Source organism: Oncorhynchus masou, unplaced genomic scaffold (genome assembly GCF_036934945.1).
Source record: "Oncorhynchus masou masou isolate Uvic2021 unplaced genomic scaffold, UVic_Omas_1.1 unplaced_scaffold_1103, whole genome shotgun sequence".
Lineage (NCBI taxonomy): Eukaryota > Metazoa > Chordata > Actinopteri > Salmoniformes > Salmonidae > Oncorhynchus > Oncorhynchus masou.
In genome coordinates this window covers 137,994-200,476 of record NW_027000752.1, presented here as the reverse complement: position 1 = coordinate 200,476, position 62,483 = coordinate 137,994, and the positions used below count along the sequence as shown (strand labels likewise).

Genomic DNA, 62,483 nt, shown 5'->3' with positions numbered 1-62,483 from the left:
TCACAAGGTTCCCACAATAAGTTGTGTGAATTTTGTTCCATTCCTTCTGAAAGAGCTGGTGTAACTGAGTCAGGTTTGTAGGCCTCCTTGCTCGCACACACTTGTTCAGTTCTGCACCCACATATTTTCTATTGGATTGAGGTCAGGGCTTTGTGATGGTCATTGTCGTACTTTTTGCAACAACTTTGGAAGTATGCTTGGGGTCATTGTCCATTTGGAAGACCCATTTGCGACCAAGCTTTAACTTCCTGACTGATGTCTTGAAATGTTACTTCAATATATCCACATTATATTCCATCCTTATGATGACATCTATTTTGTGAAGTGCACCAGTTCCTTCTGCAGCAAAGCACCCTCACAACATGATGCTGCCACCCCCGTACTTCATGGTTGGGATGGTGTTCTTCGGCTTGCAAGCCTCCCCCTTTTTCCTCCAAACATAATGATGGTCATTATGGCAAACAGTTATTCATCAGACCAGAGGACATTTCTCCAAATACGATCTTTGTCCCCATGTGCAGTTGCAAACCGTAGTCTGGCATTTTTTATGCCGGTTTTGGAGCAGTGGCTTCTTCCTTGCTGGGCGGCCTTTCAGGTTATGTCGATATAGGACAGGTTTCCAACGGATATAGACACTTTTGTACCTGTTTCCTCCAGCATCTTCACAAGGTCCTTTGCTGTTGTTCTGGGATTGATTTGTACTTTATGCACCAAAGTACGTTAATCTCTAGGAGACAGAACACGTCTCCTTCCTGAGCGGTATGACGGCTGTGTGGTCCCATGGTGTTTATACTTGCGTACTATTGTTTGTACAGATGAATGTGGTACCTTCAGGCATTTGGAAATGGCTCCCAAGGATCAACCAGACTTGTGGAGGTCTCCAATTCTTTTCTGAGGTCTTGGCTGATTTCTTTTCATTTTCATGTCAAGCAAAGAGGCACTGAGTTTGAAGGTAGGCCTTGAAATGCATCCACAGGTACACCTCCAATTGAATCAAATTATGTCAATTAGCCTATCAGAAGCTCCTAAAGCCATGACATCATTTTCTGGAATTTTCCAAGCGGTTTAAAGGCACAGTCAATTTAGTGTATTTTAATTTCTGACCCACTTGAATTGTGATACAGTGAATTATAGATGGAATAATCTGTCTGTAAACAATTATTAAAAAATGTACTTGTGTCTTGCACAAAGTAGATGTCCTAATCAACTTGCAAAAACTATAGTTTGTTATTAACAGGAAATGTGTAGAGTGGTTGAAAAATTAGTTTTAAAGACTCCAACCTAAGTGTCTGTAATCTTCCGACTTCAACTGTATGTTCTACATGACATTGTCAGCGTCAACACCTGTCTAACTAAGCTCTCGTTCCAGCCAGGACTATCTCCTATCACACCAAACACCTCCAACATAACATGTATTGTATGCAAGAATGGGTGTGGGTGTGGGTGTCTGTTGTGTTATGCTTGTTTGAGCTCCTAGGATTCCAGTGTGCATTCTTAATGTATTGCTGCTAATTACACATAAGTGGCTGGCTTGTCACATAACGTACTGTTCTCTACCAGCCTGGGTGTTTGGCAACGGTATATTTACATCTCCCCGCTATGCTTGTAGACCTGCTGAGCAGGGCTGTCTGCTTTATAGCAGACTCTCAGATTCCTCTAGCCCTGTGTCATGGCTAGGGTGAGCTTGGAGTGGGGATTACAATTGGCAGGACAGGGAGGGAGGGAGGGAGGGGGAGGGAGGGAGGGAGGGAGGGAGGGAGGGAGGGAGGGAGGGAGGGAGGGAGGGAGGGAGGGGGTGAAACAAAGTGCTGGGCAGCTGTGTTCGATTGGTCGATGGGAGGTCCTTGGATTTAGATTCCATTCTAGTGCTACATCTGCCATGAATAGACATTCTAGTTCCTTCTATAAATATCTGGCTGAGGGAGGTGTGTGGGGGGGACAGGGCGTAAGGGTTGAGAACGGAGGGCCAGTGACAGTGTTGACGAGAGGTGGGCGGTTGCTGTGTGCATAAAAGCCTTTGGCCGAGGAGCACTTTCATTGGAGGTTTGAAAGAGACTAACCAAAGTCATCTACAGCCAGCCAGTCAGCCACTCAGTCAGTCAGTCAGCCAGTCAGCCAGTCAGCCAGTCAGTCAGCCAGTCAGTCAGCCAGTCAGCCAGTCAGTCAGCCAGTCAGCCAGTCAGTCAGCCAGTCAGTCAGCCAGTCAGTCAGCCAGTCAGCCAGTCAGTCAGCCAGTCAGCCAGTCAGTCAGCCAGTCAGTCAGTCAGTCAGTCAGCCAGTCAGCCAGTCAGTCAGCCAGTCAGCCAGTCAGTCAGCAATTCAGTCAGCCAGCCAGCCAGCCAGTCAGCCAGCCAGTCAGTCAGTCAGTCAGCCAGCCAGCCAGCCAGCCAGCCCACAGCCCTTCTACTGGTACAGTACTACTCCTCTTCCTCCAGCAACCATGACAGAGAGACATATCCCCTTCAGCCTGCTCCGCACCCCCAGCTGGGACCCCTTCCGTGACTGTTACCAGGGCAGCCGGCTCTTTGACCAGGCCTTCGGCATGCCGGCCCTCCCTGAGGAGTTCGCGACCTTCCCCAGCACCCACTGGCCCGGCTACATGCGTCCATCTGCCCTTAGCCCTGACATGTCCACTGCTGGATTCATACCCTCCATGATGCCCCAGAGCCCTGTGATGTCCCCCCTGCATAGTGCCATGATGCAGGCTGCCATGATGCCCCAGGCCGCGGTGATGCCCCAGGCTCCCATGATGGCTCAGGCTGGGGCAGCATCGTACGCCCTTGCCCTCTCCCGCCAGCTCAGCTCTGGCATGTCTGAGATCAAGCAGACCCAGGAGACATGGAAGGTCACTCTGGACGTCAACCACTTCTCCCCTGAGGAGCTAGTGATCAAGACCAAGGATGGCGTGGTGGAGATCACTGGTGAGTAGCTCATATCTGGAGATCTCTTTGTGTGTCTGTTTCTGTCTATGTCTCTGTCTGTCTCTGTCAGTCTGTCTCTGGCTCTCTCTGTCTCTATTTGTCTCTGTCTCTGTCTGACTCTGGCTCTCTCTGTCTCTATTTGTCTCTGTCTCTGTCTGACTCTGGCTCTCTCTGTCTCTATTTGTCTCTGTCTCTGTCTGACTCTGGCTCTCTCTGTCTCTATTTGTCTCAGTCTCTGTCTGTCTCTGTCTAGCTCTGTCTGTCTCTGTCTCTGTCTAGCTCTGGCTCTGTCTGTCTCTGTCTCTGTCTAGCTCTGGCTCTGTCTGTCTCTGTCTCTGTCTGTCAGTCTCTATCTCTGTCTAGCTCTGGCTCTGTCTGTCTCTGTCTCTGTCTGTCAGTCTCTGTCTCTGTCTTTCTCTGCTTCTGTCTCTCTTTGTCTATCTCTGTCTAGCTCTGGCTCTGTCTGTCAGTCTCTGTCTCTGTATTTCTCTGCTTCTGTCTGTCTCTGTCTCTGTCTGTCAGTCTCTGTCTCTGTCTGTCAGTCTCTATCTCTGTCTAGCTCTGGCTCTGTCTGTCTCTGTCTCTGTCTGTCTCTATCTCTGTCTGTCAGTCTCTGTCTCTGTCTAGCTCTGGCTCTGTCTGTCTCTGTCTCTGTCTGTCAGTCTCTGTCTCTGTCTTTCTCTGCTTCTGTCTCTCTTTGTCTTTCTATATCTGTCTATCTCTGTCTGTCTCTATCTCTGTCTGTCTTTGTCTCTCTATATCTGTCTATGTCTCTGTCTATATCTGTCTATGTCTCTGTTTTCTATCTCTGTCTCTGTAAGTCTGGCCTCGCCGTTAGTAAAAAAAAAACAAGATTCATTTGTTCCAGTAATAACACCCACCAGAGGCCGAAATAGTCTTGAAAACGTTTGACAGCGATGGAAATCAAATGCCCTTCCAACTGGTTCATTCTGGCGCCGGCCATGAAATCAGGACAAAGGAGCGATAATTTTGGTGGCCACTGGCCAACGATGGTTACAATTGAAATCAGCTGTGCGGGTGATTTTTGTGCGTATTTATATTTTAACGAGCGAGAACCTTGTTTTAGTACGCTGGCCAACTCTCCATGCAACAGTCCCCATGTGTTTCAATGGGAATACACACGCAACTACCAAAATAAAGGAAACACCAACATCAAGTGTCTTAATAGGGTGGTGGTCCACCACCAACCAGAACAGCTTCAATGCACCTCGGAATAGATTCTACAAGTGTCTGGAACGCTATTGGAGGGATGTGACACCATTCTTCAATGACAAATTCCATGATTTGGTGTTTTGTTGATGGTGGTGGAAAACATTGTCTGAGGCGCCTCTCCAGAATCTCCCGTAAAGTGTTTAATAGGGTTGAGATCTAGTGACTGACTGACTGACTGACACACACACACACACACACACACACACACACACACACACACACACACACACACACACACACACACACACACACACACACCCATGCTCATTTGAGTTTTTATCGATGACCCAAAGCATGATGGGATGTTCATTTCCTAAACACCTACTATGTCCCTCATTTACTCAAGTGTTTCCTTTATTTTGGCGGGTACATATATATGACCTGCATTTAATGATCGAGTCACATGAGACGTCACACTTACTAAACACTACCAAGTACACTTAGTGTTTCACTTGGCTTAGTACATGAGGTGTTACTGTGTCATAGAAGACAGTGAGGTGTTACTGTGTCATAGAAGACAGTGAGTGTAATGGTGTACAAACTCTAGATTGGACTTCAAACAACACTTTTTCATCTTTACATTTAATATATTCCCTTACTTACTTTGTGGTTAGCTAGGAACTAAAACTACTATTAATGCCCTGGGTTAAGGCCCTGGTTAAAGGCCCTGGTTAAATGTTCTGGTTTAATGCCCTGGGTTAAGGACCTGGTGAAAGGCCCTGGGTAAATTCCTTGGGTTAAGGCCCTGGTTAAAGGCTTTGGGTTAAGACCCTCGTTAAAGGCCCTGGTTAAAGGCCCTGGTTAAGGCATTGGTTAAAGGCCCTGGTTAAATGCCCTGGGTTAAGGCCCTGGTTAAAGACCCTGGTTTAATGCCCTGGTTAAAGACCCTGGTTAAAGACCCTGGTTTAATGCCCTGGGTTAAGGCCCTGGTTAAAGGCCCTGGGTTAAGGCCCTGGTTAAAGGCCCTGGTTAAATGCCCTGGGTTAAGGCCCTGGTTAAAGGCCCCGGGTTAAGGCCCTGGTTAAAGGCCCCGGGTTAAGGCCTTGGTTAAAGGCCCTGGTTAAATGCCCTGGGTTAAGGCCCTGGGTTAAGGCCCTGGTTAAAGGCCCTGGGTTAAGGCCCTGGTTAAAGGCCCTGGTTAAATGCCCTGGGTTAAGGCCATGGTTAAAGGCCCGGGTTAAGGCCCTGGTTAAAGGCCCCGGGTTAAGGCCTTGGTTAAAGGCCCTGGTTAAATGCCCTGGGTTAAGGCCCTGGTTAAAGACCCTGGTTTAATGCCCTGGTTAAAGGCCCTGGTTAAAGACCCTGGTTTAATGCCCTGGGTTAAGGCCCTGTTTAAATGCCCTGGGTTAAGGCTCTGGTTAAAGGACCCGGTTAAAGGCCCCGTTTAAAGGCCCTGGGTTAAGGCCCTGGTTAAAGACCCCGGTTAAAGGCCCTGTTTAAAGGCCCTGTATTAAGGCTCTGGTTTAGTGCCCTGAGTAAATTCCCTGGTTAAAGGCCCTGGGTTAAGGCCCTGGTTAATGGCCTTGGTTAAAGGCTCTGGTTTAATGCCCTGGTTAAAGGCCCTGGTTTCATGCCCTGGTTAAAGACCCTGGTTAAAGGCCTGGTTTAATGCCCTGGTTTAATGCCCTGGTTAAATGCCCTGGTTAAATGCCCTGGTTAAAGGCCCTGGTTAAAGACCCTGGTTTAAGGCCTGGTTAAAGGCCCTGGTTAAAGACCCTGGTTAAAGGCCCTGGTTAAAGGCCCTGGTTAAAGGCCCTGGTTCAAGGCCCTGGTTAAAGGCCCTGGTTAAAGGCCCTGGGTAATTTCACCTTTAAAGGCCATGGTTTAATGACCCTGGTTAAAGGCCCTGGTTTAATGCCCTGGTTAAATGCCCTGGTTTAAGTGCCCTGGTTAAAGGCCCTGGTTAAAGGCACTGGTTAAGGCCCTGGTTAATGGCCCTGGTTAAAGGCCCTGGTTTAATGCCCTGGTTAAAGGCCCTGGTTATAAAGGTAATTTCCCTGTGTTAATGCCCTGTTTAAATGCCCTGGTTAAAGGCCCTGGTTTAATGCCCTGGTTAAAGGCCCTGGTTTAATGCCCTGGTTAAAGGCCCTGGTTAAAGGCCCTGGTTAAAGGCCCTGGTTTAATGCCCTGGTTAAAGGCCCTGGTTTAATGCCCTGGTTAAAGGCCCTTTTAATTCCCTCAGGTTAAAGGCCCTGGTTAAAGGCCCTGGTTAAATACCCTGTGTTAAAGGCCCTGGTTTAATGCCCTGCCCTGATTTACTGTGGTTAAAGGCCCTGGTTCCCTGGTTTCATGCCTGGTTAAAGACCCTGGTTAAAGGCCCTGGTTAAAGGCCCTGGTTATTAAAGTAATTTCATTCTCTCCCCAGTGTGGATGGCCAAATGCCCTGGTTAAAGGCCCTGGTTTAATGCCCTGGTTAAAGGCCCTGGTTTAATGCCCTCAAGGCCCTGTTAAAGGCCCTGGTTTCATGCCCTGTCAAAGACCCTGGTTAAATTTAATGCCCTGCCCTGGTTAAAGGCCCTGGTTTAATGGCCCTGGTTTAATGCCCTGGTTAAATGCCCTGGTTAAAGGCCCTGGTTAAAGGCCTTTACTCAAACAAACTTAATAGTTTAATGCCTGGTTAAAGGCCCTGGTTAAAGGCCCTGGTTTAAAACCCTGGTTAAAGGCCCTGGTTAAAGGCCCCCCAGTTATTAAAGGTAATTTCAAAGTCTCTCCCCAGTGTGGATGAATGCCTGTTTTAAGGTCATTTCACACCCTCTCTCCTCAGTGTTGTGGTCCTCTGGGAAAGGGGGGACAGGTCCCTGTGGCAAACTCCTTTTAGCAGCTCAGCTGTCGTCATAACAAACAGATATACTGTGAGGTAACAGGGCAGTATTTCAGGCCTGGCATGGAGGGACCTGGTTTAAAAACCAGTCAAAAAAGTAAGTCATTTTAGGCAACAACATGGACAAAAAGGGTGTGGATCCTAAAGAGGTTGAGTTAGCGCCTCCGTGTAACGTGTAACGTGTCAAAGGGGACATGGATAAACAGTACCGACACCAGGCAAGGGGGACAGGGGGGCATGACTTCTATTCTCGGCCCCTCGTAAAACAGAACAGATGGTCACTCCTAAAGAGTGAACCAGTAGCTCCCTTGATAGTGTTGAAGTATCAGGGGAAGAGTCAAGACACAAAGAGAGAGAGTGTCCTTACTCAAACAAACTCTGGATGAGCAGCAACACTGCAGGGTGTGAGAGAGCATGCTAAGACCTTACTCAAACAAACCTGGTGTGTGAGAGAGTGCTAAGACCGCGTGTGAGAGAGTCCTAAGACCGGTGTGTGAGAGAGTGCTAAGACCTGGTGTGTGAGAGAGTGCTAAGACCGGTGTGTGAGAGGGTGCTAAGACCCGGTGTGTGAGAGAGTGCTAAGACCGGTGTGTGAGAGAGTGCTAAGACCGGTGTGTGAGAGGGTGCTAAGACCGGTGTGTGAGAGAGTGCTAAGACCGGTGTGTGAGAGGGTGCTAAGACCGGTGTGTGAGAGAGTGCTAAGACCGGTGTGTGAGAGAGTGCTAAGACCGGTGTGTGAGAGAGTGCTAAGACCGGTGTGTGAGAGAGTGCTAAGACCGGTGTGTGAGAGGGTGCTAAGACCTGGTGTGTGAGAGAGTGCTAAGACCGGTGTGTGAGAAGAGTGCTAAGACCGGTGTGTGAGAGAGTGCAAGACCGGTGTGTGAGAGAGTGCTAAGACCCGGTGTGTGAGAGGGTGCTAAGACCGGTGTGTGAGAGAGTGCTAAGACCGGTGTGTGAGAGGGTGCTAAGACCGGTGTGTGATGAGAGTGCTTTGTCAAGACCGGTGTGTGAGAGAGACTGCTAAGACCGGTGTGTGAGAGGGTGCTAAGACCGGTGTGTGAGAGGTGTGCTAAGACCGGTGTGTGAGAGGGTTGTGCTAAGACCGGTGTGTGAGAGGTGCTAAGACCGGATGTGTGAGAGGGTGCTAAGACCGTGTGTGAGAGGTGCTAAGACCGGTGTGTGAGAGAGTGCTAAGACCGGTGTGTGAGAGAGTGCTAAGACCGGTTGTGTGAGAGGGTGCTAAGACCGGTGTGTGAGAGGTGCTAAGACCTGGTGTGATGAAGCCTGTAGAGGGTGCTAAGACCGGTGTGTGAGAGAGTGCTAAGACCGGTGTGTGAGGTTGAGTCAAGACCTGTGTGTGAGAGAGTGCTAAGACCGGTGTGTGAGAGAGTGCTAAGACCGGTGTGTGAGAGAGTGCTAAGACCGGTGTGTGAGAGGTGCTAAGACCGGTGTGTGAGAGGGTGCTAAGACCGGTGTGTGAGAGAGTGCTAAGACCGGTGTGTGAGAGGGTGCTAAGACCGGTGTGTGAGAGGGTGCTAAGACCGGTGTGTGAGAGAGTGCTAAGACCGGTGTGTCGAGGGTTCACTAAGACTGGTGTGTGAGAGGAGTGCAAGACCGGTGTGTGAGAGACTGCAAGACCATGAATGTGGAGTCAACACTGCTAAGACCGGTGTGTGAGAGGGTCAACACCACACAAACAGTACATTAATCTGGAGTCAACACCACACATACAGTACATGAATCTGGAGTCAACACCACACATACAGTACATGAATCTGGTGTCAACACCACACATGACATGAATCTGGAGTCAACACCACACATAAGACCTGGTGTCATCACCACATGAGTACATTAATCTGGGTCAACACCACACATAAGACCTGGTGTTGTCAAGAATCTGGAGTCAACACCACACATACAGACATTAATCTGGTGTCAACAAATAAATAAATCCACTGTTGCTAAGACCGGTGTGTGTCACCATGACTCCAGAGTCCACAGGCAAAACCATGAATCTGAGAGGAATCTGGACAAACATAATAAATCGTGTCCAGATGCTTCACCAGAAAATACACGTAATTGAGTCAACATCAACATCATTGTTGGAGTCAACAACACATACAGGGCTATATTTCACAACAGCAATAAAATTGCACTGTTGTCAAAGAACCTGGACGACTGAATGGTCAACAAATAAATAAATCAACACTGTTGCATGAATCGCCTGTAACACTTTGAATCACCATGACAAATATAGGAATCTGTCAAAAAATACAGTACATTAATCTGGCGTCAGAGCCTCTGTAATGACTGGTCACAAAATAATAAATGTCACTCCCATTTGCTTCAGAGATTAAGTTGACTCCAGGTCAAGCTCCTTTTAACGTTGATTTTGTCAACAACTAAAATGACCATCAAGCCTGTAGAATCAGGTGATTGGACAAGCCTATAGAGGGTTGATTGGTCAAGCCTGTAGAGGGTTGATTGGTCAAGCCTGTAGAGGGTTGATTGGTCAAGCCTGTAGACGGTTGATTGGTCAAGCCTATACAGTTGATTGGTCAAGCCTGTAGACAGTTTATTGGTCAAGCCTGTAGAATCTGGTCAACACCACACATTGATTGGTCAAGCTATACGTTTGATTGGTCAAGCCTGTAGAGTACATTGATTGGAGTCAACACCTGTAGAGTATATTGATTGGTCAACACCACACATAGAGGACATGATTGGTCAAGCTACACATACGGTTGATCTGGAGTCAAACTACATATCCAGTTGATCTGGTCAAGCCTGTAGTACATTGATCTGGTCAACACCACACATGTACATTAATCTGGTACATGAATCTGGAGTCAACACCACACATACAGTACATGAATCTGGAGTCAACACCAGACTACAGTACATGAATCTGGAGTCAACACCACACATACAGTACATGTAATCTGGAGTCAACACCACACATACAGTATATTAATCTGGAGTCAACATCACACATACAGTACATGAATCTGGTCAACACCACACATACAGTACATTAATCTGGAGTCAACACCACACATACAGTACATGAATCTGGTCAACACATGTACATTAATCTGGAGTCAACACCACACATACAGTACATGACTCCAGAGTCAACACGACCAAACCATGAATCTGGAGTCAACAGTACACATGAATCTGAGTCAACACTGTACCATGAATCTGGAGTCAACACTGAATCTGGAGTCAACACCACACATATCATGAATCTGGAGTCAACATCACACATACAGTACATTAATCTGGTCAAGACACACATACAGTATATTAATCTGGTCAACACTACAGTATATTAATCTGGAGTCAACACTACACATACCATGAATCTGGTCAAGCCACACAAACCATGAATCTGGAGTCAACACTACACAAACCATGAATGAGTCAACACCACACATAGATGTTTGATCTGGTCAAGCCTGTAGACGGTTGATTGGTCAAGCCTGTAGACATTGATCTGGAGTCAACCACACATACAGTATATGGGTCTGGAGTCAACACCACACATAGTACATTAAGAGTCAACACACAGCGATGCAACATCACACATACAGTACATGACTGTGTCACCACCACACATATAGTATATTAATCTGGAGTCAACACCACACATACAGTACATGAAGAGTCAACACTACACATACAGTACATGATTCTGTCAACACATCCATACATGACTGGAGTCAACACTCACATACCATGAATCTGGAGTCAACACTTCATACATGAATCTGGAGTCAACATGAATCTGGAGTCAACACCACACATACCATGAATCTGAATATCTGGAGTCAACACCACACATACAGTACATGAATCTGGAGTCAACACTACACATACAGTACATGAATCTGGAGTCAACACCACACATACAGTACATTAATCTGGAGTCAACACCACACATACAGTACATGAATCTGGAGTCAACACCACACATACAGTACATTAATCTGGAGTCAACACCACACATACAGTACATGAATCTGGAGTCAACACCACACATACAGTACATTAATCTGGAGTCAACACCACACATACAGTACATGAATCTGGAGTCAACACCACACATACAGTATACATCATGAATCTGAGTCAACTCACATACAGTATATTAATCTGGAGTCAACACCACACATACAGGACATGAATCTGGAGTCAACACCACACATACAGTACATTAATCTGGAGTCAACACCACACATCCAGTACATTAATCTGGAGTCAACACCACACATACAGTACATTAATCTGGAGTCAACACCACACATACAGTATATTAATCTGGAGTCAACACCACACATCCAGTACATTAATCTGGAGTCAACACCACACATACAGTACATTAATCTGGAGTCAACACCACACATACAGTACATGAATCTGGAGTCAACACCACACATCCAGTACATTAATCTGGAGTCAACACTGTTTTTGCTATTTTTTATTATCACTTCAGTTCATTTAGTAAATATTTTCTTAGCTCTACTTTTCTTAAAACTGCATTATTGGTTAAGGGCTTGTAAGTAAGCATTTCATGGTAAGGTCTTCGGCTCTTGTGACAAATACAATTTGATTTGATCTGTTCTGAATTACATTAAAGAAAATGATCAAATATGTCTCAATTAATTATTTTATAGACAGTATCCAAATAGTAACCTTCCTTCCTTCCCTGAGTCCTTCCTTGAGTCCTCTTCCTCCTTCCGCCTGGAGCATAAAGCCATTGGCAACAGCTTCCCAATGTATGTGGTGTTGTACGATATTCTGACTGCTGTTTCCCCTAGAGTATAGATGCCATGAAATCTGGATAAAGTATCAGATGAATAAGATAACATGAAGATATAACGAGAGATTAAAGCACTGTCTGCCTCCAGTCTAGTACTTCATCCATGAACTGTGGTCTCTTCTCCTTCCTGCTCCAGCCTGCCCCCTATGGCCGACGCTGAGAAGGTGACGTCCACCCTGTCCTCTGAGGGAGTTCTGACCGTGGAGGCTCCTCTGAACAAGCAGGCCATCAAGGCTGCAGAGATCTCCATTCCTGTCATCATGGGCAACAGCAAGACCAAAACCCTGATGTCATGACGATGAGGAAGGGAAGTGGCAACGGGTACCACCACCCTGACGATGAGGAAGAAGAGGAGTGAAGAAACTGATAATGATAATGCCACACCGACAATATAGTTACAATAAGCTCTTGAAATGCATCAAGAAAATGTTTCACACTTTCTCACGCCTTGAACATTGTGAGGGAGAAACAAGATACATTAGATACCCCTCCCACATTGCCCTCTCTTTCATTCAACCATCCACCCTCACTCCGTCTATCTGTCTGTCTGTCTCTTAGTTTATCTCAACTCTCTCTGTAATGAGCTCAGCTCTGCTGTGTGGCTGGCTGTCAACACATCTACACCATCTATCATGCTATATCTCACACTCCAGTAATTACTATCTGCATTTGAATCAGGGAAACAAATCTGTTGCACAGACACAGACACCCTCCTCATCTATATTATGTGCTTGTTAGACACTGAAATCTATTACATCTGCAAACAGCCTGTCGTTAGTCTGTCTGCTGCGCCTCTCTCTCTCTCTCTCTCTCTCTCTCTCTGTCTCTCTCTCTCTCTCTCTCTCTCTCTCTCTCTCTCTCTCTCTCTCTCTCTCTCTCTCTGTCTCTCTCTCTCTCTCTCTGTCTCTCTCTCTCTCTCTCTCTCTCTCTCTCTGTCTCTCTCTCTCTCTCTCTCTCTCTCTCTCTCTCTCTGTCTCTCTCTCTGTCTCTCTCTCTCTCTCTCTCTCTCTCTCTCTCTCTCTCTCTCTCTGTCTCTCTCTCTCTCTCTCTCTCTCTCTCTCTCTCTCTCTCTCTCTCTCTCTCTCTCTGTCTCTCTCTGTCTCTCTCTCTCTCTCTCTCTCTCTCTCTCTCTCTCTCTCTCTCTCTCTCTCTCTGTCTCTCTCTCTGGTCTGTCTCTCTCTCTCTCTCTGTCTGTTCAAGGGCTTTATTGGCATGGGAAACGTGTTAACATTGCCAAAGCAAGTGAGGTAGATCATATACGAAAGAGAAGTAAACAATAAAAAATTAACAGTAGACATCACACATACAGAAGTTTCAAAACAATAAAGACATTACAAATGTCATATTATATATATATACATACAGTGTTGTAACAATGTACAAATGGTTAAAGTACACAAAGGAAAATAAATAAGCATAAATATGGGTTGTATTTACAATGGTGTTTGTTCTTCACTGGTTGCCCTTTTCTCGTGGCAACAGGTCACAAATCTTGCTGCTGTGATGTCACACTGTGGAATTTCACCCAGTAGATATGTGTCTCTAATATGGTTATACATTGGGCAGGAGGTTAGGAAGTGCAGCTCAGTTTCCACCTAATTTTGTGGGCAGTTAGCATGTCCACTGAATAGTATGCTGAGTCTGTACATTGTCAAAGATTTCCTTAAGTTTGGGTCAGTCACAGTGGTCAGGTATTCTGCCAATTTTACTGGCAGTGGCATCGGTAGCATCTGTGTTAGTCTGAAGATAAATAGAGACACAGAGAGAAAGAGTGACAAAGGTTGTCAAGCACTTAATCTGACCACTAGTATTTCCATTTATCCATAGAGAGATAGAGATAGTAGTTATCCATAGAGGAGATAGTAGTTATCCATAGAGGAGATAGTAGGGAGATATCCATAGAGGATATAGTAGGTATCCATAGAGGAGATAGTAGTTATCCATAGAGGAGATAGTAGTTATCCAGAGGAGATAGTAGTTATCCATAGAGGAGATAGTAGTTATCCAGAGGAGATAGTAGTTTGAGGAGATAGTAGTTATCCATAGCTAGGCTAGAGGAGATAGTAGGTATCCATAGAGGATATAGTAGAAATCCATAGAGGAGATAGTAGTTATCCATAGATGAGAGTTATCCATAGAGGAGATAGTAGTTATCCATAGATAGAGCCATAGACAGGCGCCATCTTCTACAGGCCGAGTCACACACAACACCACTCCCATCCAGCTACGGGTGTCAGGGAACCACAGCGAGGCTATCCAGTTCCTGCTCATCAAGTCTCCCCTGGGATTCTTCTGGCTCCAACGACACAATCCCCTCATCAACTGGTCTACTGGTGCAATCATGAGCTGGAGTCCGTTCTGCCACGCCCATTTCCTGAAGTCATGACAACCTGCCCCACCTTCACAGGGGCTCGGAAGGTGCCCCGGACCTCTCCGCCATTCCCGCTGAGTACCAGGACCTCCGGGAGGTGTTCAGCAAGGTCCGGGCCATGTCGCTTCCACCGCACCGACCCTATGACTGCGGGATTGACCTTCTCCCTAGCATCACACTGCCCCGGTGACGTTTGTACTCTCTGTCGGGACCGGAAACCAAGGCTATGGATACCTACATATCTCCTTAGCTGCTGGATTTATCCGTCCCTATTACTCTCCTGCCAGCACAGGGTTCTTCTTCATGGTGAAAAAGGACAAGACCTTGTGCGCGTGCATTGACCAACGACGTTACAGTTAAGAACGGTTACCACGCTACCACTCATCTCCTCAACCTTCGCGCCGCTCCAGAGATGCTACTGTGTTTTCCAAGCTGGATCACATTACCTTCCTCCTCTCCTGAAGCGACCAGGTTCGGGAGCCGGGATAGGTAGTCCGCCGTGACGTTCCTTTTTCCTGCCTTGTGACGGACACAGAACCTGAAAGTTTGGAGCTCCAGATACCACCTGGTCACACGAGAATTCCTGTCCTTCATGGTCTGGATCCAGGTCAGGGCTCTGTGGTCCCTGCGCAGGTCAAATTCCCTCCCAAGAAGGTAGTAACGGAGGCTATCTAGGGCCCACTTTATAGCCAGGCACTCCTTCTCGATTGTGAATACCTGGTTTCCCTGGGCAACAGCTTCCGACTCAGGTACAGCACAGGAAGCTCTTCTCCTGGCTCCCCTTGGGCCAGAACAGCTCCAATTCCAACAGCCGAAGTGTCCACCTGCACGAGAAACCTCTTCAGCAAATCCGGGGTCTGCAGAACAGGGAATGAGCACAGTCGTTTCTTCAGCATCATGAATGCTTCCTCACATTCCTCAGTCCACTTCACAGGGTTGGTGGCCACCTTTGTAGTGAGGTTGGTCAGAGGGACAGCGATGGTCGAGAACTGCGGAATGAATCTCTGGTACCAACCTACCAGACCTAGGAAGGACTTCACCTGTGTCTTGGTTCTGGGTTGAGGGCTGTTCATGATGGACTCCACTTTGTCCATCTGAGGCCATACTTCACCTTTACCCAGCTGGTAACCCAGGTACTTTGCCTCCTGTTTCTCCTGATTGCATATCCAGCACTTATTTGTATGACTTATTCAAAACTGTCAATGAACAGCTGCAAACATACACAGCCTCACATCATTCATTTTCAAAGACACAATTAGGCATATCAGATTTAAAATATGCAATAACACTGGCAGAACTGGGAAGAAGTGGAATATTAAAGTCAGTGTGGGGAATAACAGTAGTGTTGTTGCTGAGAAGCACGGTAATTTCACTATATTTTAGCCCAATGATAGGCTTGAATCGAATGATAGACGGAAAGAAGGAGCAAAGCCTAGCGGTTTTACTGTCGTTTGATGAACTGTGTTCTCACAATTTACATAGAACTTGGGTATGTGAGATATGAGGTTCTGATCAGGCCCTACACCCAAACAAGGGCACTGCGTTCATCCAATTCTGAGTCAAAACTGTTCGCTGCTCTGGCCCCCCAATGGTGGAACAAACTCCCTCACGACGCCAGGACAGCGGAGTCAATCACCACCTTCCGGAGACACCTGAAACCCCACCTCTTCAAGGAATACCTAGGATAGGATAAAGCAATCCTTCTCACCCCCCTTAAATGATTTAGATGCACTATTGTAAAGTGGCTGTTCCACTGATGTCAGAAGGTGAATTCAAATTTGTAAATAAGAGCGTCTGCTAAATGACTTAAATGTAAATGTAAATGTAATGAGGTGTACAGAAGTTACTGCAGTGTTACAATTGTAAAAATTTTGGTCAAGTGAATGTCGAAGGAATAACTATGTCGTAGTTGAAGAGTCAGATGAAGCATGTTGTTGTAACTGTGATGGAAATCATGTTCCCGAGTTCCCGGAGTGCCCTGTAAGAATGAAGGGTGTCGCAGTAGCTAGGATCAGGGCCATCCAGCAGGTCTCCTATGTGGAGGCAGTGGACATATGAGTGAGCAGAGAGGAGATGGTAGTGGATGTCCCACAGTCTGCAGTGAAAACCACGCAGAAGGATCCCGACACACCAATATTGAAGAAGGTGGACTTTGGCGCTTTTATAGCGCAAGTGATAAATTGCACTAGTCAAACAAATAAAAAATATAAGAAGCTAGACATCACTGTGAAGGCGTAAATAGATTTCTGGATCTCCAAGGCTTTACAGCCTAAATGTTACAGGGATGAATGAAGAGGTTGCCCCTCCCAGGTTCCTGAGCCTATGTGGGGATCTGAATAGACATGTCAATCCAACTGAAGGAGAACAATTTAAAAAAATAAAAATAAATTCAGGGTAGCCCCAAGCCATAAAACTCCTGAACATCTAATCAAATGGCTACCCAGACTATTTGCATTGTCCCTTGGACCCTTGCCTTTTGGCTGATCCATTTGTGGTTTCAGGGTGGGTGAAAACAGAGTTGGGTTCTGTGGAATCGGTGAGGGTAACCAGAATTGGTCTTGTGGTAATTGTATGTGTTTCTGCTGGTCAGAGGGAGCAGGCGCTCCGTGTTAAACGAATGGGGGCAAGAGATGTGAATTGTTTTGCTCTCAAGAAGGCCATTGAAAGGAGTGATTACTGGGGTAGAGGTAAATGTAAAGGTTGACCAACTGAAGGAAAAGATTCTCACTACACTAAGGACCCTGGGACTAAACCCTACCCTCTGCAACTGGATCCTGGACTTCCTGACGGCCCGCCCCCAGGTGGTAAGGGTAGGTAACACCACATCTGCCACGCTGATCCTCAACACGGGGGCCCCTCAGGGGTGCGTGCTAAGTCCCCTCCTGTACTCCCTGTTTACTCATGACTGCACGGCCAGGCACAACTCCAACACCATAATTAAGATTTCCGATGACACAACAGTGGTAGGCCTGATCAACGACGATGACGAGACAGCCTATAGGGAGGAGGTAAGAAACCTGGCCATGTGGTGCCAGGGCAACAACCTCTCCCTCAACGTGATCAAGACAAAGGAGACGATTGTGGACTACAGGAAAAAGTGGATCGAGCAGGGCCCCCATTCTCAGGGCCCATGACAATGTTGAAATGCATTCTGATTCTTCTGATTTCACCGTGGTTGAGGAGTGGTGACATGGGTGTTTCAGTGTGGTGTCACCTTCCGGAGACACCTGAAACCCCACCTCTTCAATGAATACCTAGGATAGGATAAAGTAATCCTTCTCACCCCCCCCCCCTTAAATGATTTAGATGCACTATTGTAAAGTGGCTGTTCCACTGATGTCAGAAGGTGAATTCACCAATTTGTAAGTCGCTCTGGATAAGAGCGTCTGCTAAATGACTTAAATGTAAAAATGTAAATGTAATGGGTAAGTACATGATTACATATTGTACAATAGTGATGCCAGGACAGGAGTTAATACATTTAAGAAAAACAAATAGCATTTTAACACTTTCCTCTCACAGACTCCCTCCCATATGCCAATAATACACATGATGGCAAGCTGATTACTATAATTAGCCAGTCTCTTTCACCTTACAACCAAACCACTCTGGTATGAGATGTAAACTATGTATTTACGGAATAAAAGAAACTGTAATAGTATACAAGTTTAAAAAAGAAACAAGCTTTTCTAAACAGCCTGGATTAACAGACGCCACCTTGTATTATTGAGGCGTAGACAGGGAAGGAGGAGGAGGTTATGGGTGCATCCCATAAATGTGCTGAGAAGGGAGCATGGGCAATACTACCACTTTGTCCAGAAGCTGCTCCTAGACCCTGCCCCGACATCCCCTTCCGGATGAGTGCAGAAGAGATGGAGACTCTTCCGTTTTTTGTTGGCTCAGACCTCACCAAGCAGACGACCAACTACGGGATGGGTCTGGGAGCCGTGTCTGTAGTGGTTGGTATTGAGTCATGTTTGTTAGTGGGCGGTATTGAGCCATGTCTGTAGTGGCCAGTCTTGAGTTGTGTCTGTAGTGGCCAGTCTTGAGCCGTGTCTGTTAGTGGGCGGTCTTGAGCCATGTCTGTAGTGGCCAGTCTTGAGTCGTGTCTGTTAGAGGTTGGTCTTGAGCCTTGTCTGTTAGTGGTTGGTTTTGAGCCTTGTATGTTAGTGGCTGGCCTTGAGCCGTGACTATTAGTGGCTGGCCTTGAGCCGTGTCTGTTAGTGGCTGGCCTTGAGCCTTGTCTGTTAGTGGCTGGCTTTGAGCCGTGTCTGTTAGTGGTTGGTTTTGAGCCTTGTCTGTAGTGGTTGGCTTTGAGCCGTGTCTGTTAGTGGCTGGCCATGAGCCGTGTCTGTTAGTGGCTGGCCTTGAGCCTTATGTGTTAGTGGCTGGCTTTGAGCTGTGGCTTTGAGCCTTGTCTGTTAGTGGCTGACCTTGAGCCGTGTCTGTTAGTGGCTGGCCTTGAGCCGTGGCTATTAGTGGCTGGCCTTGAGCCGTGTCTGTTAGTGGCTGGCCTTGACCCTTGTCTGTTAGTGGCTGGCTTTAGGCTGTGGCCTTGAGCCGTGTCTGTTAGTGGCTGGCCTTGAGCCGTGTCTGTTAGTGGCTGGCCTTGAGCCGTGTCTGTAGTGGGCGGTTTTGAGCCATGTCTGTTAGTGGTTGGCCTTGAGCTGGCTTGTCTGTTAGTGGCTGGCCTTGAGCCGTTTTGTGGCTGGCTTGAGCCGTGTCTGTTAGTGGCTGGCCTTGACCCTTGTCTGTTAGTGGTTGGTGTGGCCTTGAGCCGTGTCTGTTAGTGGCTGGCCTTGAGCCGTGTCTGTAGTGGCTGGCCTTGAGCCGTGTCTGTTAGTGGCTGGCCTTGAGCCGTGTCTGTAGTGGGCGGTTTTGAGCCTTGTCTGTTAGTGGCCCGTCTTGAGCTTTGTCTGTAGTGGCCAGTCTTGAGCCTTGTCTGTAGGGGATGGCCTTGCGGTTTTGAGCTGGCCTTGTCTGTTAGTGGTTGGTTTTGAGCCATGTCTGTTAGCAGGAGGCCTTGAACCTTGTCTGTAGTGGGCGGTTTTGAGCCTTGTCTGTAGTGGTTGGTTTTGAGCCTTGTCTGTAGTGGCCAGTCTTGAGCCTTGTCTGTAGTGGGCGGTCTTGAGCCTTGTCTGTTAGTGGTTGGAATTGAGCCGTGTCTGTAGTGGTTGGTCTTGAGCCGTGTCTGTTAGTGGTTGGTCTTGAGCCTGTTCATGATTGGTTTTGACTGTTGTTCTGGCGTCTGAAGCACAGGGTCGTGGTTCGGGGACACCAGGTCGTCTTCAGCACCATCAGACTCCACTGGTTGTGGCTGAGGTGAATCAGCATTATCAAGGCTGATGTTGCCTCTTGAGCTGAAAAAAGTTTGACATAAATGAAAAGTTAAACGTGTTTTAAGTAAACTTTAGAAACCTCAGCTTAGGCTCTATTAATCATATTTCTCAAATCTGTGCCGCAATGTCTAATAGTGCTGGTTTTCATCATTCCTCTGTAATAAGAGACTGATTCATAATCTATAGGCCTACATAATCACTCATTCAGAAATGGGATACCAGCTGAAATGAGCCAATCACGTAGTGACTTATCAGGTAGAAAATAATGCCAGCAATACTGCAATTCGTTGAGATTTAGAATTCTGTGCAATCAATTCAAAGGTATACCTTCATGGCAGGACGTAAGGTATCAAGAATGATAATATTTTAATAGTGTATTTCCATTCTTTCTGATTGTTTCCCCCAGAACCACTGGGCTGGGCCTTCCTTACGAGCATTACAAAAGTGTCACGGGTGGACTTCCATCTGGTTTTGCACAATTCAACTTCTGCAAAGAGTCAAATAGAATAGAATTGTTAACCAATAACAAAACAGTTATTGTGTCATTACATGTATTTGGCATCTGGAGACTCTATTTGCAGCCTGGCCTTCACCTATTGTCTTGGATTGGAGACAGTGTCACAGTGCATTATGGAGACCTGTGAGGCCATAGAGAGGAAGATGATGGTGACCCATCTGCCAGGACCCACTGAGGAAACCTGGAGAAACTTCTCAAGAGGTTAATGAAAACTGGTACTTTCCCAATTGTTTGGGATCGGTTGATGGAAAACATATTAAGATTACCAAACCAGCAAACTCGGGAGTCGTTTTTGAATGTTATTATAAAGGAATCTTCTCTGTGGTGTTACCAATTACCCTCTTGTGGATGCCAGTTACCCTTCACAAGTGGGAGATATAGGGAGAAACAGTGAGGAGTCTAGGATACCCCTCATGTTTAGGGAGAAACAGTGACGGAGGAGTATGTCAGTTACCCCTTCACAACTATTCAAGTGGGAGATTTAGGGAGAAAGAAACAGTGACTGAGGAGTCTATGCCAGTTACCCCTTCACAACTATTCAAGTGGGAGATTTAGGGAGAAACAGTGACTGAGGAGTCTATGCAGTTACCCTTCACAACTATTCAAGTGGGAGATTTAGGGAGAAACAGTGACTGAGGAGTCACCACTCAAGTGGGAGATATGGGAGAAACAGTGATGGAGGAGTCTATGTCAGTTACCCCTTCACAACTATTCAAGTGGGAGATTTAGGGGGAAACATGTGGGAGATTTAGGGAGAAACAGTGACGGAGGAGTCTATGTCAGTTACCCCTTCAAACTATTCAAGTGGGAGATTTAGGGAGAAACAGTGACTGAGGAGTCTATGCCAGATACCACTCAAGTGGGAGATATAGGGAGAAACAGTGACTGAGGAGTCTATGCCAGTTACCCCTTCACAACTATTCAAGTGGGAGATTTAGGGAGAAACAGTGAAATGTCGTCTATGCCAGTTACGCCTTCACAACTATTCAAGTGGGAGATTTAGGGAGAAACAGTGACTGAGGACTCTATGCCAGATACCACTTGGGAGATATAGGGAGAAACAGTGACTGAGGAGTCATGCCAGTTACTCCTTCACAACTATTCAAGTGGGAGATTTAGGGAGAAACAGTGACTGAGGAGTCTATGCCAGATACCCAGACGGAGATATAGGAGAAACAGTGACTGAGGAGTCTAGCCAGTTACCCCTCAAGTGGGAGATTTAGGGAGAAACAGTGACTGAGGAGTCTATGCCAGTTACCCCTTCACAACTATTCAAGTGGGAGATTTAGGGAGAAACAGTGACTGAGGACTCTATGCCAGATACCCCTTCACAACTATTCAAGTGGGAGATTTAGGGAGAAACAGTGACGGAGGAGTCTATGCCAGTTACCCCTTCACAACTATTCAAGTGGGAGATTTAGGGAGAAACAGTGACTGAGGAGTCTTTGCCAATACCCTCAAGTGAACCATGTTCACCATGTTTGACAGTGGGGATGGCTGTGGTCAGGGTGATGAGCTGTGGAAATCATTTTTTTTTTAAGTTTGAAATATCCAAGCAACATGCGTTCCACTTCATGATTGTGTCCCATTGGTTGATTCTTCAAAAAAAGAACAGTTTTATATCATGTTTGAAGCCTGAAAGTTTCAACAGGAGAACAGCCCAAGGCCACCATTGGCTAAAGCTTTAAACAGGAGAACAGCCCGGGCCACCATTATTTCTTTCAAAGCATTTCAACAGGAGAACAGCCCTGCCACAGCCAAAGCTTTAAGGAGAACAGCAACATACCACCATTTATCTCCAGGGAGAACGGGATGTCTGGTAACAGCTAAGAGAGGAGATGCCGTCCACCAGCAACTAAAGCTTTAAACAGGAGAACAGAGGGGATGCACCATTGGCTAAAGCTTTAAACAGGAGAACAGCCTAGACGGCCACCATTGGCTAAAGCTTTAACAGGAGAACAGCCCGGCCACCATTGGCTAAAGCTTTAAACAGGAGAACAGCCCGGCCACCATTGGCTAAAGCTTTAAACAGGAGAACAGCCCGGCCACCATTGGCTAAAGCTTTAAACAGGAGAACAGCCCGGCCACCATTGGCTAAAGCTTTAAACAGGAGAACAGCCCGGCCACCATTGGCTAAAGCTTTAAACAGGAGAACAGCCCGGCCACCATTGGCTAAAGCTTTAAACAGGAGAACAGCCCGGCCACCATTGGCTAAAGCTTTTAACAGGAGAACAGCCCGGCCACCATTGGCTAAAGCTTTAAACAGGAGAACAGCCCGGCCACCATTGGCTAAAGCTTTAAACAGGAGAACAGCCCGGCCACCATTGGCTAAAGCTTAAAACAGAAGAACAGGGCATGATAATTCATCTTCCGAAAGGACTTTTTGAGAAAATAGATGGCTCTGTACATTGCCGAGTCAAGTGAGGATGCGTTTGTGTCATTTCATGTCGTAGTCTTTGTCACATCAGTAGGTCTAGTCTTTTTAAATGGTTGACTATGTATTTCATTGTCATCATATGAGGAGATGGTGGATATTCAGAGTAATACACAACTGATACATTGTTCGTCAAGCGGGAAAAAAGGGGTTATGTAGTTTTATCTGGAAAATATTTACTGCCTTTGTCATTTACTGCCTTGGTCATTTACTGACTTAGTTATTTACTACCTTTGTCATTTACTGCCTTGGTCATTTACTGACTTAGTTATTTACTGCCTTGGTTATTTACTGACTTAGTCTCGTTTACTGCCTTAGTCATTTACTGCCTTGGTCATTTACTGACTTAGACTTTGTCATTTACTGCCTTAGTTATCTACTGCCTTGGTTATTTACTGCCTTGGTTATTTACTGCCTTGGTTAAGACAAAAGGTACTGCCTTGGTTATTTACTGCCTTAGTTATTTACTGACATAGTCATTTACTGCCTTGGTCATTTACTGCCTTGGTCATTTACTGCCTTGGTCATTTACTGCCTTGGTTATTTACTGCCTTAGTTATTTACTGACTTAGTCATTTACTGCCTTGGTCATTTACTGCCTTGGTTATTACCTGCCTTGGTCATTTACTCCCTTGGTAATTTACTGCCTTAGTTATTTACTGCCTTGGTTATTTACGGCCTTAGTTATTTACTGACTTAGTCATTTACCGCCTTGGTCATTTACTGCCTTGGTTATTTACTGCCTTGGTCATTTACTGCCTTAGTTATTTACTGCCTTGTTCATTTACTTCCTTGGTCATTTACTGCCTTGGTCATTTGCTGAAAGCCTATGTGATGGGTTATATGCAGCCCTCCTGTTCTCTGAAGCAGACATGTCTGTCCACCAGTCAGCTGTATAGGCCCTGCTGTAGCGGAATCCTCTAGTGCTTATTTATTTACTTCCCCTGCCTTTCATTGACTGTAGAGGAACCAACCCTGATACCGAAATCAATAACTACTCTAGGTAATGAACACAGTCTGCTTACAGATACCCTACTGACTCCCTTCTCCTCAGGCAGATAGATAATGCTGTTGACTTTGGATAGGGGTAAGGTTGTGGGTGAATAGGGGACAGGCTCTGATCCAGCATGAAGGTCCTCTTCTCTTTCTGTCATCCAGAGGTAATCTTAGATCTAATTTCACCTAACTAATCGCAAAAGGCCAAACACCTATATGGTTGATATGAATCTAACAACAGCAGCACTGAAATATATTTTGAAAATCTTTGTAATATTTAGATTACAGTTGAATGATTGTTGTAATTTTATAACTGTTGTTATTTTTCTGTTGAGTCACAACTACATGACTCACATTAAGATACCAGGTCCATGAGTGAATTCCTATGTAAGAAAAACGAAACACTGTTTTACCTTGGCTATCTCGCTGCAATAATCATAATGACATAATGACATTTAAAAGCACTAACAGAAAGGTCATTATTAAGATACTGTAAATAAATCCACTATTTTACAATGTGATCATTATATGTCACTATGACAAAAACACCAGATGGTAATGTCAAAGGTCAAGCGAACACTGGTGTTTTGGTTCTTTAACCTCCCCTCCCCTCCCCACCCCTCCCCCTCCCCTCATGCCTCATCTCCCCTCCCCCCTCATGCCTCACCTCCCCTCATGCCTCCCCACCCTCCCATCTTGCCTCCCCTCACCTCCCCTCCCCTCCCCTCCCCTCATGCCTCCCCTCCCGTCATGCCTCCCCCCCTCCCCTCCCGTCATGCCTCCCCTCCCCTCCCCCATGCCTCCCCTCATGCCTCCCCTCCCCTCATGCCTCCCCTTGTTTAGTAGAAACCAAATAAAAGAATTGCATGTCACAATAGCAGTGTCCATTACAGATCGATTTAATGTTAACAATCATTGCTTTTGGTATAGTGTACTTCCAGCAAATGGAGAAAAGAAAAAGCAAAGATTAAAACAAATGTTCAAACAACCCAATATAAAGTATAAATAGAAAATGAATCAGTTTGAAATCCAGTCATTTCATGTTCATATGAATTACATCACGTCTACAGTATAAGTTGATAGTAATGCAGTCAAGTTACAGGTAAATACGTCACCAGCATACACAGTATTATAATAGGGAGAATATTGGAGTAGTTATCGTTTTACACTCAGGGAACAGTATGATAGGCCAATGTATTTCTTGACAATTAAAAAGGTTAACAGAAGGAAGACAAAACGAAACTGTTTTATATATTGGCCAGCGCTCTGCCCAAAAGAAAGGTGAATCGTGGAGCGTGTGATTCCAGTCAACTGTGTGTCATTTCAAAGATCTACAATAAGTAATTATTGTAAACATAAATGTGCCTTAATTTAGGGCAAAATTCTGTTGCCTTACGATATCAAATGAACCCCTCTACAAAATCATTTATTTTGGTAACGTTTTAGCGTTTTCGTTTTCATTAATAATAGTCATAATAATGATAACCGTGTACTTGAAAATGTTTTGTGTCTGTGTAGCGTATCAGTGCATGAGAGGACTGGCTGTGTGTTTCCTCCTGCTTCCGTTACAGTACTCTAGTCTGGATGACTGTAGAGCGTATCAGTGCATGAGAGGACTGGCTGTGTGTTTTTCTCCTGCTTAGTCTGTTGTATACAGTACTCTAGTCTGGATGACTGTAGAGCGTATCAGTGCATGAGAGGACTGGCTGTGTGTTTCCTCCTGCTTTCGTTACAGTACTCTAGTCTGGATGACTGTATAGCGTATCAGTGCATGAGAGGACTGTACTGGCTGTGTGTTTCCTCCTGCTTCCGTTACAGTACTCTAGTCTGGATGACTGTAGAGCGTATCAGTGCATGAGAGGACTGTACTGGCTGTGTGTTTCCTCCTGCTTTCGTTACAGTACTCTAGTCTGGATGACTGTAGAGCGTATCAGTGCATGAGAGGACTGGCTGTGTGTTTCCTCCTGCTTTCGTTACAGTACTCTAGTCTGGATGACTGTATAGCGTATCAGTGCATGAGAGGACTGGCTGTGTGTTTCCTCCTGCTTCCGTTACAGTACTCGTATCAGTGCATGAGAGGACTGTACTGGCTGTGTGTTTCCTCCTGCTTTCGTTAGTACTCTAGTCTGGATGACTGGATCAGTGCATGAGAGGACTGGCTGTGTGTTTCCTCCTGCTTTCGTTACAGTACTCTAGTCTGGATGACTGTATAGCGTATCAGTGCATGAGAGGAGGACTGTCTGGACTGGCTGTGTGTTTCCTCCTGCTTTGCATGTTACAGTACTCTAGTCTGGATGACTGTATAGCGTATCAGTGCATGAGAGGACTGGCTGTGTGTTTCCTCCTGCTTTCGTTACAGTACTCTAGTCTGGATGACTGTATAGCGTATCAGTGCATGAGAGGACTGGCTGTGTGTTTCCTCCTTTCGCTTTAGTCTGGATGACTACAGTACTGGCTGTGTGTCTGCTTTCATTATGACTGGATGACTGTATAGCGTATCAGTGCATGAGAGGACTGGCTGTGTGTTTCCTCTTGCTTTCGTTACAGTACTCTAGTCTGGATGACTGTATAGCGTATCAGTGCATGAGAGGACTGGCTGTGTGTTTCCTCCTGCTTTCGTTACAGTACTCTAGTCTGGATGACTGTGTAGCGTATCAGTGCATGAGAGGACTGGCTGTGTGTTTCCTCTTGCTTTCGTTACAGTACTCTAGTCTGGATGACTGTAGAGCGTATCAGTGCATGAGAGGACTGGCTGTGTGTTTCCTCTTGCTTTCATTACAGTACTCTAGTCTGGATGACTGTATAGCGTATCAGTGCATGAGAGGACTGGCTGTGTGTTTCCTCCTGCTTCCGTTACAGTACTCTAGTCTGGATGACTGTATAGCGTATCAGTGCATGAGAGGACTGTACTGGCTGTGTGTTTCCTCCTGCTTTCGTTACAGTACTCTAGTCTGGATGACTGTAGAGCGTATCAGTGCATGAGAGGACTGGCTGTGTGTTTCCTCCTGCTTTCGTTACAGTACTCTAGTCTGGATGACTGTAGAGCGTATCAGTGCATGAGAGGACTGGCTGTGTGTTTCCTCCTGCTTTCGTTACAGTACTCTAGATGACTGGGTCCAAACCAATTGCTGAGATCATGGGAACAAAACATTGGGTTATGTTCAATAACCACAAACAATATCTGACTTCATTCAACGATTACCATTACAGGGTGAGGCATACTTCTAGATTCCATGTTGGTAAGTCTGAGGTTTCTGGCTAGAGATACGATAGCTCTTTCACTCTATCAGGAAACTGTTATCAACTCTTTATTTTTTTGCGAGGTGATTAATTATTATTATTATTTTTTAAATATTCTATATATTAATTTTATTTTTGCACAAGCGTCGATCTCCCCTTACAATTTTGAATGTTCCTCCTCCCTTACCACATAAGTTAAATAAGCAGCTCCACTTCATGTAGCTAATGACATAACATGCCGGTCTCCATGGCAACGTGAGGGTGTCGTCTCTAACGCAACAGCCACACTCTACTCACTGACTGACTGACCCACTGACCACAGACCTTCTTCATTCTCAAGTGGTGTTTTGACAAAAGTTGCAGAGGCAATCAAGAAGGGAGGGGTTTATCTATTATTATTATTTTTTTTTTTTTAAACTATACTAGAAACTAAACTCATCTCCCCTCCTACTCTTCTTTTTAATTAAATTGTTTCTTCACTTTTTATATTCGTTGGGAAAAATAAAGAACTGCAGCTGCTGTTGTATCATCGGCAAAAGTGGCTACCAAAGTTCCAACATTAAAAAATGTCTAAGTTTAATTTTTGTTTGTTGTCATTTGTGAGCGCGTGGGCGTGTTGTGTGTATTGGCTGAAACAGGACACGGAGGTCTCTTTGGGGACTCTCTAGTTATTGGTCTCGCCACCCTCGTCGTCTTGCTGGTCGCTCGTCCACAGTGTCAAGTTGTCTCGTAGCAGCTGCATGATGAGGGTAGAGTCTTTGTAGGAGTCCTCGTTCAGGGTGTCTAGCTCAGCGATGGCGTCATCGAAGGCAGTCTTGGCCAGGTGGCAGGCCTGCTCAGGTACATTCTGGATCTCGTAGTAAAACACGGAGTAGTTGAGGGCCAGACCCAGGCGTATGGGGTGGGTGGGCTGCATGTGCTCCTTGCTGATCTCATGGGCCTCGCTGTAGGACTTCTCAGAGGACTCCACCACGCCAACCCTCTTCTCGTCCGTGGCCACCTCAGCCAGGTAGCGGTAGTAGTCGCCTTTCATCTTCAGGTAAAACACTTTGCTCTCGTGCTGCGTGTCGTTGCAGTTCTTGATCAGGAAGTTGTCCAGGAGGTTGAGCACGTTCTGACACACGGTCTCCAGCTCCTTCTCGATCTTCTCGCGGTACGCGCGCACCATCTCCATCTTCTTCTCGTTGCCGTCCGCCGAGGTCTTCTGCTCGATGCTGGAGATGACGCGCCAGGACGAGCGCCGCGCCCCCACCACGTTCTTATAGGCCACAGACAGCAGGTTCCTCTCCTCGTTGGACAAGGCCTCGTTCGACTCTGTCACCTAGGAGACAGAGAGGGGAAAAATAGGAACAGGAATGGTTCGGTGTTGCAGTTTTATCATATTTATAATATTCAGTTCACCTTAAAACAGTATTTTTCTATCTTGTAAATGACTTCTATTGGCAGACTTGAAAACTTGGCCGTGCCATATGTTCATTTCACCATGTGTTCCCTTACTGGCTGAAACAACATTTTATATTGATATAACCTACATAGCTCGTCATGATAAACAAAGAAATATTGAGTTGCACAGCAGCTAGGTTAGCTAGGAATATCAAGATAACATACTCTACACTGAACCAGGAAAACTAAAGAGGCTATTGGAATGCACAGTTAGGCATTCATGATGATTCACACAACGATAGAGGTCAGAGGTGGGATAACTCTAACTGTCATGGTATCCAGCTGCTTCAGGCCAGGGCTGGACCACGCCTATCTGTCGTAAGCTGACGTCATGTCCCTGGCTGCTCATTGGCTTTCTCCTGCTCTGAAAGCTTGTTTTGTTTTGTTTTCACAGGCCTGTGTCTGTCTGACAACAGGGTTTAATTTCTTTATACCCTCACAGAGAGGAGACCATGCAGTGTAGCACACATCACAGCCATCTTTACATACTTAACCCCTCTGCTCTGGATATAAAGCCTACTACTCGAGTGTGTCCCAAATGGCAGCCATAGGGCTCTGGGCAAAAGTAGTGCACTATATAGGGATTAGAGTCCCATTTGAGACACAGACCCTCTGTTTCAGGGCCTTTATTCCTTTCCAGGGCCTTAATTCCACTGCCAGAGCATGGAGGCCCTGGCAGTGACTTCATAGTTCACACCAAGCCCTCTTTGTCTGATGGTAGCCCTACTGAATGTGTTTGTCTATGACAAACACACACCAAAAAAAACGAGTTATAATCCAAACCTCCTAAACTAGAGAGATTTTGGTGATCTTTAAAAAAAGCACAGAATTAAGCCCACTTGATTGGTTGCTTGCTTTAAGGCGCTTTGCAGTGCTCTTGGCCTGTTGCCTGAGGGATCCCGAGAAAACAAATCTACAGTTCTGCTGTTTGATTATGTTGGCTCAGGAGTTTGACGACAGTTTACAGCCAAACCTAAAAGCACACTAACATTTTAGGGTATATATTGCCATTGTCCAGTGCTGGCAGACTAACGGCAACATATCACTTGAACTGAAATGTCTTATCAAAAAAGACAAAGAGAAAGTTAACATTTAGTAACTTGGAAAACAACGACCCAAACATGGGTGATATTAGGGCTGGACGATATGGCCAAAATATCATATAATTGTATTTTTTTTCAGATTTATGATGATATTTGATGGTATTTTATGTTTTTGAATAATAAAAGCTCTACATTTAGCTTTATGAGTAGTGAGTGAACCTAGGGTGCTTTATGAGTAGTGAGTGAAACCAGGGTGCTTTATGAGTAGTGAGTGAACCTAGGGTGCTTTATGAGTATTGAGTGATCCTAGGGTGCTTTATGAGTAGTGAGTGGTCCTAGGGTGCTTTATGAGTAGTGAGTCTATGGATATTTTTCTTATCACGCTACGTAGGTATCAATAAGAAGTGAAATCTGTATCGCCGTAGACTTCACCACTGCTGTCATCCTTACGTCCAAGTGTCTATTCAAGTTGGATAATCTTTGGATGCCGACAGCAGTCACACCATTTGAAGATATTGCTTGGACTGTAATCTACAAAAGCAAAAGCTTATTGCTGCTCTTTTCCCACGATCAATCAAACACATTTGGTGTGTCATCACAGTGACTTGTGGTCAGACTTGCTCAGGTGGAACAAACTTATACCTGCGCCGTTTTTCATTGCTCATTTGAATGTCATTGATTAAACTGAGAAGTGTCAAAGATTTTTTTCTCTCGCAAATATCCTTTCTGAATTTAAAAGTCATCATCCAAGTAATCATCTAGTTTTTCAAAAGTATCTGTCATGAGTCTCCTGACTGAGGATCGAAGGCCTCAGATCATCTTGGCAAATGGCTGACGATATCCAGACCACCCTCTCTCTCCCGCTGGGCCGGTTTAATGACACCTCACGCCAATCGTAAATCTTATGCTCTTTTAGTATCAAGATTGGAATGTCTTTGTTACAGAGACATTTTGCCCGCCCAAAAACTCTAACATCCAAAGAGTGAACTTCGGAACAATAATTCTAACATAAAGAATTTGGGAAATGGTCAGTGGGGATCTAAAGAATAATCAAGTCATATTGCTTTTCCTTTTGTGATGTCATTAAAAACTGTATAACGAAAATACTGTAACTTCAAAAGTAAACACACTGTTTATGTCAGGTTCACATCCTTTGCGTTGTGTAGGAAATATGAAGAACAATGAAACTATTTTTGCTAAGATAGGAATGTGATTTTCATTTTCTAACAAGATCATAGTTTGCATGTCCTTTGAACATTAACTAAGCCACGCCCCAAATTAGGTCAGAAGAGTGTGTCAGTGTGATGGAACCGCCATTTTCGACCAGAGTGCTGAAAAGGACTCGCTAAGAATTAACATGCAGACGTGAAGCGTGAGCTAAACGTTACAAATGGTTAAAACTCCCAGACCAGAAAGTGTCCAGCTGTTGAAATGGTTGTCAACTCTGAAACTCAACACGAGGTGATGAAGATAAACTCACAAGACCAGAACATTTGACAGTCTGCAGCTGTGCATGTAAAGGGATCTAGAACTTTGACTATCTACTCTAGAAAAGAGGCAAGAAGCTCACCTCAGACCATCGTGGGTACATTAAAAAATCTGCTCTGAAGAAACATTCCAAGCCAGGACAACTAAGAAGAAGGAGATTGGGACCTCTGGTGGACAACCAGAGCCTTACTCCCATCGAGCCCTTTCCATAGAAGGATTGATTGATTTCAACAGAGAGACGACGAACAAAGACATCTACATGTAAATACATTACCCAAAAAACGGAGGCCTTGTTTTTTTACCAAATGTTGCAAAAGTTGAAGTTCAATGGAGTCACTGACGAAAGAGAAAACACTAGGCCCAAAACGAGGAGCTCGAGTCCTTCAATGGGGATCGGCAGCTCCTCCCTTCGGCTTGGCGAAAAAATGAACACAGAGGATTTGAAGACCAAGATTATTGCTGCCCTCAGAGCGGACATTTCATCTATACTCAAGGCGCTCAGTGAGGACTTTAATTTTATTAATTTGGAGTTATAAGCAGTCAAAAATGAACTCGCATTTGAGGAATCATTCTCCTCAAACTCTTTACCCTCAACAATGAGACAAGCATGTATTTCACTTATTCTGAAAAAGGAAGAGAAAATACCTCTTGAGTGTGGTTCATAAAAGGCCAATTTCTGTAAAGATATATTCTAAAAATGATTGGCTGCCATTTTGAGTCAGTTCTTCCCTCCATTATCTCTACAGATCAAACTGGTTCCATTATTTTTTCAACATCAGACTTCTTTAAAATATACTTTATAATTCCTCCGCAACTGACACTCCAGAGATATTATCACTTGATGCTGAGAAGGCGTTTGATCGGGTGGGGTGGGATTATCTATTTTATACTCTCAAAACAGCTTGGATGCTGTCCCAATTTTATGTCCTGGATCAAAGTCCTTTACTCCCCCCCTTTGGCTGTAGTCCGCACAAATAACCTTTTATCCTATCTCCAACTTCAACATGGGACAAGACAGGGTTGTCCTCTATCCCCTCAGCTGTTTGTCATCGTAATTGAGCCTTTAGCCATAGCAACAAGGTAATCACACCCCTATCAAACGTATTCGAAAGAGAGGACACGCTATTAAATATGTTTGACCCATTAACTGTTTTTCCAGAGCTCCAGGTTCTACTAAAGACAGTTGGTCAAATATCCGTGTTGAAGGTTCATCTACAAAAAAGTCTGTTGATGTCTAATCCTTCTGCCGTGCAAACTTATTTTAGTCATGTGCCCTCCAGAGTGACGACACAGAAATTGAAATATTTGGGAATTTCAAAGATCTCTATAAAGCCTATTTCCCTCCGTTGATACTCCGCCTGAAACAGGATATTCAACGCTGGGATTTACTTTGTCTTTCTTTGGGCGGACGAATAAACACTGTTAAAATGAACGTATTACCTAAGTATTGTACTTATTTCAATGTATTCCTATCTTTCTGATAAAATCTTGTTGTCTTTCTTTGGGCGGCTCTACCCCTAACCAGCCCAACACTACACTCTACCCCTAACCAGCCCAACACTACACTCTACCCCTAACCAGCCCAACACTACACTCTACCCCTAACCAGCCCAACACTACACTCTACCCCTAACCAGCCCAACACTACACTCTACCCCTAACCAGCCCAACACTAACCAGCCCAACACTACACTCTACCCCTAACCAGCCCAACACTACACACTAACCAGCCCAACACTACACTCTACCCCTAACCAGCCCAACACTACACACTAACCAGCCCAACACTACACTCTACCCCTAACCAGCCCAACACTACACTCTACCCCTAACCAGCCCAACACTACACACTAACCAGCCCAACACTACACACTAACCAGCCCAGCCCAACACTACACTCTACCCCTAACCAGCCCAACACTACACACTAACCAGCCCAACACTACACTCTACCCCTAACCAGCCCAACACTACACTCTACCCTAACCAGCCCAACACTACACTCTACCCCTAACCAGCCCAACACTACACCCCCCTAACCAGCCCAACACTACACACTAACCAGCCCAACACTACACTCTACCCCTAACCAGCCCAGCCCAACACTATACCCCTAACCAGCCCAACACTACACTCTACCCCCAACACTAACCAGCCCAACACTACACCAGCCCAACACTACACTCTACCCCTACCCAGCCCAACACTACACTCTACCCCTAACCAGCCCAACACTACACTCTACCCCTAACCAGCCCAACACTACACTCTACCCCTAACCAGCCCAACACGACACTCTACCCAGCCCAACACTAACACTAACCAGCCCAACACTACCACTAACCAGCCCAACACTACACACTAACCAGCCCAACACTACACACTAACTAGCCCAACGCTACACTCTACCCCTAACCAGCACAACACGACACTCTACACCTAACTAGCCCAACACTACACTCTACCCCTAACCAGCCCAACACTACACTCTACCCCTAACAAGCCCAACACTACACACTACCCAGCCCAACACTACACTCTATCCCTAACCAGCCCAACACTACACACTAACCAGCCCAACACTACACCCCTAACCAGCCCAACACTACACACTACCCAGCCCAACACTACACTCTACCCCTAACCAGCCCAACACTACACACTAACCAGCCCAACACTACACCCCTAACCAGCCCAACACTACACACTAACCAGCCCAACACTACACACTAACCAGCCCAACACTACACACTAACCAGCCCAACACTACACACTAACCAGCCCAACACTACACTCTACCCCTAACCAGCCCAACATGACACTCTACCCCTAACTAGCCCAACACTACACTCTACCCCTAACCAGCCCAACACTACACTCTACCCTTAACCAGCCCAACACTACACTCTACCCAGCCCAACACTACACACTAACCAGCCCAACACTACACACTAACCAGCCCAACACTACACACTAACCAGCCCAACACTACACACCCTAACCAGCCCAACACTACACTCTACCCCTAACCAGCCCAACACGACACTCTACCCCTAACTAGCCCAACACTACACTCTACCCTTAACCAGCCCAACATGACACTCTACCCAGCCCAACACTACACACTAACCAGCCCAACACTACCACTAACAGCCCAACACTACACACTAACCAGCCCAACACTACACACTAACCAGCCCAACACTACCACTAACTAGCCCAACACTACACTCTACCCCTAACCAGCCCAACACTACACACTAACCAGCCCAACTCTACCCTAACCAGCCCAACACTACACACTAACCAGCCCAACATGACACTCTACCCCTAACCAGCCCAACACTACACACTGACCAGCCCAGCCCAACACTACACACTAACCAGCCCAACACTACATACTAACCAGCCCAACACTACATACTAACCAGCCCAACACTACACACTAACCAGCCCAACACTACACACTAACCAGCCCAACACTACACTCTACCCCTATCCAGCCCAACACTACACACTAACCAGCCAACACTACACTCTACCCCTAACCAGCCCAACACTACACTCTACCCCTAACCAGCCCAACACTACACACTAACCAGCCCAACACTACACACTAACCAGCCCAGCCCAACACTACACTCTACCCCTAACCAGCCCAACACTACACTCTACCCTTAACCTGCCCAACACTACACTCTACCCCTAACCAGCCCAACACTACACACTGACCAGCCCAGCCCAACACTACACACTAACCAGCCCAACACTACATACTAACCAGCCCAACACTACACACTAACCAGCCCAACACTACACACTAACCAGCCCAGCCCAACACTACACTCTACCCCTAACCAGCCCAACACTACACTCTACCCTTAACCTGCCCAACACTACACTCTACCCCTAACCAGCCCAACACTACACACTGACCAGCCCAGCCCAACACTACACACTAACCAGCCCAACACTACATACTAATCAACACTACACACTAACCAGCCCAACACTACACACTAACCAGCCCAACACTACACTCTACCCCTAACCAGCCCAACACTACACACTAACCAGCCCAACACTACACTCTACCCCTAACCAGCCCAACACTACACTCTACCCCTAACCAGCCCAACACTACACTCTACCCCTAACCAGCCCAACACTACACACTAACCAGCCCAACACTACACACTAACCAGCCCAACACTACACTACACTCTACCCTAACCAGCCCAACACTACCCAGCCCAACACTACACTCTACCCCTAACCAGCCCAACACTACACACTAACCAGCCCTGCCTATCCAGTGACGTCTAGGCATAAATCACTCCTGTTATCTTTCCATGTCAGCTTTCATTCGATTGAGAAGGGAGGAGATTGCTCACTGTAATTTATTGTCTAATCTTTCTCAGCGCTCTCTCTCTCTCTCTCTCTCTCTCTCTCTCTCTCTAGTTTGGAACAGATCCATTTCCCAGACCCATTTTGCAGCATAATCTCCTTCCTCTAAACCACGTAAGACGGGTTCTAGAACCCGTCCAGAATCAGATCACAGCTTACAGTCCACTTCCAGAATCCGAGCAAGTAATCTATGACTCATAGCCAAGCCTAACATTCCAAGCTGCCTATGATGACTTCAGCCCTTGATAAAAAATAAATAATAAATAATTATATATATATATATAAAAACAGTACTTTGCCTTCATTGTTTTCCTCTTCTACCCAGATATCCAAGTGGGATTTGTTATTTTTTGTTCTCGGAGCCATGGACTGGGTACCCAAGAAACAAAATCCACCCTCCAACACGCTCTCTCAGTATAGGTCGTGAATACATGAAGTCACCAAATCACCTGTTTATTCCCGCAAAAAAATTGAATACATAAAACACCATGTTTTACTAGTGATACTGTACCTCTCACAGGTATATGCCTATCCTCAAACACACAGACAACATTAATAGACATAAATACTGATTTCACACCTAACTCCTCCTGCCAGCAGCATACCACCCTGCATCCCACTGCTGGCTTGCCTCTGAAGCTAAGCAGGGCTGGTCCTGTTTGGTCCAGATACTGCTGGAAGTGGTGTTGGAGGTCCAGTAGGGGGCCCTCTTCCCTCTAGTCTGTGGAGATCCCAATACCCCAGGGCAATGTATGGGAAATTGCCCTGTGTAAGGTGCTGTCTTTCGGATGGGATGTTAAAATGAGTGTCCTGACTCTCTGTGGTCCCGAAAGATCCCATGGCACTTATCGTAAGAGTAGGGGTGTTAACCCTGGTGTCCTGGCTAAGTTCCCAATCTGCCCCCCCATACCATGGCCACCTAATCATCCCCAGCTTCCAATTGGCTCATTCTTCCCCAGGTTGTTTCTGTAAAACAGTCAACTTAACTTGTGAAATAAGGATAAATAACACTACACTCCTTCATCGATAAAGTACCTTCAATGTCAAAACAACTTATCTTCCCCTCCACCCTACATCTGGCCATTCCCAACCTTCCCCTCTGGCTAGATGACTCGCTAGTGGACAGCTAACAGGGAGGGATGCGAACTGACAGAGATCTGCTTTGTTTTGGTCAGCCATACTCTACCATCTGTCGCCACAGCTGGATATACTGCCAAGGAGAGAAGGACAATGCCCAGTGTAGGTAATACGGTAGGGTAGTGGGTTTGGGGTATAGTGGGGTAGTGGGTTTGGGGTATAGTGGGGTAGTGGGTTTGGGGTATAGTGGGGTAGTGGGTTTGGGGTATAGTGGGGTAGTGGGTTTGGGGTATAGTGGGGTAGTGGGTTTGGGGTATAGTGGGGTAGTGGGTTGGGGTATAGTGGTTAGTGGGTTTGGGGTATAGTGGGGTAGTGGGTTTGGGGTATAGTGGGGTAGTGGGTTTGGGGTATAGTGGGGTAGTGGGTTTGGGGTATAGTGGGGGGTGTAGTGGGTTGGGGGGGTATAGTAGTGGGTTGGGTTTGGGGTATAGTGGGGTAGTGGGTTTGGGGTATAGTGGGGTAGTGGGTTTGTAGTGGGGTAGTGGGTTTGGGGTATAGTGGGGTAGTGGGTTTGGGGTATAGTGGGGTAGTGGGTTTGGGGTATAGTGGGGTAGTGGGTTGGGGTATAGTGGGGTAGTGGGTTTGGGTATAGTGGGGTAGTGGGTTTGGGGTATAGTAGTGGGTTGGAATATAGTGGGGTAGTGGGTTTGGGGTATAGTAGGGTACTGGGTTTGGGATAGTAGTGGGGTTGGGATATAGTGGGTTGGGGTGTAGTGGGGGTGGGGTGTAGTGGGTTGGGATATAGTGGGGTAGTGGGTTGGGATATAGTGGGGTAGTGGGTGGGGTGTAGTGGTGTATAGTGGGGTGGGATTGGGGTATAGTGGGATAGTGGGTTGGGATATAGTGGGGTAGTGGGTTGGGGTGTAGTGGTGTAGTGGGTTGGGATATAGTGGGGGTGGGTGGGATATAGTGGGGTTGGGATATGGTGGTGGTAGTAGGTTGGGATATAGTTGGGGTAGGGTAGTGGGTTGGGGTATAGTAGGGTAGTGGGTTTGGGGTATAGTGGGTAGTGGGTTTGGGGTATAGTGGGTAGTGGGTTTGGGATATAGTGGGGTAGTGGGTTTGGGATATAGTAGGGTAGTGGGTTTGGGGTATAGTAGGGTAGTGGGTTTGGGATATAGTAGGGTAGTGGGTTTGGGGTATAGTAGGGTAGTGGGTTTGGGGTATAGTAGGGTAGTGGGTTGGGATATAGTGGAGTAGTGGGTTTTGTGTATAGTAGGGTGTAGTGGGTTGGGGTGTAGTGGTGTAGTGGGTTGGGGTGTAGTGGTGTAGTGGGTTGGGATGTAGTGGGGTAGTGGGTTGGGATATAGTGGGGTAGTGGGTTGGGGTATAGTGGGGTAGTAGGTTGGGGTATAGTGGGGTAGTAGGTTGGGATATAGTGGGGTAGTGGGTTGGGATATAGTGGGGTAGTAGGTTGGGATATAGTGGGGTAGTAGGTTGGGGTGTAGTGGTGTAGTGGGTTGGGATATAGTGGGGTAGTGGGTTTGGGGTATAGTGGGGTAGTGGGTTGGGGTATAGTGGGGTAGTGGGTTGGGGTATAGTGGGGTTGGGATATAGTGGTGGGTTGGGTTATAGTGGGGTAGTGGGGTTGGGATATAGTGGGGTAGTGGGTTGGGGTATAGTGGGGTAGTAGGTTGAGATATAGTGGGGTAGTGGGTTGGGGTATAGTGGGGTAGTGGGTTGGGTATAGTGGAGTAGTGGGTTGGGTATTGTGGGGTATAGTGGGGTAGTGGGTTGGGGTGTAGTGGTGTATTTAAAAAAATGTTATGTAAAAATTGATTGAAATTATGGTTGTCATTCGATTTGGGGTTCCCAGAAATTCTAGCAGAAAAAAATGGGGTTCCCGCTGAAAAAGTACATCACTGGTCTAGAGGCTAAGTCAGGTATGGGCATCTTTGATGGGGGTGGGGGGGCCACAGACAAATCTGAACTCATGAGGGGCCACTCGCGGTTCTGCTTATGCACATCCCTACCCACACATACAGTCAGAGCCGGTCCTAGTCTTTTGGACGCCCTAAATGTTTTGAGCAAAACATTTTAGCAGTCCTCCCTCTCGACAGCAGATTTTTAAAAATTATTATTATGTTTGAGAGTTCATTTCCTGCAATTCTACACATTATGCATGGGGCTTCAAAAAATAAGTTGCAGTTTTAAAGGGATGCTTTGGGATTTTGAAATTGAGGCCCTTTATCTTCCTCCCCAGAGTCAGGTGAACTTGTGGATACCATTTTGATATCTCTGTGTGCAGTGAAGGAGCCTGGGTGTGTTTAAGCAGCATTTGGGGTGAAACTGAAAGGACTAACGGAAGCTGTGGTGCAGGGATCACAATAGAGTCCTCTGTCTGCCCGTAAAGCTCATCAATCGTCCCCAGCTCTCTCGTGACTCATCCCCACACTAGCTGCTGTCAACTCCAAACAACAAAAGCAACAGAAATCCAAAAGATCAATTATTTCTCTCGGAGAGCTAATGGCTGTTTACTCTGCATCATTCCTCAGGAACACAAATGTCGGATGTCTATAGACGTGAGATATAAGTAGTAAAAGCCTATAAGAGGGTGTTCCTAAGGGGAGGAGTTAGGGGGAGGAGTTAGGGGGAGGAGTTAGGGGGAGGACTAAGAAGCTCCCACCTCACTCATTTTGTTCCACCTCTGTAACCCCTCACAAGGCTGGACATAGGCTAGTATAGGGCTGACACAAGAGTGGGCCTCATTCTACATGTCCCTGGCTCTCCCCAACTGTCCATCACTCACACCTACTACCTCTCTCTTTCTGTCTCCATCACTCAAAACTACCACCTCTCTTTCTCTCTCCATCTCTCACACCCACAACCTCTCTCTTTCTCTCTCCATCACTCACACCTACTACCTCTCTCTTTCTCTCTCCTTCTCTCACACCTACTACCTCTCTCTTTCTCTCCATCTCTCACACCCACCACCTCTCTCTTTCTCTCTCCATCACTCACACCCACCACCTCTCTCTTTCTCTCTCCATCTCTCACACCCACCACCTCTGTCTTTCTCTCAACCATCTCTCAACCCATCACCTTTCCATCACTCACCTCACCTCACACCCACCAACTCTCTTTCTCCCCATCTCTCACACCCACCACCTCTCTCTTCTCTCTCCTTCTCACACCTACTACCTCTCTCTTTCTCTCTCCATCTCTCACACCCACTACCTCTCTCTTTCTCTCCCCATCTCTCACACCCACCACCTCTCTCTTTCTCTCCCCATCTCTCACCCTTACTTTCCTTTCTCTCGCCTCGCTACCTCGTTTCCCATCTTTATCTCTAAGCTAAAGTGACATCTCTCCTGCAGACCCTCTCCTTCGCTCAGGCCGCAGAGCACCAAGGCGGCGTGCGCTACCTGACGTCACGAGCTGTGAGAGGATGGCTGGTTAAGGAGAGAGAGAAAGGAGGATGTGTGTGTGTGTGTGTCGGGGGGGGGGTTGCTTCAAGTAGCTCTTTTTTGTTATATAACCATACACGACTGCAGTTGTTTTTTCTCTCTCTCTCTCTCTCTCTCTCTCTCTCTCTCATTGCAGCTTCTAAAAATGCAATAGATAAAAGTTGTATAACCCATAAGGCATGAAGAAAAACCAAGAGTTAGTAACTGTGTTGGTATGAAAGCAGGTTCATGTTACTAGTAAGGGCGATAACTGTCTATGCTACAACATACTGAGGCAGGATTTATCAGGATGGGCAGTAAATTCACAACATACTGAAGTAGGATTTGCTGGGCTGGGGGATAAGGATGGGGTTGGAGATGGGGGATAAGGATGGGGTTGGAGATGGATGGGGTGGAGGGGGATAAGGATGGGGCTGAGATGGGGGGATAAGGATGGGGTTGGGGATGGGGGATAAGGATGGGGTTGGGGGGATAAGGATGGGGTTGGGGGGATAAGGATGGGGTTGGGGATGGGGGATAAGGATGGGGATGGAGATGGGGGATAAGGATGGGGGGGATGGGGGGATAAGGATGGGGGATGGGGGGGGGTTGGGATGGGGGATAAGGATGATGGGGATGGGTTGGGGGTTGGATGGGGGATAAGGATGGGTTGGGGGATAAGATGGGGGATATAAGGATGGGGTTGCTGGGGATAAGGATGGGGTTGGGGATAAGGATGGGGTTGGGGGGATAAGGATGGGGTTGGGGGAGATGGGGGGATAAGGATGGGGGTTGGGGGGATAAGGATGGGGTTGGGGATGGGGGGATAAGGATGGGGGTTGGGGATAAGGATGGGGTTGGGGGATAAGGATGGGGTTGGGGGATAAGGGGGTTGGGGGTAAGATGGGGATAAGGATGGGGGTTGGGGATAAGGATGGGGTTGGGGATGGGGGGATTAGGATGGGGTTGGGGATAAGGATGGGGTTGGGGATGGGGGGATTAGGATGGGGGTTGTGGATTAGGATGGGGGTTGGGGATTAGTTGATGGGGGTAAAGATGGGGATTAAGGATGGGGGTTGGGGATAAGATGGGGATAGGATGGGGGGAGATGGGGGATTGGGGGCTGGGGATAAGGATGGGGCTTGGGGGATAAGGATGGGGTTGGGGATGGGGGGTATTAGTTGGGGATGGGGGGATAAGGATGGGTTGGAGATGGGGGGATAAGGATGGGGGTTGGGGATTAGGATGGGGGTTGGGGATTAGGATGGGGGTTGGGGATAAGGATGGGGTTGGTGATTAGGATGGGGGTTGGGTCTGCGGATTAGGATGGGATTTGGGGCTGTGGATAAGGATGGGTGTGGTGGCATAAGGATAAGGATGGGAGCTGGGGTTTAGGATGGGGTTAGTTTCCTCTCTGCAATGAGTCTAGATCTGGGAGCCTCGCCGACCCTTCACTGAATGCGAACACTTTTGGGGCCATCTGATTAGTCCAGAAACCGATGGGTTGGGTTGAGCCAGAGCCCGAACACACGTAGGTGGGTAAAAGTGCCGGTTTGAAAATTCGTCATTGGCTTTGATTCTCTGATCGGTTGGAGATGATCCAATCACTGATGACTTTGTTTTTATACAACACCCTTCATGCCCCGTCACCACAAACGACTTCAATGATGTCTCAGATTAAAGTATGTAGAGAATGACAGGGCAGCGGAAGAATTTAGTGTGAGTAGTCAGGCTAGCATGAGGGTTCCCCTCCTCCCTCTCTGAGTCAGCCTCAATTTAGAGGGTGGGAGGACCTCCCCCCCCCCGACATTACCACCACATGGTCCTAAAGCAACCTGCTAGACCAGGATTTCCCAAAACCCAGTCCTGCCCCCCCCCCCGTGTGAACATTTCATGTTTTGCCCATTGCACTACACAGCTGATTCAAATAACCAACTCATCATCAAGCTTTAATTAATTGGAATCAGCTGTGTTGTGCAATGGCAACAACAAAAACGTGCCCTCGGGTGGGGGTGGGGGGGTTAGGACTGACTTTGGGAAATGCTGTGGGGCGTTGTTGACAACAGTACCATTGTAGCTAGGCCTAACCCTGTTCCTAAACCTTAACCCTAACCCTAACCCTGTTCCTAACCCTAACCCTAACCCTGTTCCTAACCTTAACCCTAACCCTAACCTTAACCCTAACCCTGTTCCTAACCCTAATCCTAACCCTGTTCATAACCTTAACCCTAACCCTGTTCCTAACCCTAACCCTGTTCCTAACCTTAACCCTGGAGAACATGATTCCTTTACATGACATACTGACCTTAACCCTGGAGAACATGATTCCTTTACATGACATACTGACTGGCTGACTTGCTGGCTAATACTACAGCCAGCTTCTGCAATGGACTCTGTGTGTCTGTGTTATTACAGCGTAGTACAGTAACTGCTTAGTGACAACCTACGGTTCAACATTAGAGCTCCCTGTTCAAGGCAATTGGGGGGCGGCAGGGTAGCCTAGTGGTTAGAGCGTTGGACTAGTAACTGAAAGGTTGCAAGTTTGAATCCCCGAGCTGACAAGGTACAAATCTGCCGTTCTGCCCCTGAACAGGCAGTTAACCCACTGTTCCTAGTTCATCGTTGAAAATAAGAATTTGTTCTTAACTGACTTGCCTAGTAAAATAAAAAAAGGCAATTATGCCACTAGTAGTCTGTGACAGCATTTCCTCAGAGGTGAATATAGCCAATCACTATTGGCTCATTAAGGTGAATAGCCTGCTATGCTCTCTTCCCTCTCTATTCTATTGATGTAATAGAGACATCCTCCCCTGCTGAGGGGAGGATGGCTCATAGTAAAGGCTGGAACGGAGCAAATGGAATGGTCTCAAACACATGGAAACCAAAATCAAGTGTATTTATTTATATAGCCCGTCTTACATCAGCTGATATCTCAAAGTGCTGTACAGAAACCCAGCCTAAAACCCCAAACAGCAAGCAATGCAGGTGTAGAAGCACGGTGGCTCAGAAAAACTCCCTAGAAAGGCCAAAACCTAGGAAGAAACCTAGAGAGGAACCAGGCTATGAGGGGTGGCCAGTCCCCTTCTGGCTGTGCCGGGTGGAGATTATAACAGAACATGGCCAAGATGTTCAAATGTTCATAAATGACCAGCGGGATTAAATAATAATAATAATAATAAAAGGGTGTTTGATGTATTTGATACCATTCCTCTGCTCCAATCCTAGCCCATCCTCCCCAATTAAGGTACCACCAACCTACTGTGTTGAGTAGATTGTACCTTCATGTTTGTTTGGTCAGGATAAGGATAAGAGATAGGCTAGACAGGCTACCACATTGGACATACATCCCAGGCCAGGGACCACTACCACATACTGACCTGACCATATAATCCACTATCTCAGCTAGTGTTTATACACCGAGTAGTCAATATCATCATTCTGATTATATCAAGCCCCCTATGCATGTCTGAATAGTAGGCCAATGATAAAAAGGTGCTGAGTCCCGATTCCTGAAATGGTGCAATACGGGTACTGCACCTTGGCACATTCTGCGACACGCCTCGTGCAAGTACCCGCTACGCCTTCCTTGTGACGCGGTCGAGGAGGATGCAATGATACAGCATTGGCTGCAACAATGCCGGTTATCTTAGAGATGGAATTCAGAACCATTCCGACCATTCTAACACGCTCCAGTCTGCCTCCACTGCAATAGGACAACCAAAGAACGTTCTAGAAGGATTTCTGCAACCACCTACGTTACACGTTCCCAGGATGATATTTTACGGACACATTGTATTTTGCGAAAATCGATATAGGCTACAACAGTCAGCTAACGTTTGCTTTATTCTACACGGCGCGTGCTACTGACTTTGTGTGTGGTGCGTAAATGTATTTCCTCACAATGTTAGATAGGACTAATAAAAATGGATCTTCGCGGGAAATTGTCATGGTTAGAGTTCAGTATCACAATCAGGGGATTGAGCCATCCCTACCTCCAACCATGTCACTCTTAAACAGTAGCTTAAAGTAAGGCTACAGTACCACTGAATTGCTTGTTCTCTCTGGTGTCTACCCAAAAGCACATCATTTTACACGAAGCTTCCCCTGCCTCTCCTTGCCAATATTATCCGTTTCCCATTTAATTCAGTTAGATCAACAATTAAACAAACATGTTTCATCGCCAGAGCAAGATGATTTGTCCGTTATTACTCCCCATCATTGTTTCCTTGTTGTGTCGAGCTGATTAAAAAGCAACCTGGCAAAAAAAGGCACCGCCCCAAGATCAAACAGTCCGCATTCAATTGTTGTTTCCTTCATCTGACAGCCCGTGGCCACACTGACACCCACTTTATACTATAAGGCAATACTTGACCATAACTCAATGTTTCAATAAACATGCCTTTCATTTAGATAACGAATGTGGTGCAAACAATTGCTGGATTAAAAAAACAACGGATATGTATTGTAGAAACCTATGGGCCTTGCCGCTGCCTGTCACGTTCCCGAAAATGTAAATGGAATGATATGTTGGCTGTCACCTGTCTTATTCAAGATAAAGGTTTTGTCATAATAATGATCTTTCAGGGCATGTTTAATACACCGAATATACATCTAATTAAATATGGAATACAATAAGCAGGCAACGATGATTGCCATAGGATAGATACATCGCAATTATTATGTTATGTAAATGTATATATCATTTTAAACGGGAGGAAATGACACTGTTAGTGGCGGATATTTATGATCGCTTATTAAACTCAGAAATATGATTCCAAAGCAGAACTTACCGATTTCATGGCTGCTGCCATATCATCATATCTTTCAGCCTGTTCGGCCAGCCTGGCTTTCTGCACCAGTGGCTCGCGATCTACCATTTTAGCTGTCGTTGATACAATGCTATTCTAGAATTGTTCAAGTTTTAAATGATAATATGTCACTTTCAGCAATGCAGCGAAATGTTACCAGAACTCCTCTTGCTTCAGCCGCTCCCTGCTGTCTGTGCGTACGGACGAGACACTCCCTCCCCAACATGACCACTTTCCCTGGATTGCGTCAGCGCCAGAATAAAAAGGCGTGTCAGTGTGTCGTGATGTAACAATCCTTATTGGGAGCACAGTCAGTGCCTGATAATGGTTAACGAATAGGATTCTACCGTTAGAATCATACGCTTTTACTCTGTGCAGGGTGCTGTAGTGGTATCGAGGTGGTATGTTGTATTCTAAACCATTTAACCACACCCTATAATTGAACATCCGTAGACTAAGAGAGAGGGTTATGCTCATACACATGCTGTGACAGTAGGTCTTGTGTAGACTTCCCGTAGGGTCTCTATAGGGAGAACTTGTGAAGCCTAGGGTACCTTTCATGTGTAGTCACAATCTGATTGGATTAGAATAGCATGTTGCAGTAATTTACTAGCCTCTATGTTGAGCAGCAGAGTGCAGGTCTAATAGGCTACAGAACAAATCCACCAAGACCCATCATCATTCCTGGGTTCAAACTGCCCAAGCAGCTCTACCATGTCAGTCAGCCAGCCTGACCACAGCTTAACCACAGCACTGACCACAGCCTGACCACAGCTTAACCACAGCCTGACCACAGCTTAACCACAGCCTGGGTTACCTGGGTGTGTAACCTTGTAATCCAAGCAAGGATCCAAGCCGATTCTGTTGCAAAACGTTTATTGAAGCAAATGGAACAAAACGGGGAGGGACCGACACACCTGATGTGTACCTCCCGATCAGCTTAGCTCTCAGAGAGAGAGAGATAGAGAGAGAGAGAGAGTGCAGTATGTCTGTTTCTGTTGTTGTAGTGCAGTATGTCTGTTTCTGTTGTTGTAGTGCAGTATGTCTGTTTCTGTTGTTGTAGTGTAGTGCAGTATGTCTGTTTCTGTTGTTGTAGTGCAGTATGTCTGTTTCTGTTGTTGTAGTGCAGTATGTCTGTTTCTGTTGTTGTAGTGCAGTATGTCTGTTTCTGTTGTTGTAGTGTAGTGCAGTAGTGCAGTATGTCTGTTTCTGTTGTTGTAGTGTAGTGCAGTATGTCTGTTTCTGTTGTTGTAGTGCAGTATGTCTGTTTCTGTTGTTGTAGTGTAGTGCAGTATGTCTGTTTCTGTTGTTGTAGTGTAGTGCAGTATGTCTGTTTCTGTTGTTGTAGTGCAGTATGTCTGTTTCTGTTGTTGTAGTGCAGTATGTCTGTTTCTGTTGTTGTAGTGCAGTATGTCTGTTTCTTGTGTTGTAGTGCAGTATGTCTGTTTCTGTTGTTGTAGTGCAGTATGTCTGTTTCTGTTGTTGTAGTGCAGTATGTCTGTTTCTGTTGTTGTAGTGCAGTGCAGTATGTCTGTTTCTGTTGTTGTAGTGCAGTATGTCTGTTTCTGTTGTTGTAGTGTAGTGCAGTATGTCTGTTTCTGTTGTTGTAGTGTAGTGCAGTATGTCTGTTTCTGTTGTTGTAGTGCAGTATGTCTGTTTCTGTTGTTGTAGTGCAGTATGTCTGTTTCTGTTGTTGTAGTGCAGTATGTCTGTTTCTGTTGTTGTAGTGCAGTATGTCTGTTTCTGTTGTTGTAGTGCAGTATGTCTGTTTCTGTTGTTGTAGTGCAGTATGTCTGTTTCTGTTGTTGTAGTGCAGTATGTCTGTTTCTGTTGTTGTAGTGCAGTATGTCTGTTTCTGTTGTTGTAGTGTTTCAGTGCAGTGTCTGTTTCTGTTGTTGTAGTGTTTCTGTTGTTGTAGTGCAGTATGTCTGTTTCTGTTGTTGTAGTGTTTCAGTGCAGTATGTCTGTTTCTGTTGTTGTAGTGCAGTATGTCTGTTTCTGTTGTTGTAGTGTAGTGCAGTATGTCTGTTTCTGTTGTTGTAGTGTAGTGCAGTATGTCTGTTTCTGTTGTTGTAGTGCAGTATGTCTGTTTCTGTTGTTGTAGTGCAGTATGTCTGTTTCTGTTTTGTAGTGCAGTATGTCTGTTTCTGTTGTTGTAGTGCAGTATGTCTGTTTCTGTTGTTGTAGTGCAGTATGTCTGTTTCTGTTGTTGTAGTGTGTAGTGCAGTATGTCTGTTTCTGTTGTTGTAGTGCAGTGCAGTATGTCTGTTTCTGTTGTTGTAGTGTATGTCTGTTTCAGTATGTCTGTTTCTGTTGTTGTAGTGCAGTATGTCTGTTTCTGTTGTTGTAGTGCAGTATGTCTGTTTCTGTTGTTGTAGTGCAGTATGTCTGTTTCTGTTGTTGTAGTGCAGTATGTCTGTTTCTGTTGTTGTAGTGTTTCTGTTGTTGTAGTGCAGTATGTCTGTTTCTGTTTGTTGCAGTATGTCTGTTTCTGTTGTTGTAGTGCAGTATGTCTGTTTCTGTTGTTGTAGTGCAGTATGTCTGTTTCTGTTGTTGTAGTGCAGTATGTCTGTTTCTGTTGTTGTAGTGCAGTATGTCTGTTTCTGTTGTTGTAGTGTGCAGTATGTCTGTTTCTGTTGTTGTAGTGCAGTATGTCTGTTTCTGTTGTTGTAGTGCAGTATGTCTGTTTCTGTTGTTGTTGTAGTGTTTCTGTTGTTGTAGTGCAGTATGTCTGTTTCTGTTGTTGTAGTGCAGTATGTCTGTTTCTGTTGTTGTAGTGCAGTATGTCTGTTTCTGTTGTTGTAGTGCAGTATGTCTGTTTCTGTTGTTGTAGTGTTTTCTGTTGTTGTAGTGTAGTGCAGTATGTCTGTTTCTGTTGTTGTAGTGCAGTATGTCTGTTTCTGTTGTTGTAGTGTAGTGCAGTATGTCTGTTTCTGTTGTTGTAGTGCAGTGTCTGTTTCAGTATGTCTGTTTCTGTTGTTGTAGTGCAGTATGTCTGTTTCTGTTGTTGTAGTGCAGTATGTCTGTTTCTGTTTCTGTTGTTTCTGTTGTTGTAGTGCAGTATGTCTGTTTCTGTTGTTGTAGTGTAGTGCAGTATGTCTGTTTCTGTTGTTGTAGTGCAGTATGTCTGTTTCTGTTGTTGTAGTGCAGTATGTCTGTTTCTGTTGTTGTAGTGCAGTATGTCTGTTTCTGTTTCTGTTGTTGTAGTGCAGTATGTCTGTTTCTGTTGTTGTAGTGTAGCGCAGTATGTCTGTTTCTGTTGTTGTTGTGTAGTGCAGTATGTCTGTTTCTGTTGTTGTAGTGCAGTATGTCTGTTTCTGTTGTTGTAGTGCAGTAGTGTCTGTTTCTGTTGTTGTAGTGCAGTATGTCTGTTTCTGTTGTTGTAGTGCAGTATGTCTGTTTCTGTTGTTGTAGTAGTAGTGCAGTATGTCTGTTTCTGTTGTTGTAGTGCAGTATGTCTGTTTCTGTTGTTGTAGTGCAGTATGTCTGTTTCTGTATGTCTGTTTCTGTTGTTGTAGTGCAGTATGTCTGTTTCTGTTGTTGTAGTGTAGTGCAGTATGTCTGTTTCTGTTGTTGTAGTGCAGTATGTCTGTTTCTGTTGTTGTAGTGTAGTGCAGTATGTCTGTTTCTGTTGTTGTAGTGCAGTATGTCTGTTTCTGTTGTTGTAGTGCAGTATGTCTGTTTCTGTTGTTGTAGTGCAGTATGTCTGTTTCTGTTGTTGTAGTGCAGTATGTCTGTTTCTGTTGTTGTAGTGCAGTATGTCTGTTTCTGTTGTTGTAGTGCAGTATGTCTGTTTCTGTTGTTGTAGTGTAGTGCAGTATGTCTGTTTCTGTTGTTGTAGTGCAGTATGTCTGTTTCTGTGTTGTAGTAGTGCAGTATGTCTGTTTCTGTTGTTGTAGTGCAGTATGTCTGTTTCTGTTGTTGTAGTGCAGTATGTCTGTTTCTGTTGTTTCTGTAGTGCAGTATGTCTGTTTCTGTTGTTGTAGTGCAGTATGTCTGTTTCTGTTGTTGTAGTGCAGTATGTCTGTTTCTGTTGTTGTAGTGCAGTATGTCTGTTTCTGTTGTTGTAGTGCAGTATGTCTGTTTCTGTTGTTGTAGTGTAGTGCAGTATGTCTGTTTCTGTTGTTGTAGTGCAGTATGTCTGTTTCTGCTGTTGTAGTGTCTGTTTCTGTTGTTGTAGTGCAGTATGTCTGTTTCTGTTGTTGTAGTGCAGTATGTCTGTTTCTGTTGTTGTAGTGCAGTATGTCTGTTTCTGTTGTTGTAGTGTAGTGCAGTATGTCTGTTTCTGTTGTTGTAGTGCAGTATGTCTGTTTCTGTTGTTGTAGTGCAGTATGTCTGTTTCTGTTGTTGTAGTGCAGTATGTCTGTTTCTGTTGTTGTAGTGCAGTATGTCTGTTTCTGTTGTTGTAGTGTCTGTTTCTGTTGTTGTAGTATGTCTGTTTCTGTTGTTGTAGTGCAGTATGTCTGTTTCTGTTGTTGTAGTGCAGTATGTCTGTTTCTGTTGTTGTAGTGCAGTATGTCTGTTTCTGTTGTTGTAGTGTAGTGCAGTATGTCTGTTTCTGTTGTTGTAGTGCAGTATGTCTGTTTCTGTTGTTGTAGTGCAGTATGTCTGTTTCTGTTGTTGTAGTGCAGTATGTCTGTTTCTGTTGTTGTAGTGCAGTATGTCTGTTTCTGTTGTTGTAGTGCAGTATGTCTGTTTCTGTTGTTGTAGTGCAGTATGTCTGTTTCTGTTGTTGTAGTGCAGTATGTCTGTTTCTGTTGTTGTAGTGCAGTATGTCTGTTTCTGTTGTTGTAGTTGTCTGTTTCTGTTGTTGTAGTGCAGTATGTCTGTTTCTGTTGTTGTAGTGCAGTATGTCTGTTTCTGTTGTTGTAGTGCAGTATGTCTGTTTCTGTTGTTGTAGTGCAGTATGTCTGTTTCTGTTGTTGTAGTGCAGTATGTCTGTTTCTGTTGTTGTAGTGCAGTATGTCTGTTTCTGTTGTTGTAGTGCAGTATGTCTGTTTCTGTTGTTGTAGTGCAGTATGTCTGTTTCTGTTGTTGTAGTGCAGTATGTCTGTTTCTGTTGTTGTAGTTTCTGTTGTTGTAGTGCAGTATGTCTGTTTCTGTTGTTGTAGTGCAGTATGTCTGTTTCTGTTGTTGTAGTGCAGTATGTCTGTTTCTGTTGTTGTAGTGCAGTATGTCTGTTTCTGTTGTTGTAGTGCAGTATGTCTGTTTCTGTTGTTGTAGTGTAGTGCAGTATGTCTGTTTCTGTTGTTGTAGTGCAGTATGTCTGTTTCTGTTGTTGTAGTGCAGTATGTCTGTTTCTGTTGTTGTAGTGCAGTATGTCTGTTTCTGTTGTTGTAGTGCAGTATGTCTGTTTCTGTTGTTGTAGTGCAGTATGTCTGTTTCTGTTGTTGTAGTGCAGTATGTCTGTTTCTGTTGTTGTAGTGCAGTATGTCTGTTTCTGTTGTTGTAGTGTAGTGCAGTATGTCTGTTTCTGTTGTTGTAGTGCAGTATGTCTGTTTCTGTTGTTGTAGTGCAGTATGTCTGTTTCTGTTGTTGTAGTGCAGTATGTCTGTTTCTGTTGTAGTGTAGTGCAGTATGTCTGTTTCTGTTGTAGTGCTGTTTCTGTTGTTGTAGTATGTCTGTTTCTGTTGTTGTAGTGCAGTATGTCTGTTTCTGTTGTTGTAGTGTTTCTGTTGTTGTAGTGCAGTATGTCTGTTTCTGTTGTTGTAGTGCAGTATGTCTGTTTCTGTTGTTGTAGTGTAGTGCAGTATGTCTGTTTCTGTTGTTGTAGTGCAGTATGTCTGTTTCTGTTGTTGTAGTGCAGTATGTCTGTTTCTGTTGTTGTAGTGCAGTATGTCTGTTTCTGTTGTTGTATGTCTGTTTCTGTTGTTGTAGTGTATGTCTGTTTCTGTTGTTGTAGTGTAGTGCATGTCTGTTTCTGTTGTTGTAGTGCAGTATGTCTGTTTCTGTTGTTGTAGTGCAGTATGTCTGTTTCTGTTGTTGTAGTGCAGTATGTCTGTTTCTGTTGTTGTAGTGCAGTATGTCTGTTTCTGTTGTTGTAGTGCAGTATGTCTGTTTCTGTTGTTGTAGTGCAGTATGTCTGTTTCTGTTGTTGTAGTGCAGTATGTCTGTTTCTGTTGTAGTGCAGTATGTCTGTTTCTGTTGTTGTAGTGCATGTATGTCTGTTTCTGTTGTTGTAGTGCAGTATGTCTGTTTCTGTTGTTGTAGTGTTTCTGTTGTTGTAGTGCAGTATGTCTGTTTCTGTTGTTGTAGTGCAGTATGTCTGTTTCTGTTGTTGTAGTGCAGTATGTCTGTTTCTGTTGTTGTAGTGCAGTATGTCTGTTTCTGTTGTTGTAGTGCAGTATGTCTGTTTCTGTTGTTGTAGTGCAGTATGTCTGTTTCTGTTGTTGTAGTGCAGTATGTCTGTTTCTGTTGTTGTAGTGCAGTATGTCTGTTTCTGTTGTTGTAGTGCAGTATGTCTGTTTCTGTTGTTGTAGTGCAGTATGTCTGTTTCTGTTGTTGTAGTGCAGTATGTCTGTTTCTGTTGTTGTAGTGCAGTATGTCTGTTTCTGTTGTTGTAGTGCAGTATGTCTGTTTCTGTTGTTGTAGTGCAGTATGTCTGTTTCTGTTGTTGTAGTGCAGTATGTCTGTTTCTGTTGTTGTAGTGCAGTATGTCTGTTTCTGTTGTTGTAGTGCAGTATGTCTGTTTCTGTTGTTGTAGTGCAGTAGTGTCTGTTTCTGTTGTTGTAGTGTAGTGCAGTATGTCTGTTTCTGTTGTTGTAGTGCAGTATGTCTGTTTCTGTTGTTGTAGTGCAGTATGTCTGTTTCTGTTGTTGTAGTGCAGTATGTCTGTTTCTGTTGTTGTAGTGCAGTATGTCTGTTTCTGTTGTTGTAGTGCAGTATGTCTGTTTCTGTTGTTGTAGTGCAGTATGTCTGTTTCTGTTGTTGTAGTGCAGTATGTCTGTTTCTGTTGTTGTAGTGCAGTATGTCTGTTTCTGTTGTTGTAGTGCAGTATGTCTGTTTCTGTTGTTGTAGTGCAGTATGTCTGTTTCTGTTGTTGTAGTGTAGTGCAGTATGTCTGTTTCTGTTGTTGTAGTGTAGTGCAGTATGTCTGTTTCTGTTGTTGTAGTGCAGTATGTCTGTTTCTGTTGTTGTAGTGCAGTATGTCTGTTTCTGTTGTTGTAGTGCAGTATGTCTGTTTCTGTTGTTGTAGTGCAGTATGTCTGTTTCTGTTGTTGTAGTGCAGTATGTCTGTTTCTGTTGTTGTAGTGCAGTATGTCTGTTTCTGTTGTTGTAGTGCAGTATGTCTGTTTCTGTTGTTGTAGTGCAGTATGTCTGTTTCTGTTGTTGTAGTGCAGTATGTCTGTTTCTGTTGTTGTAGTGCAGTATGTCTGTTTCTGTTGTTGTAGTGCAGTATGTCTGTTTCTGTTGTTGTAGTGCAGTATGTCTGTTTCTGTTGTTGTAGTGCAGTATGTCTGTTTTTCTGTTGTTGTAGTGCAGTATGTCTGTTTCTGTTGTTGTAGTGTAGTGCAGTATGTCTGTTTCTGTTGTTGTAGTGCAGTATGTCTGTTTCTGTTGTTGTAGTGCAGTATGTCTGTTTCTGTTGTTGTAGTGCAGTATGTCTGTTTCTGTTGTTGTAGTGTATGTCTGTTTCAGTATGTCTGTTTCTGTTGTTGTAGTGCAGTATGTCTGTTTCTGTTGTTGTAGTGTAGTGCAGTATGTCTGTTTCTGTTGTTGTAGTGCAGTATGTCTGTTTCTGTTGTTGTAGTGCAGTATGTCTGTTTCTGTTGTATGTCTGTTTTTCTGTTGTTGTAGTGCAGTATGTCTGTTTCTGTCTGTTTCTGTAGTGTAGTGCAGTATGTCTGTTTCTGTTGTTGTAGTGCAGTATGTCTGTTTCTGTTGTTGTAGTGCATGTCTGTTTCTGTTGTTGTATGTCTGTCTGTTTCTGTTGTTGTAGTGCAGTATGTCTGTTTCTGTTGTTGTAGTGCAGTATGTCTGTTTCTGTTGTTGTAGTGCAGTATGTCTGTTTCTGTTGTTGTAGTGCAGTATGTCTGTTTCTGTTGTTGTAGTGCAGTATGTCTGTTTCTGTTGTTGTAGTGCAGTATGTCTGTTTCTGTTGTTGTAGTGCAGTATGTCTGTTTCTGTTGTTGTAGTGTAGTGCAGTATGTCTGTTTCTGTTGTTGTAGTGCAGTATGTCTGTTTCTGTTGTTGTAGTGCAGTATGTCTGTTTCTGTTGTTGTAGTGCAGTATGTCTGTTTCTGTTGTTGTAGTGTCAGTATGTCTGTTTCTGTTGTTGTAGTGTAGTGCAGTATGTCTGTTTCTGTTGTTGTAGTGCAGTATGTCTGTTTCTGTTGTTGTTGTTGTTGTCTGTTTCTGTTGTTGTAGTGCAGTATGTCTGTTTCTGTTGTTGTAGTGCAGTATGTCTGTTTCTGTTGTTGTAGTGCAGTATGTCTGTTTCTGTTGTTGTAGTGCAGTATGTCTGTTTCTGTTGTTGTAGTGCAGTATGTCTGTTTCTGTTGTTGTAGTGCAGTATGTCTGTTTCTGTTGTTGTAGTGTAGTGCAGTATGTCTGTTTCTGTTTTGTTGTAGTGCAGTATGTCTGTTTCTGTTTTCTGTTGTAGTGTAGTGCAGTATGTCTGTTTCTGTTGTTGTAGTGCAGTATGTCTGTTTCTGTTGTTGTAGTGCAGTATGTCTGTTTCTGTTGTTGTTGTGCAGTATGTCTGTTTCTGTTGTTGTAGTGCAGTATGTCTGTTTCTGTTGTTGTAGTGCAGTATGTCTGTTTCTGTTGTTGTAGTGCAGTATGTCTGTTTCTGTTGTTGTAGTGCAGTATGTCTGTTTCTGTTGTTGTAGTGCAGTATGTCTGTTTCTGTTGTTGTAGTATGTCTGTTTCTGTTGTTGTAGTGCAGTATGTCTGTTTCTGTTGTTGTAGTGCAGTATGTCTGTTTCTGTTGTTGTAGTGCAGTATGTCTGTTTCTGTTGTTGTAGTGTAGTGTTTCTGTTGTTGTAGTATGTCTGTTTCTGTTGTTGTAGTGCAGTATGTCTGTTTCTGTTGTTGTAGTGCAGTATGTCTGTTTCTGTTGTTGTAGTGCAGTATGTCTGTTTCTGTTGTTGTAGTGTAGTGCAGTATGTCTGTTTCTGTTGTTGTAGTGCAGTATGTCTGTTTCTGTTGTTGTAGTGCAGTATGTCTGTTTCTGTTGTTGTAGTGCAGTATGTCTGTTTCTGTTGTTGTAGTGTAGTGCAGTATGTCTGTTTCTGTTGTTGTAGTGCAGTATGTCTGTTTCTGTTGTTGTAGTGCAGTATGTCTGTTTCTGTTGTTGTAGTGCAGTATGTCTGTTTCTGTTGTTGTAGTGCAGTATGTCTGTTTCTGTTGTTGTAGTGTTTCTGTTGTTGTAGTGCAGTATGTCTGTTTCTGTTGTTGTAGTGTAGTGCAGTATGTCTGTTTCTGTTGTTGTAGTGCAGTATGTCTGTTTCTGTTGTTGTAGTGCAGTATGTCTGTTTCTGTTGTTGTGTAGTGCAGTATGTCTGTTTCTGTTGTTGTAGTGCAGTATGTCTGTTTCTGTTGTTGTAGTGTAGTGCAGTATGTCTGTTTCTGTTGTTGTAGTGCAGTATGTCTGTTTCTGTTGTTGTAGTGCAGTGCAGTATGTCAGTTTCTGTTGTTGTAGTGCAGTATGTACATGTGCTAGTGAGCAGAAGGTTGGTGGTGGGGTCTCTATCATCTAGACATTGAATAATGTATGATCTCACACCAGCATCGCCTATGTACCTTACTTAACCATCAAAGAATTCACCTACTACCAGGTTGCTGAGAGACAGAGCGAGTCTGTTTCTGTTGTTGTACAGATGACAGAGCGTGCTAGTGAGACATCATCTAGACATTGAATAATGTATGATCTCACACCAGCAGAGACAGAATTCACCTACTACCAGGTTGCTGAGAGACAGAGAGAGCAGAGAGACAGAGACAGAGCGAGAGACAGAGCGAGAGACAGAGCGAGAGACAGAGCGAGAGACAGAGCGAGAGACAGAGCGAGAGAGACAGAGCGAGAGAGAGAGAGCGAGAGAGAGAGAGAGAGAGAGAGATGGTTTAAAGCCTTGGTTTTCTTCTGTTTATCAGATATACAAAAATGTGTACAGCGTTTTATATATCATCTTTTTTATTTATATTTATAAAGTGCTTAATAGGAATAGATAATCATAGTATTTAATAATATCTTGTCATATGTTAATTTGTTTTATTTATTTTTTATTTTTTATTTATTTTGTTGTCTTCCGTCCATTTGGCATTGGGGTGAGCTGTTATTTACATCATGTTTACAAGTCCCGGGTTATGCCCACCACGGCGCCCGTCCTATGGAGGTGGAAGTAGTTTGACGGCTCCCTGGCGGCGAATCGCTGCTGGAATCACGACAGTGAGCACGTGACGCCAGCGTCTTCAGAATGGTCACAGTTGTGTACATCCCAGGGTATGTGGGAGCACTGCTGGAGCGAGACCTCGGAGCCGCTGCACTTCAGGTTGTCCAGGAGGATGGTGCCGTTGCCGGGCCCGAAGTAGGCCTCCCCGCGAGCCGCAGCAGCCTCCCCGCAGCCCAGCTGGCGACACACCACCTGGGCATCTGGCATGTCCCAGGCGTCGTCACACACCGTACCCCATTTCGCCCCCGAGAACATCTCCACCCGACCCTCGCAGCGGTGCTGCCCGCCTACCACCCTCACCATGCCTAGAGGGAATGAGAGGGTCGAAAAACAGTCACATATTCTGTAGCAAATCAACATTTAACACTAGAGACACGTACCACACACCATGGCTAGTCCTGAGATGCGAATGAAATACGATGCGTTACGGAAGATGGCCACTGAAAAGTGATGCTGTGAATGTGTGTTGACCTTTCACCTTAACTTGAACCAGGAACATGTAGCTAAACCTGAACAGGTCGAAGACTAACCGTCACTTGGTGGTTTAGTGGTGTGCGTTGCTTCTGTCACGGTGAAGTCTCTTCCAGCTCGAACAGGCTGAAAGGCTAGAGAAGAAGAGGGAGATAGTATGAGGTTTCTATCCTTTGTGTATGTTTCCCAAAACTCAGATCAGCAGGGAGGAGGAGAGGATAGAGGGATGACAGTGGGAATGGTGACTATGGGGTGACAGTGGGGATGGTGACTATGGGGTGACAGTGGGGATGGTGACTATGGGGTGACAGTGGGGATGGTGACAATGGTGTGACAGTGGGGATGGTGACAATGGTGTGACAGTGGGGATGGTGACTATGGGGTGACAGTGGGGATGGTGACTATGGTGTGACAGTGGGGATGGTGACAATGGGGTGACAGTGGGGATGGTGACTATGGGGTGACAGTGGGAATGATGACTATGGGGTGACAGTGGGGATGGTGACTATGGGGTGACAGTGGGGATGGTGACTATGGGGTGACAGTGGGAATGATGACTATGGGGTGACAGTGGGAATGGTGACTATGGTGTGACAGTGGGAATGGTGACTATGGGGTGACAGTGGGGATGGTGACTATGGGGTGACAGTGGGGATGGTGACTATGGTGTGACAGTGGGGATGGTGACTATGGGGTGACAGTGGGGATGGTGACTATGGGGTGACAGTGGGTGGTGACTGAGGGATGACTAGAGGATGGGGATGTGTGACTGTGGGGTGACAGTGGTGTGTGTGGTGGTGACTATGGGGTGACAGTGGGGATGGTGACTATGGGGTGACAGTGGGGATGGTGACTGGGGTGACAGTGGGAATGGTGACTGTGGGGTGACAGTGGGGATGGTGTATGGGGTGACAGTGGGAATGGTGACTATGGGGTGACAGTGGGAATGGTGACTATGGGGTGACAGTGGGAATGATGACTATGGGGTGACCAGTGTGTGTGCCTGAGTGCGATGACTACAGAGGATTTGTGTGTGTGTGTGTGGGTGTGTGTAGGTGTGTGTGGGTGTGTGTAGGTGTGTGTGTGTGTTGGTGTGTGTGTAGGTGTGTGTAGGTGTGTGTAGAGGTGTGTGTAGGTGTGTGTGTAGGTGTGTGTGTGTAGGTGTGTGTAGGTGTGTGTAGGTGTGTGTAGGTGTGTGTGTGTGTGGTGTCGTGTGTAGGTGTGTGTGTAGGTGTGTGTGTGTAGTGTGTGTGGTGTGTAGGTGTGTGTAGGGTGTAGTGTGTAGGTGTGTGTAGGTGTCGTGTGTAGGTGTCGTGTGTAGGTGTGTGTAGGTGTTGTGTGTAGGTGTGTGTAGGTGTGTGTAGGTGTGTGTGTGTAGGTGTGTGTAGGTGTGTGTAGGTGTGTGTAGGTGTGTAGGTGTGTAGGTGTGTGTGGGTGTGTAGGTGTGTGTAGGTGTGTGTAGGTGTAGGTGTCATGTGTAGGTGTCATGTGTAGGTGTGTGTAGGTGTAGGTGTCATGTGTAGGTGTGTAGGTGTGTGTAGGTGTAGGTGTGTAGGTGTGTGTAGGTGTAGGTGTGTGTGTAGGTGTGTGTAGGTGTAGGTGTCATGTGTAGGTGTGTGTAGGTGTCATGTGTGTTGGTGTGTAGTGTGTGTAGGTGTCATGTGTAGGTGTGTAGGTGTGTGTAGGTGTGTAGGTGTCATGTGTGTAGGTGTGTAGGTGTGTGTGGTGTGTGTGTAGGTGTGTAGGTGTAGGTGTCATGTGTAGGTGTGTAGGTGTGTGTAGGTGTAGGTGTCATGTGTAGGTGTGTGTAGGTGTAGGTGTCATGTGTAGGTGTGTGTAGGTGTAGGTGTCATGTGTAGGTGTGTGTAGGTGTGTGTAGGTGTGTGTAGGTATGTGTAGGTGTAGGTGTCATGTGTAGGTGTGTAGGTGTGTGTAGGTGTAGGTGTGTATGGTGTGTGTAGGTGTGTAGGTGTCATGTGTAGGTGTGTGTAGGTGTGTGTAGGTGTGTGTAGGTGTGTGTAGGTGTAGGTGTCATGTGTAGGTGTGTGTAGGTGTGTGTAGGTGTAGGTGTGATGTGTAGGTGTCATGTGTAGGTGTGTGTAGGTGTAGGTGTCATGTGTAGGTGTGTAGGTGTGTGTAGGTGTAGGTGTCATGTGTAGGTGTGTGTAGGTGTAGGTGTCATGTGTAGGTGTGTAGGTGTGTGTAGGTGTAGGTGTCATGTGTAGGTGTGTGTAGGTGTCATGTGTAGGTGTGTAGGTGTGTGTAGGTGTAGGTGTCATGTGTAGGTGTGTGTAGGTGTCATGTGTAGGTGTGTAGGTGTAGGTGTCATGTGTAGGTGTGTAGGTGTGTGTAGGTGTAGGTGTCATGTGTAGGTGTGTAGGTGTAGGTGTCATGTGTAGGTGTGTGTAGGTGTGTGTAGGTGTAGGTGTCATGTGTAGGTGTGTATAGGTGTGTGTAGGTGTAGGTGTCATGTGTAGGTGTGTGTAGGTGTAGGTGTCATGTGTAGGTGTGTGTAGGTGTGTGTAGGTGTGTGTAGGTGTAGGTGTGTGTAGGTGTGTGTAGGTGTGTGTAGGTGTGTGTAGGTGTAGGTGTCATGTGTAGGTGTGTGTAGGTATGTGTAGGTGTAGGTGTGTGTAGGTGTGTGTAGGTGTGTGTAGGTATGTGTAGGTGTAGGTGTCATGTGTAGGTGTAGGTGTGTGTGTGTAGGTGTGTGTAGGTGTGTGTAGGTGTTTGTAGGTGTGTGTGGGTGTGTAGGTATGTGTAGGTGTAGGTGTGTGTAGGTGTGTGTTGGTGTGTGTAGGTATGTGTAGGTGTAGGTGTCATGTGTAGGTGTGTGTAGGTGTGTGTAGGTGTGTGTAGGTGTGTGTAGGTGTAGGTGTCAGTCATGTGTAGGTGTGTGTAGGTGTGTGTAGGTATGTGTAGGTGTAGGTGTCATGTGTATGTGTGTGTAGGTGTGTGTAGGTGTGTGTAGGTGTGTGTAGGTGTGTTTAGGTGTGTGTAGGTGTGTGTAGGTGTGTGTAGGTGTAGGTGCATGTGTAGGTGTGTGTAGGTGTAGGTGTCATGTGTAGGTGTGTGTAGGTGTGTGTAGGTGTAGGTGTGTGTAGGTGTGTGTAGGTGTGTGTAGGTGTGTGTAGTTATGTGTAGGTGTAGGTGTCATGTGTAGGTGTGTGTAGGTGTGTGTAGGTATGTGTAGGTGTAGGTGTCATGTGTAGGTGTGTGTAGGTGTGTGTAGGTGTAGGTGTCATGTGTAGGTGTGTGTAGGTGTAGGTGTCATGTGTAGGTGTGTAGGTGTGTGTAGGTGTAGGTGTCATGTGTAGGTGTGTGTAGGTGTCATGTGTAGGTGTGTAGGTGTGTGTAGGTGTAGGTGTTTGTGTAGGTGTGTGTAGGTGTCATGTGTAGGTGTGTAGGTGTGTGTAGGTGTAGGTGTCATGTGTAGGTGTGTGTAGGTGTCATGTGTAGGTGTGTAGGTGTAGGTGTCATGTGTAGGTGTGTAGATGTGTGTAGGTGTAGGTGTCATGTGTAGGTGTGTGTAGGTGTGTGTAGGTGTGTGTAGGTGTGTGTAGGTGTAGTAGGTGTGTGTAGGTGTGTAGGTGTGTGTAGGTGTGTGTAGGTGTCATGTAGGTGTCATGTGTAGGTGTGTGTGTGTGTTGTCATTGTTTTTATTCACATATTTTATTCTTAGGTGTATTTTAGTATTATTATTATGTCATGTTATTATAGGTGTTGTAGGTGTTATAGGTATGTTATTGTAGGTGTCATGTTATATCTACTTATTATATTATGTAGGTATTTTATATTATTATGTATTATTATTATTATCATGTCTACTTTATATTAATATTATTATTATATCTACTTTATATTATTATTATTATTATTATATTATTATATCTACTTTATATTATTATTATTATTATTATTATTATTATTATATCTACTTTATATTATTATTAGGTTATTATTATTATTATTATTATATCTACTTTAGGTGTGTTATTATTATTATTATTATTATATCTACTTTATATTATTATTATTATATGTTTATATTATTATTATTATTATATCTACTTTATATTAATTATTATTATTATATATCTACTTTATATTATTATTATTATTTATATCTAGGTTATATTATTATTATTATTGTATTATTATATGTATTATATATTATTATTATTATTATATATCTACTTTAGTTATGTGTTAGGTTATATATCTACATTTATTATTATTATTATTATTATATCTACTTTTATTATTATTATTATTATTATATCTACTTTATATTTGATTATTATTATTATTATATCCTGTTTCTACTTTATATTATTATTATTATTATTATTATTATATCTACTTTATATTATTATTATTATTATTATTATATCTACTTTATATTATTATTATTATATCTACTTTATATTATTTTACTCAAGCTTTATAAACCTTTTTTATCTGCGAATGTTTGACTTGTTGAGTGAATGAAGCAAATATTGTGTCCACGTTGCGCCGGTGCGCTAAGGACGCAACATTGGGGTGGCAGGAAGTCTAGCCATTAAGAGCATTGGGCCAGTAACCGAAAGGTTGTTGGTTTGAATCCCTGAGCCGACTAGGTGAAAAATCTGTCTGTGCCCTTGAACAAGTCATTTAACGCCAGAGTAAGACGCTCTGGATAAGAGTGTCTGCTAAATGATGTAAGATGAGACCACAGTGACTCCCGCTCTTGGACCAGGCCCCGAACCAAAGCACTCTGGTGAATGTGAGCCTGGGCTTGTTCTTGTGTGTTCGGGTTTTAATTACCCTCTTTTAACTAAAAGGGAATGTTATTAAAGAAGAACCTTAGATTTTGATTTTACCAGAATAATCAACCAAGGATAACGTTGACAAGTGAGGACATATTGCCCTCACAAGGAGAACGTCAATTTTAGGGTTTTAGGTTTAGGGGCGGGAGGGTGGTCTAGTGTTTAGAGTGATGGACTAGTTGCAAGTTCGAATCCTAAACCATATTTAGGCAGCCATAATCCTTGGGTAATTTGTGGGAGATTGTCTATGTATTAGTTGCCTGTGTCTGCACTTATTCTATATAGCGTCACATTGTTTTTGTAAGTTTGTTGAAGTGTTCTTTGTTTCATTACAATAGAAGATGTATTCACATCACGCTGCGCCTTGGTCTCATCGCTATAACGACCGTGACGTGAAAACTATTTCTAAGAAGCGTACTGTGAGATTTTTTAACACTCTTGTGCTGGTCGCACTTTGAAGTCTACAATGTAGAGGGGGGGAGAGGTCAAGGGTTATGCTAGATGGTGATAAATCGAGATCAGCCAATCACAACCAGCGGTTGCTTTCATCCACTTCTATCATAGGCTTCCATTCAATAGAATTTTAAACTCCATTCTGAGGAGCTGTGAAACCAGACGTTTGGGGGCGGCTGGTGGACAACATTACTCAGTCTACTGTGGCAGTCCTCCCTGCAGCAGATCAAAAGGACAAATAAGTTATATTGCCATAGTCCCAGTCAGTCTTACGTGCACAGATAACTCCAGCGTCTTCATGGTGTCCACAGTTGTGCTGTCCCCAGCCCAGGTTGAAACAATTCTCCAGTTTCATTTCACTGCCCGTACAGTCCACGTTGTCCAGCAAGATGGGACCCGAGCCGTAGCCGAAGAAGGCCAGGATCTTGGCGGCGATAGCGGGACCACAACCCAGCTGCCTGCACACCACCTGGGCATTGGGCAGCTGCCAGTCGTCGTCACACACCGTGCCCCAGAGGTTATCATGGAACACTTCCACGCGACCCTCGCAGCTGCTATTACCGTTCACCACGCGGAGGATGGGACGCTCTGGAGGAGGAGAGAGAGAGGCACATTCTTCATGGTGTATTAGTAAAAGGTATTACTATGGTTTCCTTGTTGCACAATGGCTTTAGTCTATAAATGGAATATTTGTGATTATAAACTGGGTGGTTAGAGCCCTGAATGCTGATTGGCTGACAGCCGTGGTATATCAGACCGTATACCACGGGTATGACAAAACATTTATTTTTTTACTGCTCTAATGACGTTGGTAAGCAGTTTATAATAGCAATAAGGCACCCTGGGGGTTTGTGGTATATGGCCAATATACCACTGCTAAGGGGTGTGTCCATTAGCAGTGGTATATTGGCCATATACAACACCCCCTCGTGCTTTATTGCTTAAATAATAAGCAAGTATTATAACAACAGATATATCTGTTGAGAGTACATTAGCTGGAGATAATTCCAATTCATTTGTCACATGGGCGCAGCATCACCACTACCTTTGTTTGTCATAGCAACCATTGTCTTTGTCACGGTAGTTGTAGTAGTGGTCTTGACTGGTTCTGTTCGGTCGGTCACTAGAATAAGACAAACCGTGCATTAGAATCAGAATAATGAGTCGGTCTACACCAGCAAGCTGATGCCTACAGTAGACGGCAGATGGTTTCCCATCCTCTGTGAGGAGGGGGGGGGGGGGGTCGAATTAGGAATTACAATACTAGAATTTAGAATACCAGAATGGACATTAACCTTCTTATGATAGTAGAAAAGGTCAGCCCTATTGGTCAGGGAATTGGGCAACCTTAGTTTGCCAGGGCTGTGATAAAATATTGTGTAAAACAATTCATTTGAAGAACGTGTCTGCGCTGCGTGATTGTTAGCTAGCTAGCCAGCCTGTTTTAAAGGAATGGTTCTATAAACTAATCAAATGAACTACCCATATGCCAACATTCCATTCAAACAATACAGTCAATCCACAGCTTAGACAAGTTGTAAACGCAAGTACTGATATTGTGTAATATAATAACACAGCTTGGAAACAAACATAAAAAAAAATATATATATATATATATATATATGGTCTTTTTACATATATTTTAAAGGTTATTTATACAGAAAATTGGCATAAAACCCATGTAAGCTGTGTTTATAATATGACAATATTTTAGGTTGACTATAATTCTATTACACAATTTTTGATACACATCACATGTCTTACTTTTATTTTCCTGCATTAGTCAAATCAGGAAATGCATCACTTATGCCTCTACTGCATTCATTCCAATTAGACTGACCAAAATGGCTGCCGTTTTTCACCATGTTCTGGAACTTTGAGGGTTTAGAAAATACTGTAGCCCCTCTAGTAATTTAATAGGATCTCTATGGGGGTGACTTCCTTT

At 45.0% G+C, this 62,483-nt stretch overlaps 2 protein-coding genes and 1 pseudogene across 2 annotated transcripts in view; 1 reads left to right on the top strand and 2 right to left on the bottom strand.

Annotated features, from left to right (window-relative positions):
* Nucleotides 1–1,961: 1,961 nt before the first annotated feature.
* On the top strand, nt 1,962–12,941 carry LOC135529135 (heat shock protein beta-1-like; annotated as a pseudogene).
* Nucleotides 12,942–25,944: 13,003 nt separating this feature from the next.
* On the bottom strand, nt 25,945–44,633 carry LOC135529134 (14-3-3 protein gamma-1-like). Its single transcript, XM_064958014.1, has 2 exons — nt 44,395–44,633; nt 25,945–28,021 (listed from the first exon to the last, which is right to left on the bottom strand). Exons 1-2 carry the CDS (start codon nt 44,479–44,481, stop codon nt 27,365–27,367), a joined length of 744 nt encoding a protein of 247 aa, XP_064814086.1. The 5' UTR covers nt 44,482–44,633; the 3' UTR covers nt 25,945–27,364.
* A 10,161-nt stretch (nt 44,634–54,794) lies between these two features.
* The window catches only part of LOC135529132 (scavenger receptor cysteine-rich domain-containing group B protein-like), a 27,435-nt gene continuing 19,746 nt past the window's right edge, over nt 54,795–62,483 (bottom strand). Inside the window, exons 8-11 of the mRNA XM_064958013.1 lie at nt 61,584–61,661; nt 60,812–61,126; nt 55,337–55,411; nt 54,795–55,111 (exon numbers count right to left, since the gene is read on the bottom strand). Coding sequence (XP_064814085.1) covers nt 54,795–55,111; nt 55,337–55,411; nt 60,812–61,126; nt 61,584–61,661 — 785 coding nt within the window. The remainder of the gene's footprint in view (nt 55,112–55,336; nt 55,412–60,811; nt 61,127–61,583; nt 61,662–62,483) is intronic.

What these genes read in the sequence shown, in the direction of transcription:
- LOC135529134 (XM_064958014.1), bottom strand. Translation starts at nt 44,481, where the DNA reads ATGGTAGATCGCGAGCCACTGGTGCAGAAAGCCAGGCTGGCCGAACAG. An exon ending in TGGCAGCAGCCATGAAATCG is followed by an intron (nt 28,022 to 44,394) that starts GTAAGTTCTGCT and finishes TCTGTCTCCTAG; the next exon opens with GTGACAGAGTCGAACGAGGC.